Consider the following 72089-nt stretch of genomic DNA (forward strand, 5'->3'; position numbering starts at 1 on the left):
ATCCTGTTCCTTCATGTTTTGCAGTGTTGTATTCTAAACAAATGAAATTGAGTACTTCGTCCCATTCTTTGTCATTGTCGTGTAACGCAGTACGAATTAAATCTTTAACCGAGGCATGTGTTCTTTCGAGAGATCCGTTACTCTGTGGGTGAAATGAAGTTGTTCTGACGTGTTTCATTTTAAAGGCCTCTTCGAATTTCGTCATTAAATCGCTAACAAAATTTTGTCCTTGGTCTGTCAGAATCGTCTTTGGTGCCGAAAATATGTAAATATAGTGCTCAATGAGCTCGTTAATTATAGATTCAGTTCGTTGCGTTTTGAGGGGAACAAGGATTAGATATTTCGTAAGTTCGTCGTGAATTGAAAGTATATATTGATTTCCGCGTTTGGTTTTCGTCATCGGTCCTATGATGTCCATAGCGATTTTGTCGTTAGGGTGAAGTGGTGTGTCTGAGATCTGTGGGGACTCTTTGGGTCTGATACGTGTTAGTTTCTCCTTTTGACATGTGTCGCATGTCTTCACGAAGTTTTCTACTCTTTCAAAAAGGCCGGGGATTTTGAACTTATCCTTAATCCGTTGATACGTTTTCTGTATCCCTAAATGTCCTACGGTATCGTTATGGTTTTCCTTTATTACTTGTAGTATTTCGCTTTCGTCAAGTATTAAGATGGGGTTGGGCGCATAAGTAATTTCCTTGTATGTGTCGTTAAAATATATTAGCATGAGTTTAATCTGTGTTTTCTCTAATTCAGTGAAATCGTTATTTCCTATGCCGATTTTTGTTGTATTTTTAAGAATTTTGTAAAGTTTTCTGATCCAAAGTGTCTCGTCGTATTCTCCTAAATCGTTTCGAGTTAATTGGTAAAATGTTTGATCATTCGGTTTAATTTCTAAGAGTTTCGGGTTTTCGTTGTTGTTTTTCCATTCGTTGAATGAATTAGTGTGGTCAATTAATAGGTCGGGATTAACTATTTCGTTGCGAGTTACCGCGTGAACCCTAGATAAAGCGTCTGCAGCTGTATTATCTTTACCCTTTGTGTATTCGATTTCATAGTTGTATTCTTCGAGTCTAAGTCTCCAACGAATCAGTCGACTAGAGGGGTCTTTGCAATTGTGTAGCCACTTAAGGGCTTGGTGGTCGGTTCGAATAATGAAGCGTCGTCCTAACAAGTATTGCCTAAGTCTTTTCACGGCCCATACGATGGCCAAGAGTTCCTTTTCTGTCGTGGTATAGTTTCGTTCGGGTGGGTTTAGTGTCCTTGAAATGTAACAGCAAGGATGACCGTCTTGTGACAGTATTGCTCCTAGTCCTTCGTTACTTGCGTCGGTGGTTAGGGTAAAGGTTTTGTTAAAGTCCGGATAAGCTAGTATTGGGGAATTACAGAGTTTGTCCTTTAAAGTATCAAAGCTAGTCTGGTGTTTGTCAGTCCAATGGAATGGTGTGTCCTTTTTTGTTAAGTCTGTAAGGCCTTTCGCGATTTTAGAAAGATTCCGAATAAATTTGCGGTAATAACCTGTTAAACCTAAGAATGATTTAACGTCCGTGGCATTGCGGGGTAATCGAAAGTTTTTTACAGCGTCTAATTTCTTGGAGTTTGGTTTAACTCCTTCGGCTGAAACTACGTGGCCTAAGTATTCTAGTTCCGGTTTTACGAATTCGCATTTATCCGGTTGCAATTTAAGTCCTAATTCTCTGAGTCTCTGAAATACTATCGCGAGGTTTTCATTATGTTCTTGAATCGTTTTTCCGAATATCACTATGTCGTCCAAATAAACAAGGCAATATTTTCCTACAAGTCCAGTTAAGGCTCTGTCCATTAATCTTTGAAAAGTAGCGGGTGCGTTTTTAAGACCGAATGGCATTCGATTGAACTGAAAGTGGCCTTGCGGTGTCGAAAAAGCGGTATATTTTTTGGATTTCTCGTTCATTGGAATTTGATGAAATCCTGAGGATAAATCAAGCGCCGAAAAGAATTTCGCGTTTCCTAGTTGTGTCAAAATGTCGTCTATGTCAGGTAAAGGATAAGCGTCTGGTTCCGTGAGTTCATTTAGTTTCCTAAAATCAATGACTATCCTCCATTTCTGTTTTCCTGAGTCGTCTAATTTTTTCGGAACTACCCATACCGGAGAGTTATAAGGGGAATCTGATTCTTCTATAATATTTTTCTTTAACATGTCTCCTATTTGTCGCGAAATTTCGTCTCGATGACATTCCGGTGGTCTATACGATCGTGTGTTAATGATTTTATCTTTGGTTAATGAAATTGTGTGCTGGGTTAAATTAGTACAGGGCAAAAGGTCGGTTTCTAAATTAAAGATGTCAACGTAGTGGAGAATAATCTTTTCTATGGATTCGCGGATTGGCTTCTCAATGTGATCTGTTCTCACTAGGCTTTTTAGTTTTGATACGTTGGAAACATCATGGGAATTTTGAATATTATTAGAAATTTCAATGTTTTGCTCACCAGTGTTGATAAAACATACTTTAGTTGGTTTGCCTTCCAGATAGATTGTTTGAACTCTGTTTTCTCCAGGAGTTAATCGTATTGGTTTCTGAAATAAAATGGTTTTGTCATTTAGTCGGATTCTGTCATTGGATATTGAATAGTTATACTTCTCTAAACATGGTAGCCCAATGATTCCGTCTTCGATGATTGGGAAGTTGTCCGGTACTATGTGAAAGATGTGGTCTTGTCCAAAAATTCGTTTCGTTACGTATTCGTTCGTTTCGTATTTGTCTCGTCCCATAGAAAATTTTTGTCTAGGCCCTATTTGTATCGCGTTGACAGTTTGTTACGTTTCACTAGGTTTATCCCTGCTCCTGTGTCGACCAGAAATACTCGCTCTGTGGTTCGGGTTGACAAAGGTATTGTGAGTAATCTTCCTGTGGTGATGTTGACTCGTATGTTTCGCGCGGTTCGTCTATACTCTGGTTCGATGTTACTTCTCGTGTTTCGTCCCTTTCCTGGACTACTTGAATTCTTGCGGGTGGTCGGTCGTACTGGCTCGGTTGTAGAAAATTTTGGCATTTGTTGGCCATGTGTCCCAGCTTTCCGCATTTGAAACACTTCATTTGCGCGCGTTCAGCGGGTGGCCTATTCTCTACTCGGTCAAATGTGGTAGGTTTCTGAGCTACTAGTGCGTTAGGCGATCTAGATAGTGTATTAGATCGTCTTACCTGCATTGATTGATTGTTGAGGCGATTACTAGCGGAAGGCAAGCGACTACTTGACCAATTGGCTTGCCGTTCTTCTCGTGAATAGCGTTCTAAGTCGGCTGCTTTCTTTTCAGCTTCTTCAAGATTCACGGGTTCATTGATTAATAATGTTCGGCCTATGTCGCGCCTGAGTCCCTTTAGGTACACACGGACAATGTTCTTTGTAGTTTCTTCGATCATTAGCTTGCGTAGCAGTGATTGTGGGTACTCGTTGGTTACTGCGTACAGTAAACGGTTGAGTATTCTTCTGAACCGAATATTAAAACTCTGCACTGATTCTTCCCGTCCCTGTCTCAACTCTTGTAATTGTTCCCGATATTCTTCCGAAGTCACTTGAGCTGCCACATTGTTCCTCAGTGCGTTGTACAAATCACTGTAGCACTCAATGGGGATGTTGCGGATACTTTGAGCTGCTTTTCCTACTATTTTTTCTACCTTTATTGCTTTTAGCAATAAATCTTGCTCCATGCAACGGTCTTTCATACTGCTCACTTCTTTGATAAATTCTTCCACACCTACATCATCGTCTCCGTTGAGCATTGGAATACAACATATTGCATCCTTAACTCGCAGAGTGGAAAGAGCTGGTGGAAAATAGCCTCTTTCTTCAACCTCGGGTTGTTCGGTGTCGATGTGCGCAGGTAGGATGCCTGGAATCGTTAACCCGGTCGGTTCGCGTGCCCTAACCGTACTCCCGGTGCGATTAACCGCCGTCGATTCACTTTCGTTGCCTTCAGTAATGATGGAACCAGAATCATCGGTCGCAAGGGATCCGAACCCAGTCCGTAGCTCTGCGACGGTTCTCCCAAGGCTTCCGAATTCTGTTACCCAGTATCTATTTGTTTCGTCACTTTGCATAGACAAACGTAACATATCCTCTTGTAAACGGGCAAGACTCTCTTGCTGTTTTTGAATGCTATCCAATATTGTTCGCAACGTTGGATCCGTTGAGGTAGAAGTTTGAGATTCGTTTGTCTTAGACATCTTCCTGCTTTCGGGCGAAGATGAGTCTTGGCTACTGAAGCTAGATTTTCTTTCACGGTAACGTACGAAGGAATCCAGTTTACCTTCCTTTGTCACTTCACTCGGTTCGTGATAGTTACTTCGTTGTTGCGGATGACCGTAGTCCCAAATAATTCTATCTTCCGTAGATGATGAATGTCTTTTGGTTTCCGAACAAACACTTTTCACTATCCTGGCAGGATCGCCAAAAATGTCACGTAAAATAAAAAGCAGGAGGCTCGAACGAAAAGAAAAAAATTAAGGTAACAAAAAAACAAGAGAATTTATTTCTTGTATTCTGAATTTACACTGACTGCGATTTTGTTCTGAGCTCCAGCCGTGACTTTCCAAGACTGAAGCTCTTACAATTTGACTTTCGGTAACATCTGTTTCTTCTTTGTTTGTCATCCCTCAATATCCCCACTACCCTGTAGGCGTGCGTGACCGTTGTCACACTTCTAGGACATTCGGTGGAAGGACCGTTAGGATACAGATGACTCATTAGGCACTTCGGCGATATACATTGTCGCCAAGGCCGCCACATCTCTATCTCCATCATCGGTCCATCGGATTTGAAGTATGCCGGTCGTGACACATTGATCGTTACCAAGCATTGCTAATTGTTAATTGTTGTTTGTTGTTAGTTGTTATTGGACGTCAGTTGTTACTAAGTTAATAAACGCTTTTTCTTGTTGAAACATCTGAGCATTCCTTCTACACCTATCACGACATACCACTTCATATTTTACAAAATAAAAGTTGAAATACCTGCAAACCTAATTCGACACGAATTGATTAATAATTTTTTATAGAAAATGTCTCGACGAACCATTAGCGCATTAAAAGTTATATGATTCCATTTAAGAAAACACATGTGACCTGCATATGTCCCGTATGTGTCTATTTACAAGAAAAACAAATTACATCCGCGAAACTATTAAATTCCTATCTCAACATTTTTCTTACACGGCAAGCAGTTTACTAGTAATTCGCATTTAAAAGTTAAAATCGGACAACCTGTGTATGTAGTTTGCGTTAGATATCCATATCGTACTGGCTCTTGAAGAGAAAGAAAATCATTTCGAGTTTTCTAGAATTCTACTTTTTTAAAAGTGTCGTATTTCCAACGTTATAAACGAAATATAACGTACAGTTTCCACATATAAAATCCTATTCCTAAGCTATATGCAGTACATGTAGACCATGCGTGACGGAACCGCGAGTCACGGGACGAGCCAACGAAGTTGGTTTTTTAGTGAGTCTATTACGTCTCTATGTACGGACGATTGTTATGTGTTATTCTATGTATTATGAGATTATCTGCCCATAAAGTACAACGTACAATATACGGGAATTCTCATGTAACTTCTTAGGTACGATGCGCCACTATAATGGCTTTAGCGAATGTTATCTTATATTACGACGCGACCCTATAATGGCTCACTCTACTGACTCATTCGCCCACCGTTTGAACTAAATGATCAGTTTCATTTGTCTTGCTTCACACTTTTTTTGTCCTCGCAATGTTTTATAACAATATTAACAATATACAGACAGAATATATAGTCTTTGTTTTTGATACGCCAGTATCAGATATCAATTGTTGCTTTCCGTTGAAATAAATATACCATTATTAGACGCCCTTCTTAACTTGCTGAACCATATCCTTATAATTTTTTAGAATTTTCAACCTCAATATATCACTTCAAAATAGAGAGCGAAGATCAATTTAGAAAACACTATCGCGTTATGAGCGTGAAAATTGTGACGTGGGTTTATGCGTCGTACCGTGCTTTAAGATATATCGCACTCGATTGTATTATTAATTATTAAACTAAATTATTAAAGTTAAAGTATATGCGTAATATCTTTAAGAAAAATTAGAATTTAATTACCAAAAATTTCATTCCAATGTGCTTGTGTAACGTAAATCACGTCAGAGATCGGGACACACATACACACATCCCGGGCAGGATGGTGTCACGATCGGCATACTTCGAATCCGATGGACCGATGATGGGATAAAGATGTGGCGGCCTTGGCGACAATGTATATCGCCGAAGTGCCTAAAGAGTCATCTATGTCCTAACGGTCCTTCCACCGAATGTTCTAGAAGTGTGGCAACAGTCACGTACGCCTACAGGGTAGTGGGAATATTGGGGGATGACAAACAAAGAAGAAGCAGATGCCACCGAAAGTCAAATTGTAAGAGCTTCAGTCTCGAACAGTCACGCCTAGAGCTCAGAAGTGTATTATAAGTGTATTATTAAGTGTATAAACGAGGAAAAAATAAAGTTTTCTTCCTTTTTTAAATTTCTTTTTATTTTACGCGACACTTGCGTAGAGAGCAGTATTATCCGTCACACACTGCAGTGCTCTATCGTTTACTCGTAATTCGCATCAAACTTTGCTGTACAGAGAAACAGCCTCGCACAAAATTCAGCCGTACCTCAGAGGTTAAGTGTACATGGTAATTTATTGGGCCAAAATATGTCATCAGCTAAAAATTTACGTAATTGTTCGGAATCATACCATTCTCGCCGACTTCAATAATCTTTTAATATGCTATAGGAATCAACATTTTGAACAACATATACCTTTGCATGTAACCATTGCTCGGTTTCAGTTTCCGAAATATTCGCAAAGAACTGTCAGTACTACTGCAGTGAATTTTGCCTATAGTTGTTCATCTGTGGCAGTGTTACGTAAGAGACACAAGAAATCACGACATTAACAGATCACCGGTGATCTCCTCGCGTCGTAGTTTAAACCTTCCACAAGTAAGGTACAAAATTTGGACATTAAGGTAAAAAAGACGATGAAAATAAAAAAATTCTATTCTATTCTATTCTATTCTAAAGTTCTATTCGTGATTGCTGATGGACGTTTTTGCCGGTGTGAAGAAGCGGATAGCGTTTATTATGCTCGTGTTTAGGTATTCCGTGGCTGCTTCGATTTCTTCACTGGTTTTTAGTGAAGTTGACGCTGAAGTTGTGTAGGTAAAGACTTCTCTAAAGAGCTGCCAGTTGGTGTGTTGGTTATGAATGGAGCCATTAGGTGTATTCTCGATGATAGTTGAACTGACTGTTGATATCACGGGGGAATGATCAGAGGAGAGATCAGCCGAGAAATTGACTTGTACGTGTCTTGACGAGATACTTTTAATTATGAGGAAATCAAGAAGATCGGGTATTTTGTTTGTGTCGGTGGGCCAGTATGTGGGTTCGTATGTGGTAAGGTAGTTAAGGTTGTTGGTTGTTATGCTGTTGAAGAGGTTTTTGCCTCTTACTGTAACCAGTCTGCTGCCCCATTGGGTTTGTTTGGCGTTGTAGTCTCCTCCAGCTATGAATCTATTGCCCAGGGTGTCCAGAAAATTGTCAAAGTCTTCTTTGGCGATGGAGTGTCTGGGAGGGCAGTATACAGCTGAAGTGATGATTGTACCATGACAGTCTTCTATTGCTACGTTTGTTGCTTGGAGGTAGTCTTTCTGGAATGGTGGAAGTTCGTAGTGCTTAATGCTTGATTTGATTATGATTCCGGTGCCGCCGTGGGCCTTTCCGCTGGTGTGTTGGGTATGGTAGAACTTGTATCCGTTTATGTTCAGGTAGTTTTTTTTTTTTTTTTTTTTTTTATCTCTGTTTATTTGTTCCAGGTTATTTACATATTTTTTTTACATCATTTTTTTCCAGAATAAACGCTGAATTCTAATTGTAGGGTGGTACAGGCAAGAGTACCGATACGCGGCGGTACGACGTAGCCATGCATTATTACATTCTTTTCTCTTTTTTTTTTTTAAGATTATTATTGTTAAATAAAATAAAATTAAGCCGCTGTTGCGCTGTGCCTATGTACGATATTTTAATTTATGTCCTGAAAGCCTGGACGCAAAAACAGGACAGTTCGCTAGCCTATTAGGGAGGGGTTGGGAGGGGATGGTCTGGGAGGAGCGGGGAGGGGTATTCTGTGGGATTAGTATAATATTTGTTTATCTATTTACATATTTACATATTTACACTTTGATTCGGTGAGCGTTGCCGTTCTGTGGCTCTTTATCTTGTTGATTTTTGTTGAGAATTCCGTATCCACCAGTATTTTTTTGTGTTTTTTCTGTGTTTGTCTTCTGTATCCTTTTGGGGGAGGGCCATGTTGTATCTCCACCTAGTGTCTGCCGTGCGGCCATCTAGGTTTTCCTCGTATTGAATAGATTTCATTCCTATTTTCCTTTGCATATGATAAATTATGGGTATGTTGTTTTGGTCTTGGAGATAGTTTTTTTCGTCTAGATATAGAAAGGCTTCGGGGGGGATGTAGCCTGTTAACAGAGTGTTTTTGAAGTATGCGTCGTTTGGGTATAAGCAGCCGAAGATTAGGCTGTTTTCTTTGATCTTCGCGGCTTGCGAGAAGTGATTTCTCGTTAGTTTTAGGATGTGACAGTCGATGCGGTGGATGTTGGCTAAGTCGTATATTTTTTTATTTTTTACGTATTTTCTGTATCCGCTGTGTTCTGATCTGTAAATGCTCAGGCAAGCTCTGATGCATTTTCTTTCAAATATGCGAATTTTTTCCATTATTGACGCAGGTATGTTGTACCATATTGGGCAGCCGTAGGTTATAATGGGTCTTATTAGCGATTGGTAGCACATGATTTTTACTTTGCTATCGAGAAGTCTGGAGTAAAACAGCCTTTTTGTATTCCAAAAAGCTTTGCTGGCTTTGGAGAGTTGGATTTCGATGTGTTGCTTATAATTTAGTTTTTCATCTATGTTTATTCCTAGGTATTTTACGCAGTTTTTGTGTGGTATGAGGTTCTCTTCGTTTGCTTTTTCTTTTAGGCGGAATTTCCTGACTTGTTCCCTTTCTGCTGGGCCGATTTTGCTTGTTCTGGGTCTGAATAGTATGGTTTCGCATTTGCTTGCGTTAATTTTTAGTTTCCATGTATGATAGTAATCGCTGATTTTGTTGAAGAGTTCTTGCAATTCCGTTCTTATCGTTTTGGTTTTGCGGCCTGTTACGTAGATGATTAGGTCATCCGCGAAGGCTATGGAGCGTTTGTGTGTGGATGTGTTGAGGTTAAAGAGGTTTAGTAAGTCGTTATTGTAGATGCTGAAGAGTAGCGGGGAATTTACTGTTCCTTGTTGCAGGCCGTTCTCTATGGAGAATTCTTTGCTTGAAGTGTGCGAGCCGTCGGTCATTATGAAAGTTTTGTTTGTTACCATGTCCCATACTATTTTGATTAGGTATTCGGGGAAATTCTTTTTAATCATTTTATAAATGAGCCCTGGGATCCAGACGGTGTCGAAGGCTTTTTCGATGTCTATTAGGCAGGCGGCTACTCGCTGGTTTGCGTTAAGTGCCCAGCAGATATCAGACGTAAGTTTGTTTATTGCGTGGATTGTGGAGTGTTTGTGTCGGAAGCCGAATTGGTTTTCCGGGATTATCTTATTTTTTGAGCAGAAGGCTGCTAGGGGGTTGTTTATGATCATTTCGTATACTTTGCTTATGTTGGGGAGGAGGCTTATGGGTCGTAGGTTTGCAGGTGATGAGCCGTCTTTATTTTTTTTTGTAATGGCTATGAGTTTGGCTTTTTTCCATTTTTTGGGGAAGTACGTGTTGTTTAGTGCATTATTAAACAGTACTGTGTAGTACCATTTTATTTTGTTTGGTAGGCGTTTGAGCGAGATGTTTGGGATGCCATCGAAGCCGGCGGATTTTTTGTTGTTTAGCGTGGAGAAGATTGTGCTTAGTTGATTGAAGTTTGTGAAGTAGTTTATTTCTGGGTCGGGCTGTTTGGGGTCGTCCGATGTGTTTTCGTTTGAGAATGTGCAGACTGTTTTGTTTAGCGCTATGTCTTGTTTTATTTTATTTTTTAGTATGTTTGTTTCGGCGATGATAATTCTGTTTAATTGTTCTCGGCCCATGTGTTCGTTTTGTGTGTGAGTTTTGGCGAAGTGGGTGCCGATAATGTCTAGTTTTTCCGTTGTTTTTGATATTATGAAGTTGCCCTCTGCGTCTTTGTTGGTGTTGTGTATCTCGATGCCTGCTTCTTGGATGAGGGAGGCTTTTTCTGGGGGCAGTTTGAGGGGCGGGATGGAGTTTTGTTCCTTTGGTCTGAAAATTTGATTTATCTGCGGGAACATGCTAGCAGAGTCTTTTTTGGAGATATTTTTTATTTTGTTTGTCCAGTATTGATTTATAGAGTTTGCGAATTCTTGTTTTAGTTGTGATTTTATTTCGTGTAGCAGGTACTTTAGGAATTCTATGTCTTCTCTTTTGTCGTAAGAGTAGTTGTGTCTTAGGTAGTTTAATTTCGATAGTATGTAGCTTTTATCTCGTTGTAGTTTTTTTATTTTATAGTTTATATATGGCTCGCAGGAGTCTTTTTTTTTAAATGTCGGTACGGATTCTTGTAGGGCGATTTGTATATGTTTTTCTATTTCGTCTATGAACGAGTCGATTTGTCTGTCTGTTAGGTTGACATTGTTGTAGATTTTTAGGTCACAATTCTGTTCGAGCAGGTTTTGGAACTTTTTCCAGTCTGTCTTTTTGTAGTTGTACCTGGGTGTTTCGGTCTGCGTTTCGAGTGTTAGGTAGTCGGATGTGTTTTTGCTTATCTGAAATACTATGGCGTTATGGTCGCTGTCGTAGTCTATGGTTTTGAGAGTGTTATTTGGTCGTAAGTTTTGGAATTTTATTCGGGCGTCTGCTAGGCATATGTCTAGGTAGGAGCGTCCTTTTGGGTAAGAGGGTAGCTCGGAGCCATAAAGGTTTGTTTTGTAGAAGATGCTTTTATTGTCTAGCCAGGTTCTGACGGAGTTTCCTCTCGTGTTGTTTATTTCGTTTTTCCAGCTGGTATGTTTGGCGTTAAGGTCACCGGCTATTATGTAGTAGTTTTCCTGTTTGTCGAGCTGTAAAAGTTGGAAGAGATTGTCGAATTCGTCGTTAAATTGTTTCTGGTTTCCGTAGGCTGCGTAGGCTGCAGAGATAAATAAGTTTTCCTTATTGTTTATTTTTATTTTTATGATCGTCGTCTCTAGGATTTTGAAGTTTGTTATTTTGTCGTTTTGTATTGTTTTGAACTTCAGGGGGTTTTTTATGAGGATTGCCGTTCCTCCTCCTTGGGTGGCGTTTGGTCTGTCGTGTCTTATTATAGAGTAGTTTTTGTATTGCACCTTATGTCTATAGTTCAGTTTGGTTTCTGAGATAAGTACTATGTCGGGGGTTTCTTTCTTAATTAGAGTTAGTAGGCTGTATCTTTTTTGGTTTGAGATTAGAGAGTTGGCGTTTATTGATATGATTTTCAGATGTTTAACTTTTATCTGGTTTGTTTTCTGCTGTGATTGGTGGGCGGGTGTGTTTTGGCTAATCTTCGTCTATATTTTCGATGATGTTGAAGATGGAATCGATTCTTTCTTCATGTGTATTTAGTGCTTTTTTGATTTCGTTTAGTTGGGTTTGTTGGTCGTTTAGTGCTTTTAAGATGCTTTTTTTGAAGTCTTCAATGACATTTATTATGCTTATTTGGGGTGCGTCTATTGTTGGGTTTGGGTTTTGTTTGGCTTGTGCCGCTAAGTTTGTTACTAGCGGGCTTGTCTCGTTTATACTTGTTTTTTGTTTTACTATATCCGCGAACTTTAGCTCGGGGACGTACTTACGGCTTATTTTGGCGATTCTTTCGGTTTTTGATGTTTTTGCTTTGGTGATTTTTTCATTAATCTTTTTCCGGAGTTCGACGAGTTTTGGACATCCTTTGTAAGATGCAGGATGTCCGTAGTTTTTGCAGTTTACGCAGTAGATTTTTTCTTTGCTGACTACTGCTTCTTTTTTTATTTTGCACTCACCTGGCCCGTGCGGTTCAGTGCATTTTACACAGCGATAATTTAGGTTACAGTTTTGAGCAGTGTGGCCTATTCGCTGGCATTTGTAGCACTGCGTGAAATCGTTGTTTTTTTTTATTTTTTCCCATGCTATTTTTAGATAGTTGAGTCTGTTTATTTTTAATAGGTTCCCAATATTGCTATCGGGGGAGACTTGAATTATATAGATTGGGAGCAATGTGTTGTTCTCCCTTGATTTTCTTGTTGTGAATCGGGTCACTTTGGTGAAGTTGACTTCTTCGATATTCAGGGCTTTCAGATCTTCTAGTATTTCCGCTTCTGTGTAGCTGTTACCTAGACCTTTTAGTAGATACGTATGGGGTTTTTGAGATTTTGGAGTGTATGTGAAGTAGGCCGTGTTGGCTGCAGTCAGTATTTTTTTTGCATTTGTGTAGTCATTTATGTTTTGGAGGTAAAGCACATGCTTACCTGAGTGGATTCTTTTGATGTGGAAATTCTTGATTTTGAGTGAAGTTTCCATGAGTGCTATTGTATCTTTTGGGTCTTGTAATGTTATTTTGATGGGGGGTGGCCTGGCCCCTTTTGCCGATGTGGGGGGGTCTGCCTGTTCTTCAGCGGGGTGGCTGGGTGGCAGGCCTTTATAATTTTGGTTTTTCAGTAATGTTGAATGTTGTGGTGTTGTTGTTTTTTTTGGCGGAGCGGCGGGGGAGGTACTTGTCCGGGCGGCATTGTTTTTGTTCGTGGTTATCGGTGATGTGACCAGGGGTGTGGGCTGTCTGGTTGCTTTTTTCCTTAGTAAGTCGTTTTTTTTTTTAATGTTTCGATGATAGTTTCCTGCGACTGCGGTGCGCAGGGGTCTTGAGCTTGGAGGGCTTCAAATCTATTTTTTATTGGGATTGCCATTGGTTGGAGGCTTCTTTTTTGTTTCATGTTTTCGTTTTTTTCGTGACACTCTTCTTGAGAATCGCTTTCTTTTTCTTTTAAATTTTCTTGTCTGATTTCTTTTTTGTTCCTGCTTATCAGGTTTGGAGGCGGATTGAGTTTCCGCGTCTTTTGTGCAGCGGGTCTTATGCTGCTATCTTTAATTATCTGTTGCTTTTCTATCTTCCTTTTGACCCCCTTTTTTGTCGGACTTATGGCGGATTCCGCCTCCTTGGTTTCAGTCTCATTCCTTTCCTCTTCTATTTTTGTATTGTTTGTAGTGTGGGTGATGTTATCACTATTTTTTCACTGCTTAGCACTCTTTTTGCTTTTTTTTTCACCGCTCTCTCACTGTATACTGTACACTGAATAGCTTGCTGCGCTCACTGTTTGGGCCTACGCCTGGTAGTCCCTTAGGGCCGAGAGGTCCGGCCTGCTCGGAGGATCACGGTCAACTCTTATGTTCAGGTAGTTTTTGTCGGTGAAGTGGGTTTCAGATATGAGCATTATGTCGATTTGCTGGTGTTTTAGGAAGAGTTCTAGTTCAAATTTGCGTTGCGCTAGACCGTTGGCATTCCACAGAGCTATGCGTCTTGGTCTTATTTTGCGTCGGGGCGTATTAATTTATCCGCGATGAGTGTTAGTAGCGATAGCAAATTGTTTATTTGCTCTGATTGTTTCTCTATTAGCTTTTCAAGCCTAAAGACGTTGTCTGTGTTAGGTGAGTTGGGGGCACTATTTGGAGGAGGATCCCTGTGGCTATTTGGTATATTTTGAGTGCCTTGTACCGCTTGGGCATAGGAGGTTGAGGGAGTGGTGAATTTGGTAGGGCTTGGTGTTTGGTAGGTTACCTCTTTTGCTCTAAGTTTGGGGTACTTGTTTGAGTACAGTGTTTTGTAGGCTGAGCAGCCTTTGTAGTTGGCAGGTCACCTTGACAGTGGATGCACTTCGCTGGGGCTTCCAGTGATTTACTGCACTGGTCAGTGGGGTGTGTACCTGCACATTTGACGCAGCGGAAGGTATGGTTGCAGTATTTCTGCGTGTGCCCGTATCTTTGGCACCTTTTGCATTGCACTATCTCCTTTTTTGTTTGCGGTGGTTCGAATTTAACGATAGCGTTCATTAGGCGACTGATGTTGTAGATTTCCTTATTGTTGGGTTTCTGTTTTAAATCGATAAAAAATAGGGATAACGGGTCTTTCGAGACTCTATGCCTTATGTTGCTGACGTTGATGACTTCGTGGCCGAGTTTCGATAGTTCGGTTTTTAGCTCGTCGATGTCTGCGGAGTGGTGGATGTTTCGTAGCACCACCCGGAAAGGCCTTTCTTCTTTGAGTTGATAGGTTTGGAAATTGGCGTTCAGGGCCCTAAGTATCTTGGTAAGCTTCCTGTAGGCTTCTGGGTTCATCGGCAGGATTTTGACTTGATTGTTGGTTATCTTCAGGTTGTAGTCCTCCTTGGAGATATCTCTCTCTAAGGACTTGATCATAGTCTGGATGTCGATGACATCATTAAGAAATATTGGTGGGGGTGGGGGGCTTCTCCGTGCCTGGTGGTTTGATGGCAAGCCTGCGATTTCCATGGCGTCGTTTGAGGATTCCAATATTGCGAACCTGTTGTGAGTGTTAATTTGTATTGGTGGCTGTTCGAGTTTGTTTTTGATGTTTCAATTTTGCGTTTTTTCGACTTATTGGCGTCGTTGGCACGGGGGGATCTGCTGCACTTTTGCCACGGAGGGGGTAGCGCGGGGTAGTTGTGTGATTCCTCAGGAGAGCCTGGTCGTGAGTGCTGGGCCATCATCGAGCTAGCTAATTCAATATGAATAACTAGTCGTGAGGCTATGAGGCAAAATTCGGGTTGGGGTTAGGTGCGTGGGGTTTTCTTCTCCCTGGCGGATAGGAAACACTTGGGAGGATAGGAGCACGCTGTGTTCACTTGCGACGGTTGGGTGACACGTGTTGCTTTCGAACTTCGCTGGGCACTAGAGACACGTCTGCACGCTTCGGCACTCAACAGCGAACTGAGTTAGAAAAGATGACGTTAGAAAGGAGGTAAGAGTGAGAACTTTGAGTGCACTCGTAGGTTACACGCGAAATGAACGGCATAAAATAATAATTGCTCTATTTCGTAAAATAATATCAATTATCAATTCGATCAGTATTTGTATAATTAACTTGTTTTTATTTCAAGCAAGCTATTAACAAGACTAACCCAAACGCAATACATTGATGACATTTACATTTAATTGGTTCATAATAGACATTTCTTACAGTCTATGCATTTGTGCACGGGAGATTAAATTAGCCCAATTCTCGTTTATATATACTATAAACAGAAGATAAGAGATAGATTTGTGGTGAATTTTGGCATCCAATACTGATCCATAAACTGCCTCAAACACACAACTATAGGCTAACTACACTATAGTACTATCGACAGTTATTTGCGAATATCATGGGTACTAAGACCGATCGCCGGTTATATACGTAGGAAAAAGTTATTCAGTATGTTGAACTTTACAATATATTCAAAACCCACTGAAGTCGAAGAGGAAGTAGTTTTTCTATAAATCCACTCATTATCATATGTTTATCTATGGTTTAATTCAGTACTTATCGATATTCCTATATATATATAATTCGATATTCCTATACATATATAAATAATAAATCTTCGAGATAGAAATACTCGTAGAGTTGCAAACATTATAGATGTTCAACGTCGAATTCAAAAAATTTACGCGCATCTCAACAAAAAATCAGTAGATAACAACGTATTGCTCCCTATCTACATAGTCCAAGTATCTCCTCAAAGCAATATTAGTATTACTAAAAATTAACTGTCTGAATTACTTTAGGGTAAAATGGGGAAAAATCAGAAAAATTACATAACGCAATGCCACAAATGTCAACTGTTATGTTATACCTCAATAAATTGTAACTTTAAATATCGATGCGTAAAACGCATTGAGACGCACTGACCAGGCGAGTGCAAAATAAAAAAGGATGACGCGGTAAACAATGACAAAATCAAACCTGCGACCAATAAGCCTCCTACCCAACGTAAGCATAAGGACTGCTTTAAGTACCAGCTATAAACCGAAAATACTTGTAGGATTAAAGGTTCCTGCAAGCTAATAAGATTCGGTTTATGGTGAGGCCTTAGGTTTATTGAAGGTCTGTCTAATGTTGCTTAGGCCTTGATGGTCAGACAATGAAGGACGTGGCACGGACCATTTCACGCGACGTTACAATTGATCAATGAATATTTTCAGTCAGAGAATGATTCAGACAAATTGAGCATTGAGCATGATTCTGTACCATACAGATTTTTATATAACATAATAACACTAAAAAATATAAAGGCGGAGGAACCGATTAAACATCGCATGAATTTGGGCATTATTTTAAAAAATGAAAATCATTGTAATATACATAGAAGCGACTTGCTTGATGAAATAAAAATATTTTGTGACATATACAGTAAAAATTTGTCATATATAACACTAATGTAATGTTCGAATATGATACATGAAATTAAGAATTTATTTTCCAATTTTATGTTACTTTAATTATTCCAATTGCTTCTGCAGGGCGTACTTTCTCTAAATTAAAATTAATTAAAGATTATACACATACTACTATGTCTCAGGAAAAACTATTTAATCGATTATTTAATTTAAACATATTATGTGAAAATTGAAATTACGAAGATATAATTATTGATTATGCACGAAACAAAGCGAGAATAATAAACTTTATGAAATAATTGTACTTCACTGAGTTCTAAAATAATAAACATATCAGATACAGGTATTTTTGTTAATATGTACTCAATCATCAAGTCATTATTTTGTTATTGTTATTATTAAAAATTTTGTAATTAGAATAGGAATATATTTTCGTCAAAGAAAGTTATGAGCTACAGAGGTACATGTCTTTTCCGTTTCTAATTTGTAATACTATACATGTGTGTAATAAAATTATTTTGTCAGAAAGAGAGACTTGTTCCGCGCTCCGCAGTCTCTAATGGCGGCTGTGATTTTAAAAATAAGATTTTGTTTACAAAATCCGTTTATTATGGGACTAGAAACATTCTCGGGGACGTAAAGTTCTAAACAAATGTTCTTCATTGTTATTGAATGTCAGAGATAGGGATACCTAACACGAAATATCAAGGTCTAATATCGACAGTCAATAAGCAATAACGAATAAAATTTTATTAGCTATTAGATTTTCATACTTTACTCATTTTTCTTCGTTTAGGAAAGACATTTATTCCTCCACTTCTATTCAAAATTGTTATTTGCAATTCATTTTAGAGAAAAACCTTCCATTAGTCTATTTGCAGTAAAAAGATCCTTCCCTTATGAATCTTACGAATCGATTTGCAATTGACAACTAAATTGTAATAAAAGAACATAATGAACGATTAAAATCAAATTCGTAATCTAAAATATTGTATAACTGTTACGTATTTTGAATGTAGGTACACATACATGTAATATATTTTGCATATGTAAACATTTATATATTTTATTTTACATATTTTAACATACTATATACACATAAAATTTCGCACTATAATAATCGTTATTTTGAGTATTAAAATCATTATTAAATATTTGTTTCGTTAATCCTAAAATTGAAGTATAATTATTAAACTGTTAACAAAAAAATTGCGTTTAGATTTCATAAACATATCGTAAAGTGACCGGTTTACCCAACGACCGTACACAGGTGTCACTTGTAGTCTTGAAGCATAACCAATCAGCAAGCGACGATACCTCATCGTCATTATATCAGGCTAGCACATCGTCATAGAATTCAGTACTGTTTAATCGTCTTTCGTATTCGACTCAAGGTAGAGTGTACATACTACAAAAATTTACTGAATATTATAATTTTTGAATTTACCAAGCATTACTTGGTAATGAGTACTAAGTGGAGAATTAAATTTGATTAGAAATTTGATTTGCAAAGTTTCTGTAAAAAGAGATTTAACGAAAGTAAATATTTTATACATACAATTTTATAAAATGAAAAGATTCGTATACATATTAGTTTTGTATAAATAATTTTAACTTAAAAATTTGTTCTAGGATGGATGGGGTAGTACAGTAATTGGAAAGGAAATTATTCTACATGTAAAAGTAAGTCGTAATATCAAATACAGTTTTCTTCTTTTATGTTTTTTGTATCTTTATTACATTTTTGATTTTCATATACATAACCGTCTTTCATTTAAAGAAGAATTTACTTTCTCAAGGACTTTTCATACAAATTTGAATAATAACTGCTATTTTTAATGTCTTATTTTAACCTTTGTTCTTGTTTGTTTGGGTTACTGTATTGCTTATTTTCTTTTAATGTACTAATTTGCGCGCTGTACTAATTTTGTGTGAATAATCTAGAAATATATGAGGTCTTGTAAATGAAATGATTTGACGTAGAAAATTCTTAATTTTCATATAAATACTTCTGAACTGCCATGTTTGGGTGGAAACAAAGAAGCTCGGAAATGAAGTATAAAATAAACCGCTTCGCAAATGTATGTTGAGAGAATACATTACATGTTTCATCTAATATTAGTTGTTTTTTGTACTTGTATTTGAATTATCTGATCGGCCAAAATTTTTTAGGAATACATTTTTATAAATTTCTTCTTTGTTAAAGTTATTTTTTCTTTTTTATTTCGTCTTTTATTACAGACTGTCACACTTCAATAAGAAAATTTATTTAATTTATTTAATATTATTTATGTTTATTTCTACATAAAGTTATTTGTGGCATATTCATTCTTAGGTTAAAAGTCTTTAAATTTGTTGGTTACTACGAAACAAATATAACAAAGTTTTTAAGTTGTTCTTAGATTATTATAATTTGTGTATTTGTGTGAGTTGCTATTCCTCTATGGTAAAATGATCTTAGCTTAATGCTGCTTTTGCTTTTTAATAAAATTTGTCAGCCCTCATAACTATTTTTCTTTGTCAGAAAAAGAAATGACCATCCCATTGTTGTATTTATTAAATTTTGTCGTAAATTCTAAATACTGTATCCAATTTATTTTTCTTACACATATTATACATTTTGTTTTCATCTGTTTTGTATTTTATGCTTTTTTCTGCATTCACTGATCGTTCTTGTCTCCTTGCTACTCTAGCTTTGATTATTCTTTTAGTTATTAATAGCAGTTCCATATCTAAGTAAGTAAATTTAATTATTTTTTCTATATTTTTAGCATATTTATATACTTCACTAAAGGTAGATTATTCTATCCTTTCTTTCTTTTCTCCAGAAAGTATCTCTGCTATTTCTTCTATTATTGTTCAGTTCAAATTTATTATTATTTCTGTATCATTGGCTTCATAACTCGAGGGCGGAACCGGGTTCAAAAATTTTGCGGGGCCTGAATACACTTTCAAATCCTACACTTAAATTTTACAACGAGGCATTATTTATTTACAAATGCTGTTACATATTATATATCTTTTATAAGACGAATATTAAATAATAATACAATCTCTATTTTTTAAACAGTTTTTTAAACAAATCCAAGTAATATTTTTTCGCATCCATAATTCATTTTCAAGGGGCAAAAAATTCAATGAAAGTAGAAAATCTGTAATCATATATGACTTTTGTAATAAACTTACTCTAGTGGACTTTGATGAATTTTGTCACTTCTTTAAACTGAATCATCGCTATTAAAAAAAATGTCTTGTATCTGTTAATGATATCATCATTCTGTAAAAAGTTAATCAAAATCGGTGTTTTTTAATTGGGTAATTTCCGTAGACCGCGGGTCATCACAAAACGAGGAGCCGAGTTCTGGCGAACGCGCTGAACCTGTCTTACACCGGCCCAGCATGTGTGTATAACTTTTTCCAGTGTTTTCCTGTCTATTATATGTTCTCCCACGTTTGCCAGTTTAACATATAGTTTATGCCTCATTTTATTATTTTGTGTTCCAAGGCTATTCTTCTTGCTTCTGATCACATAATCTGGCATTACATGGTATTTCACCATGTATAATATTCTTTTCAGAGAATGTGTTTGTGTTTTATCTATTCTTGTTAAGTAGTGAAAACCCCATACTCCTATGCCATATAGCTATATATTGTATATGGTTCACTTTGTTCTTATGTCACATTACGTTTAAAGCATTAATTTCTATCAATACTATGAATGTTTTCGCTATAGTATTGGTTGGGCTATATATATTTTTCTTCTTGTTCAAAATACTAAAAATTGCCTTTGCCAAATCAATTCACATATTGATCATTACTTATGAAACAATGGATCGCTAAACTCAAAACTGTTATTTGTCATTTTCATATTCATCTTCATATTCATGAAATAACATTAGAAGATAGAAACAATAACCAGAAAAGAGCGATGCCCTGAAACAAAGTTTAACCTATTTATGTTCAAGATCATTTTGGGGTCTTCTACTTTATCTCTTATTTACAATCTTTTTGTAATAATAGTTTTCCTCCTCTTTTCTTCTTTTAATTTTGTCTGACTCTTCTAGTACTTCACTCCTTTTTGTGAGTTTGCTTCTTTCTTCTGCCCATTCTGCTTTGTTCTTGTACTCATTTTCCGTTCTTTTCTCCTATCTTTTTCTGTATTCTGATATCTCTCTATTATAATATAAAATCTCTCTTAATTAATCTTAAATTTTTCTTACCTTCTTTAATTCATCTTTCATATTCCCCATTCCCTTCAACATTATATGTATCTTCTGTAGGATTTCAGGTTTGATTTAAGACCATTTCTTCATTTCCTTTATTGTATAACTGTATTTTCTTTGCTCGTACTTGTTGTTGTTTATTTTTTGTCTTCTGCTCCCACTTTACACTGTGTGATTTATTTTCGTGACATTTCTCTTGTGTTTTTTTCTTATTATTATAGTCACCATTGCCCTCTTGAGCTTCTTTTATTTTATGTTTTCATAACGTCTGCCTTACTTTTCCGTGATTTTTTACAATTTGTATTTTCTTGTTTTCTTTTATTACACTCTATATTGTTTCCTTAATGTCAGTGGCATAAATTTTGCAATTTGGCCAACTGTGGAAACTCACAACTCAACATGAAAAGCAATTAAATAACTCCGGAAATTAATGTATCTGAAATTTTCTTCCAAACCTTACTTTTCATACCATATTCAAATGAAATTGTGAAATAAATTTTACTTTTTATATCCTTATCTTGCATTATACATCATATTTATGATTCTTTGTATTATAATAATATAAGGAAATAACTTTTTGATAAATAAACTAAGGAAAATTATTATTTTTGATATTTATATATGTATACATATATGTATATATATTATTTTGCCATGAAATTCAATACATACCTCAATTTAAACAAAAAAAGAAAAGAAAGTCGAATTTGTCACAAGAACTGAAAATTTTCACATTTATGCTCCTGACATGAAAGCCACGATATTTTCTCTTCACTTTTTAATTATATTTCCAGTTATTTCGATTTTTTTAAATGTCCTTTTACGCATTTTTGCACATTCTATCTTTCTCTTGTTATTATTTCTGCTACAATGTTCAATTATCTGTTAAAATATTAAAATTGTCTGCTAACATTTAAAAAATTGAAAAAAAAGTCTGCTAAAATTCTTTTTTTAGGAAATTATTTCAAAAGTTCTCGTTGCCGGAAATTTAAGGTGAATGGATTTTGTGATGTTCAGGCAAACTGACTCCTGAGTAAGATAAAACTTCATAAATTCTTTCCTACGGTGCTCTGGTAAGTTCATTTCTTTATTCGATTTTAATTATGGAATGCATTTAAAAAAGGTGATAAATTCTATTTATGCCTTATTTTTTCTACTCGTTATTTAAAAATACAAATGAAAAGAATACGTTTCATTTTTGTTTTGTTTCATACACACTTATATCAATAGCATCATAATTCATGGGATCATAAGATATCAATATTCTGTCTTGAGCGAATCCCAAAACAGAATAGTTTACCTCACGACGTTTATGAGATTGAAATTCAGGAGGTACATCTCTTTTATCTTTTCTTATAGTTCTTACAACAGAGAATTTTGGATTTTAACTTGTAAATAAGTTCGCTTAATGTGCGATTTATAAATACTTCCATAGAATTGTCCGGTCAATAAGGTTGTTTTCTTCGTGAAAGTACAAATTAACACGGTCGAATTACGATTAAGTTCTTAGGTAAGTTCTAATGAACTCTTTTGCAAATTTTTATGAAAATTAGTACGTATCTGTTACTTAGATTTCCTTATGAGATGTTTCTAGGCGAGGCATCTGAGATTCGCACACACTTTGCCGGATACCTCGCATGCTAACATCGAAAAAACCTGCACACGCGTTTGCGAGGTTTTTGAATAATTTCTACCGAATTCATTTTCTTTAAAGATTCTCCATCGGTACAACATTTTGGACTGGTATTTATAAAAATACCACAAAATAAAAATGATAAAATATTACAAACTCTACAGTATAACATGACTAAGCGCAATGCAAAGTTAACTTTTATATTATCATTGTCTGAATTGTATGTATTGGGAGAAAGATTATCTACTTCCATTATTACCTTCTTCTTCCCTAACTAATGTCTCATTTTCTTTCATAAATACAAATTTAACAGGTCGGCAATAAAATTGTGAAGGATTAGTCGAGGATAGATATCGTGAAATAACGAGAGCGAAATATTGCTGTCACAGCCTGTCAAGTATATTTGAAATAAATAAATAAATAGATGTACAGCCGTATACGTGAGTCGTTGATACAAAATATAAAACGCGAAATAAATACTCGTTATTGTTCGTCGCGTAACTCAATAAATACTCGTTGATACTTGTTGATACTCTTTGATACTCGATATGTACAGTCCGCTCGCAATCGCGTCCGTTTATTTATACTGGTCGGGAGAGAGTCGAAAAATTCAAATTCGTCTTCATTCGACGGTTGCATGTAGCGGCGACATTGTTTTGCCCGGAGTTTATTTATCGTTATGTTTCATGCGTCAAGGCTAAGTCAATGTCTTGAGGCAAAATAACAGCACGAATCGCTCTCGACTAGCGTCGTCCTTTGACTCTTGTGCCCTACCAGTGACAACGCTTTTATTAAGTTAAACTTTTAAAATATTTACTGTGTATCTCTTCCGTCATCAAAGTATCTCTTTGTCGTCGTTTCTTTTTTTAAAAAAATTACCGATACAATCGCTTCGACAATTTACAACGCCTAACCGAAATCTATCTGGAACCAATCGCGAAAACGGACTCTACGTCTAGACCGAGTAACATACCTATTCCTGATGTTTTCTTCCGCGGTTCGACCGCTGCTTGTGCTGGTTTCATGGTGCGCGTTCGCTTGCTTTACCGGAATTAGTATGTCACGAAATTTGGTGCTTTTTTCCTCTAGATCGTCCGTAACTACAAAGGCAGATTTTAAACGGTCTATGGAAACTGTTATGTTGCGATTATTTATTTTGACAGTGTAACTTTTTTCGTCTCTTTTTATAACTTTAAACGGTCCGCCATACTGTGTCTGTACTGTACTAAGGGCCTCTTACTGCGTCATGACGTAAGAAAACTTACAGTGACGTTTCTAATTCTTTAAAAATGAAAATTTTCTTTTCGCCATGAAGCGTAACCGGGTGAGGCCTGATCTTCTCCATCCGTTCTTTTAACCGGTTCGCGTATTCCGAGTTGGCCTGCTGCTTGGTTGCTAAGAAAAATTCTGCCGGCAATCGTATGCCGGTGCCGTAAATCGTTTCGGCTGTCGTTGCGTTTAAGTCCTCTTACATCGCGATTCGAATGTCTAATAGTACTATAGGTAAAATTTCGATCCAGTTGCTCGTGTCGTAGCACTTGATCGCCGCTTTAAGTTGTCTATGTAAGCGCTCTACCATCCCATTAGAAGCGGGAAAATAGGCCGACGTGCGGAGGTGCGTGACGCTGAGCAATCGGCATAACTCTTCAAACAAACGCGATTCGAATTGGTGTCCTTGGTCGTCGCTACAAAATGTTGACGAGGGTTCAGGGTTTGACCACAGCACTTAATAATATTCATCTAACATTAACTTAACACGTTGATACCGGCGTGCATCACAGGTGGGTTACATGAGTCTGTTCCGTGAGGCGGCGTGCATCGCGATGGGTCATACTCGTATTTCACAAAATAGGTTTATATTATTTTATCTCTACATTATAAACAAATATACAATAGTAAAAATATAACAATTCAACATTATAAACTTAATATAATATAATATAATATAATATAATATAATATTTATATAATATAATATTTCAGAAGTTATTTGTTGTAGATCCGTTAAAGTAACTCCAAATAATGTTTCTTCTGAGATTAGTATGTAATTTACTAATACTTTTTCTTGGGTTTCCTATTGTAATTTCGAGCTATCGCGGGGAGACGCGATCGTTAGAATACGCGTCAACGGGAGTCGTAAATTCCCGTTACGATTATAATAATCGACACCACGAATAGTTCGATCCCCTTATTTCGGTTAGGATAATAGGGGTAGTTGTTGTGGTATAACACTGGGAGTCACAGAGTTATAAAAATATATATTTCCAACGCTTAGTCTACACGATTGAATAGATATAAACAATTAACAACTTGTCGTGCGAAAATAATATAGATGTATACAATATAGAGCAAGGCTCTTACAATTGAATTTAGTCTATTAGTGGACGTAGCACGGTAGGATACTTAATAGAATAAGCGAATGTTTGACAATGTCGCGGACCGACTTGAATTACGCTCCGTTGGCGTTCTATTTAGAGTTAGAAGTTAGGCGTTAGATTTTTGACTAATTGGTCGCTCTTGCGTTCATACGGAAGAAAGTTCAGTGTGGGTGTGCCCTTTTGCATGACGAACGCGGATTCGTTGTTCACACTTTTCGTTAAGAAAAGTGAGGGTAACGATCCGCGATGTCGATCGGTTATGCCCTACGCTGATGCTTGAAGGGATGAGTAGTTTGCAAAAAATCAATTTTAAAAAGATTGCAAATTTTTAAGTTTGAGGATGTTTTGAGTTCTTATAGTAACAGCTATCGAAAAAATGGATTTCTAACATTTTACATACCGGTTGTTTACACACTTATACCAATTCTTCTATGATTTGAACGTAATATAATGATCGATATGATGCAAGAAAATTGCAATACGCATATTTAGACCCATATCTATTTCTTCTATGGATACTATTTTATTTTCAATTTTCATGCATTGTGTTAATTGACGTATATACAGGCCTATAAAAACATTTACTTTTATTTTTGCTTCTCGTAAAACTGGGTGTTTTAACTGAGGTGATGTGCGTGATAGGTATAGAAGAACCACTCGGTATTGTTAAACAATAACAATTTATTTGCTTGTGTCTGTGGTATACACTAGCGCGCCGAAAGCATGGTACAAATATCGGTTAGAGATTACAAGTTCAAGCTCGGCGCGATACTTTACGCGGTGGTTCGAGTCGAGACGATTGCCGTCGAGGAATGTCGAGGAATTCAGATTTGCTATTACGTACGACTGCGGACGGACAACTCAGATCGGCGTCTTCCAACTTGCCTCACGACTCGCGATAGAACAGAATGAATTTGTGTCGCGATGATGCTCCTTAGGAAAACTGTGTTTGGGTGTGTCTAAGGGTACGGAATCATCGGATTCGTTAAGGAAAGCGTTAGTTCAGAGAGTGAGGGAAATGGACGTCGTTGTTAATTGGCTAAATCGTGAGTTGGTGGTTGAAAAGAGATGACAACTGCCCTTGAGAGAAAGTTGCTAGCGAGGAGCGTCGTGCGTGAGGAAAAGCAGATTTCCGTAGTGGGTGGTATGTGTAGGGACTATTGAGACAGAGACTATTTGTTCCTTTAGAGAATCTTAGCTGCATGAATCCTAAGATTTATAGCGGGTCCTTAGGCTCGCTGTAAATATTCGGAGAGAGTGTATCGACATCTGGCAATCATCTGTTCGCAAGGTAGAGTCCTTGTGTAGCGAGGCACGGGACAGAAACCGTTGGGAAGTTTGCTGTCGAGTGCCGCTACATAACTTTAAATATTTGTAGGTTGCACCGCTGTTACCTTTATTTTTTTTTGCACGAGAAAGGGAAAATACATTATGCATACTCACTCCGTGAGTATAGGACCCGTGTCACTGAGTTATGTGGGACTCGGCAAGATGGTAACGCCATACCCACTAAAAACACCTCCTCCATCCCATTCCTCTATCGGTACAAGTATCAACTTTTTTTTTTAATCGAGGAGGGGAAAATGCTATTACGCATGCTCAAGACTGGACTAAGTGGAACTCGGCCAATGGCGTTGCCATACCCACTGAAAACCCCTCCTCTCTCCGCTCCTTTTCTGTGGAAGCATCAACCTCGGAACCGCCTTACGGTATTACTTCAGGGCTGGGCTTAACTACGCACCGCTCTCTCATGCTTGAATCCCATACCTTCTTGTTTCTCTAGTTCTCCTCCTCTTTACGAATTTCTCCTGCGTCATTCTTGCCAACATAATTCTCCTGCACAAGGGCTGAAACCTTGCCCAGTCGTCCTCCTTCTTCGCCACTTGTTCAATTAAATTCTCCGTTGTTAGTGATGTGCCGACGTAATTTTCTAGGTCCGTCCTCTCACGTATCCGCCTTGGGCAGTGGAAAAGCGCATGTTCGGCGTCATCGCCTTCACCATTGCCAGTCCCAACAACTGGAATGGTCCTTCTTATTAATCATACATAATACATAAAAAATTCCATGCCCTGTCAGGATCTGCATGGTGAAGTAATGAATATTCCTCCTATATCTTCTAAATAAATATGCATCCGCTACCAGTCGCTTCTTCCAATTGTCTTCTCTGTAAAATCGTCACTCCTTCTATTTCTCCATGATACGCTCTTCCACTGCCATAATCCTCTCTTGATAGACCGAGGCGGCCCCAGTTCTTGAACGGATGTTGTACTACTCCTGCTAATCCTCCTTTTTAATACGATATTTTTCGGCCCGAAGCTCTGCTGTAAAATAAATGGGCACAGTGCCTATAAGCACGCACAGTACAGTAGGCCGTCGAAGCTCTCGTCAATGCTGCCCTTTTCAAGATGTTCCTATTCTTCTTAATTTCTAATACCTTGGCCCATACAGGCCCCGCATATAACACCACCGACTCCCAGACTCCATAATAGAGTCTTCCAACGGAGCCGGTGGGCCCGTTGACATTGGGGAGCAAAGATATAAGTACTAAACCTGGAATAATCTTTCAGCATTACTTCAGGGTCGGTCTTCTTTCCGTGTGTACTCCTCCTCTAATCATGATCCTTTTATGTAGGTCTCCTTTTCTCTTCAAAGTTCCTCTTCTGGACTTGTCTAGCTTTCATGATCTTCTTATATAGTCCTTGTAATCTCACCCAATTCTCCTCCTTGCTACTCACCGCCTCGATTAGATTATCGCTTGTCAGCTGCATACCGAAGTAATTTTCTAATACTGTTCTATCACTCATCCACCTAGGACAGTGGAACAACGCATGCTCCGCATCATCTCCTTCAATATCGCAATCCCAGCATTTTGAGTGGACCTCCTTATTAATCGTCTTACGATATACGTTAAATATTCCATATCCACTCAAGATTTGCATAGTAAAGTGATCAATATTCCTTCTGTACTTCTTAAAAATACAATTCGTTTCAAATGCAATTCATTTATAGGTCTCCTTGTCCAACTATCCTCCCTATAATAACTCCATTCTTCTCTCCACTTTTCCTGCATACGTTCTTCCACTGTCTTAATCCTCTCCATAAAAATTAAGGTGGTTCCTGATGTTATATCGCTCCTGTTATTCTACCCTTCTTATCTCATAGTTTTTCACCCGCAGCCCTGCTTTAAAATATATCGGCATAGTGCCGAGCTCCGTTTTTACCTATACGAAGTTTTTACGAAGTTTTTCGTGACTTTCAATTTAATATGTAGCGAAGGCGGATATGTACTCTTGCTATCTGCCAAATTAGGATTCTATATCTTTTTTCGTTCAGCTCAAAACTTTGTCTCAATAGCCAAGTATTGATGTTGCACATAGCAAGAATGTTTCGTATACCCACTTCGAAGAACCATGAACAAAGATATAACTTTTAGGTCTTCAAATATATTTCAATTACATTTTCCGTAATTAATCTTTTGCAAAAACATTTTGAAAATGTCGAACGTTCATTTTTGTTTTTCACTGCCTGCAGTTCGTGTCGATGGGTTTAAATACTATACTGTTATCTAGTCGAAATAGTCATCTCCATCTTTTGTCCCCCAAACAAATTAATGTCCTCCGTCCAGGTGCATCGTTATCGACACGCGTTGCTTGTTGTCTCCCGATTCCAGTAGTTCTATTGTTATTTTTAAGGATCAAACTACGTTATATTTCGTTTCTTCTGTCGCGTTGATTTGCTAACCTGAGCACTTGGTGTTTTCTTGATAATTTCGTATTTTTATTTTGTTCAGCCGCAGTTTGTAAATAAAACCCCACGGGACCTGTTTATTTCTGTGATCACGAAGCTTCGTGTAGTAATTCAGGTCATGCCAAGTCGTAAATACAAACAAAGTAGCCGCGTACGACGGAACACATTCAATCAATGCTTGGTCTCTTCAAAGCGTACGTATACTTGACAGAAATTAAAATTCGATTTTCTTGGACGCAAGACTTCGGATGAACAAATCTCATCCCTTTTTTGTGACGTATTTTTGAACAAGAAATGACCTTTTAGTGGCTTGTATTACAATTTTCTGGATATCCTGTGTGATGCTGAAGTTACCTGTAAGATCACATATCAATACATTTGATAGTTTTCTCTGTTCCAACACAATAAGTGCAACTTTTAAAAATATTTGCTTCAGAGAAACAATTTATTGATCGAAGGGAATAATAGTCCCATTTTCTCGGGTATTTTACACAAGCTGTGTGTTATACGTGTTACACGTAACATGTTTGGATAAAATAATTTTAAACTTCTCCCAGCTTCGAACGTATACGAAATCGAATTAGTTACGAACAATAGCTTGCAGCAAGTGCACATAAAAAATAACACATTTTTTGCGGTATTCACAATTCGTACAATTCGTATGATTTTGTTTCTTTTGCAATTCTTTATAAACAAATGAATGAGGCGTTGAAGGCTGCTCTTTCACATAATGTTTAACCATCGTGTTTACTTATGTAACAACCGATTTTATCTAACGATTATTTGATCAATTGAAATCCAAATATATCTTCCCCTAGCGTTGACTTGCTAAGAATATTTTTATTTGCATATTTTTTCAAAAAATTTATCGGTGTTACACATTTAAATGAACCATATGCAGTCACCATTACTTTGCATAAATCAGTATAAACGTTATTTTTCCTTGAAATACTATTATACCGTGTGTCACTGCATACATTTTCTGATTTTGCTTGAGCATTTCTGTTGTACACAACAGTATTGTTGTGCTGTTTTAACTGAGATATTAGTTCACATGGAACCTAAATCACAAGATTAATAAAAAAAAGGAAGATGTTACTTGCTTTCGGATACGTCGAAATAAACCAGTACTTTTATGGCGTTTACGGCCCCAAATTGGAAAATGTGGACGAATTTTGAATCTATCTTATTATCGTTTTTGGCTGAACTTTGCTTCAGGGCAAAATTGAGAATTAATCACTTTTTTGCAATCTGTCAGTTTTCGAAACGGAGAATTCGAAAATCCTAGTTTCAAGTTTCGGGATTCAGTGGTACAGAGTCGTATTTATGTAAAATTTGTGTAGTATTTTACACTTTATTTTGGCAATAAATTGGATTCTGGATCTTTTAATGAGTAGAGTTTCTGGAGTCACTGACTGCACGTGGATGGTAATCATTTTGGCCTATTGAGTCAAACGTGTTTGGTTACATGTATGACTTCAGGTTAGAGTGTTCTCCCATTACCGGTGAGATCCACCTTGAAGAACAGTAAAAACTTTTCTCTTTGACTCGATCACATATCTTTTTTTCTTTAAGTTAGAAAAATTTACCGAATGTCCAGCTGGACAATTATAAAGTAAAGTACTGTAAAGTAAGTAAAGCAAAGTACAAATATAATAATAAAAAAAAAACATCTTATTGACTTTTATTTTCGAGAGCTTAAATTTTCCAGGCATTGCAGACAAGGAATATCCTTTTTTTCTTCGCTAAGAGATTCTCAATCTCTATAGTTCTCTTAGTTCTCTACTTCTTACCACATCCAATTAAATATTAGCCATTATTATTCCAAGGTAGATTACAAATGCTGATGAAAGTAGCGCAAGTGTTCTAATATATTTAAAAAACAGTTTCACGATAAATATTGCAATAGTTATTTACAAAAAGCCAAGATCTATGCAATCGTTGACTTATCTTCTGACGGTGGAACTTGTTTTTTCTAAATCTTTAACTTTACAAGCATGAAAATTTCTTGCCAAAACAAATGAGGTATATAGTATCGTTCAATACTGATTAATTGATATAAACTATCTTACACTTTTATTTGTGATATTTTATACATAAAAATATTTCTCGCATTGTATCGTACAATTTTAAATTACTCTCAGTGTTATAAATCATTCTGTATGATGGTTATGTAATTATTTCATTCTAATCGGTTGTAATTAATTGTAAATGATTCTCATATATAAAAGCGCGGTGACTGATACAACAGATGATATATAGAGGTTGTGTTGCTTTAAACAAGAGGCATCCTACTTTTTTACATTGGTTACTTGTATTTTCCATTTTTTCCAGTAATATTATTATTCGTCATAGTGCAATCTGACACTACATTTGATACAGATTACATCATGATGCATGTTAAAGACTCCAAGGGGAAATGTTACATATATTTTATAAATTATATATATTGTGCTAAACGTACTGGGAAAATCGCTGTCATATGTTGTAGAATATTATATGATGAATGTTATATGAAATTTATGGAGGGAAACCTAATAGAATCTTGTTATATCTCTTATTAATTGCTACTGACGTGTTTTGATGGCAGAGTAATAAAGTACAAGTCTACTCAATATTTTATTGTTTTATTCCTTAATGAATTTTGGAAATCAGTCTTCCTTCATTTGTTAGTAAGAATGGAAAAATAATAGTATAATTGCTTAGAAGTTCTACCAAATATAACACAAGCAAGTGCAGAGAGCAATCGCATTGCCAAAAATTTATTTGCTAAAATAGTAGACCTTGCGATAAACCGTTCAACGTATTTTGCAGCGATATAAACATCTGCGACACTGCAACGTTAGATATCTTTCACATCTCAATGTAAAGAATAATGTATAGAATTCATAAAAATACGTGCACAGTATACAATGCAAGAAACATTAAAGAAAAATTGTACTTAACAATGAAAAAATAATCCGTCTAGATGGGCGGAATTGTAGAATATACAAGAAGTTTCTAGCCGACAATGTACTATATACTATGTTGTAATTTGTCGTATATCAACATATGTTGGAAAATCTATAACAAATCTAAAGATATTGATATTGGTCGAGAACTTTATGCAGATTGGCCAATGACACAGCAACGTTTTGAACTTGTAATATCTACGTATACGATGAGGAATTTGAATAGTTTGAAGAACTCGTACTCAGAGTAATCAGGCAATAAAAATAAATGGTCCAGTACAAAACGATCATTAGTAAAAGAAAATGAAGAAAACATAAAAGTGAAAGGATAGAAACGATAAACTTGCGTTTTGAAGTTTGAGACGGAAACAGGAAGAAGATGCATGTGATATTATATGTGAAATCAGATGACCACGTGAACAGTTTCTGAAGGAAATGGATCCAATTATTGCTGTCAAATATACAGTGCAGTACGCATCAATTTTCTAATCATGAAGAGTATATTTTCAGTATTTCACAAACGAATACATTTGTATACTTCGAATATAGAATCACGCTTTATCTGTAAAGAAACTATATCCAAAATTTTAACATGTTCCCCTTGATACAAGAATTGTGCAATGTAATATAGCAACAATAATATGAAATAATATCAAGTCTCAATTTGGGTAAACGAACAAATGAAACATTTGCTTGTGTAATACTTACAAATAAAGCTGTACGCAGTCAGTTCGGAATCAATGAAAAAGTTTGTAAGATGCAAAAGCTTCTGGAAGAAAGTTGATGAACATCTGAAAAACATTCGAATATTGGATATCTTAAACATGTCCGCACATTTATCGAAAAGTAGGTTGTTCATGACACATTTACTATAGGCATAGTTGCATTTTGTTCCATAGAGAAATGCAATTCACATAATTTGATCTCCAGTTGCTGAACACGAGCACAAAATTTCACCGCTGTGGTTACGAATAAAACAGGATTTAAGGATCCTGTAAAATTTCTTTTCTAACATCTGAGTCTATTGAAACAATCGCCTCATAAAGACTTCCTTATAATATATGGAACCTATTATCCTGAATATCGAGAAGCTTTTTGTGAAGTGTTCTACCACTTTCTTAAACTCAACTCAGTTTGTGAAACTGCTTGAGCAAATGTTGCATTGCATTACGCTAGTAAATTTAGATGCCCAAAATTTTACCTATATGAACGTTTGCCGAACTCGATGTATTTATTACCGGTATGAAATATTTGCACGCTGTAATAGGAATACTCTTGAGATGACGATGCTTAAAGGAAAATGTACCAGAATTTCTTAAATCTCTTTAATGACCGAGTGGCGAATACGTATTGAAGTCGTGTACAAGTTTTCGCAAAAGTGACGACACGTTCGGACAAGATTGCTCGATGGGAATCAACGCAAAAAATGACGCTCTAAGTAGATGGAAAAAGAAGAGGGAACAGATAGAACACAAATATCACGGTCATCTGTGTTGGGTGACGATTAACTATACCGTCCTTGAAGAATATTGTAACAGATTCTAGTGTATTTGACCATATTGTATTTCGATGCATACTATTTCATCGATCACTCATTTCCATTAGAACAGACAGAAGAACAGATACTTATCGTGATCTAAACTTCAGAAAGGAGGAGCTTCTTGTGATATAATTTCGGAGGGGGAACATACATGAACCTGGGTTGACCATACATGACCTCTCCATTGTTAGATTAAACAACGTTTAATCTAAACGAAATTTATATTTGAAAACGTGGCAAGCATGATAAGGATGAAACAAAACGCAATTTTCAGAAGAAGATGTTAATTTAAGCAGTGAATGGAACTAGTAATGATACAGTGCTATAAACAGCCATAGATATATCAGTTTAATAAATGGAAGATAAGAAAAGCATTTTAGTCACATTGAACGGAGAGATTCTTTCAACGTGATAATGTTCGATACAGTTAAATTTACTGAAACTATTATCTTTCTAAAAATATTCAAACCCTGAATTGGTTCGCATATTTATCAGATCTGAATATTACAGGAAGTGTTTGGGTAGAATCAATCAGGAATGTTTTCACAGACGGAAGTCAATCATTTCAAACAGTAAGATTAAATTAAATTATAAAGTTCTGGGAAAATAATATAATTTAGCAGAAAAATATTCGAAGATTGAGTGTATAATCGAAATATAATAAATACCTTACAAAGGAAATAAAATATGAAATATTATAAATAACGAATAATATATTCGTTCTACAACATATATTGAATAATGTTTTATATAATTTTGTTACCTCTGACTTATATTCTGTTTATATTTTCGTCTATAATTTTCACAATGTATTCATGAATTAAATATATTCTCATAATCTATGTTCTACTAGCGATTTTCCATATGTTCAATGAGGTCTGCTATATAGAAGATATATTAAAAATATATATGTTTTATTTATCTACAGCTACAAACTAAAATATCGAGCATGTTATCTCTTTCCTACGGATTGCAAAATGATAAATTATAATTGATGAATTGATAAATTGTAAAAGCATCACAACTAATTTCACCAGAATAACATCTGTTCAAGATTTGTCAATCTTCGAACGTGCGGGACGCAGACGAACTGTTACGGTAGCGAACATGCGATAATGGAATGCACAAGCGAGAAACACCAGATCTTAATATTTAATTTTATTGTGCATCCAATCTTCATCGGACCCATTTATATAGATCTCGATCATTCTGGATTACTTGTAACGTAATGTAACGTTAAATAACGTCCATACAGGTTATTGTATCTGTTATTGGTAACGTCAGTTCCCAAAGGTTGGACATGTTCAAGAACACTATTGTGCTTACGTGTTCTTGAGCATTTAGGTAAATTTTTATGACCGTTGCTTGCGAATACTGGTAGTTTAGGTTCTCAGACCCCATGAATTTTATCGCACGAATCTAAATAATCCGATTAAGGTCGTGTCATAATGATATAATAAAAGCTTCTGGAAGAAAGTTGATGAACATCTGAAAAACACTCGAATATTGGATATCTTAAACACGTCCGCACATTTATCGAAAAGTAGATTGTTCATGACACATTTACTATAGGAGGATAGCGTTAAAGATTGATGCGATGAGTGCAATCCCTTTTATGGGAAGTTCCTTGATGGCTTTATTTCCTATTAGGTCGTGACCTGCTGCTTTCTTGGGGTCTAGGCGACTGATTGCTACTATGATCTCTGTAGAAGTGAAGGGTTCAATAGGAGGGGACATTTGGAAGGGAGTGTTCAGGTATTCGGTAACGTCCGCAGCAGCTATGGAGGAATGGGGTTTGAATACTTCAGACAAGTGTTTGGCAAATGGGTTGGCTTTTTCTATAGGCCTACGCGCCCATCCACCTTGCGGGCAGCGGATTGGAGGTATTATTTGTGGGGCGCGCATGAGTTTCCTGGAGGCCTTCCATAGTGAGTAGTTGGAGTCGGCTGTGGGGGACAAGCTGGCGAGATATTTGTGAAAACAGTCATTATTGGGTGTGTTTGGCGTTGTAGTCTCCTCCAGCTATGAATCTATTGCTCAGGGTGTCCAGGAAGTTGTCAAAATCTTCTTTGGCGATGGAGTGTCTGGGAGGACAGTATACAGCTGAAGTGGTGATTCTATGAATGTGAATGTTGCGGAAGTGGCGTCTAGGCATTTAACTATGAATTATCTGTTGGTTAGGTAGGATTTTAAGATGGAGTAGTATGGGTGGGGTAGGATCTTTTTAAGCTTGTATAGTAGCCCTTCATGCCATACTGTATTCTGTGGCTGTTTCGATATCTTCCTTTGTTTCTAGCGAGATTGAGGCAGAGGTTGAGTGATTAAAGACTTCTCTAAAGAGCTGCCAGTTGGTGAGTTGGTTGTGAATGGGGCCATTAGGTGGGTTCTCGATTAATGCTGAACCGACTGTTGCTATTACGGGCGAGTGGTCGGAAGAGAGTTCAGTCGAGGAGTTGATTTGGACATATCTAGGCGAGATATTTTTGGTTATGAAGAAGTCGAGTAAATCGGAGATTCTGTTAGTGTCAGTGGGCCAGTATGTGGGTTCATATGGGTGAGGTAGTTGAGATTGTTGGTGGTTATGCTTTTCAAGAGGTTTTTGCCTCTTGCTGTGACAAGTCTGCTGCCCCATTGGGTATGTTTGGCGTTATAGTCTCCTCCATCTATGAATCTATTGCCTAGGGTATCAAAGAGGCTGTCGAAGTTCTCTTTAGCAATCGAGTGTCTGGGAGGGCAGTATACTGCTAAGGTGGTGATTGTACCATGGCGGTCTTCTATTGCTACGCTTGTGGCTTGAAGGTAGTCTTTCTGGGATGATGGAAGCTCGTAATGCTTAACGCTGGATTTGATGATGATTCCGGTGCCGCCGTGTGCCTTTCCACTGAGGTGTTGGGTGTGGTAGAAGTTGTAGCTGTGTATTTTGAGGTAGTTTTTGTCGGTGAAGTGGGTTTCGGATATGAGCATCACGTCGATTTGCTGTTGTTTTAAGAATAGTTCTAATTCAAATTTGTGCTGAGCTAGACCGTTGGCGTTCCACAGAGCTATTCGCATTGGTTTTATTTTGCTTCTGTACATATTAATTTGTCCATGAAGAGTGTGAGAAGTGACAGCAAGTTGTTAATTTGTTCAGATTGCTTCTCGATAAGTTTTTCGAGTCTAGTGAAGTTGTCTGTGTTTTGTGCAGTGGGAGCACTATTTTCTGTGTGTTTACTTTGGGTTTTCGAGTTGTTTACGTTTCCTTGTGTTGCCTGCGCATAGGATACTGATGGTGTGGTGAGTTTTTGGGGTCTTGGTTCCTGTATGGTAATCTCCTTGGTTCTCTGTTTTGGATACTTGATATTATGTAGCGTTTTGTAGGCTGAGCATCCTTTGTAGTTCGCAGGATGCTCTCCTTGACAGTGGATGCACTTAGCGGGGGTTTCAGGGGATTTAGTGCATTGGTCAGTGGGGTGATTACCTGCACATTTTACGCACCGGAAGTTATGGTTGCAGTATTTCTGCGTGTGGCCGTACCTATGGCACCTTTTGCATTGTACTATTTCTTTCTTTACAAGAGGTGGCTCGAACTTAACTATGGAGTTCATCAGCCGGTTGACGTTGTAGATTTCTTTGTTGTTCCCTTTTTGTTTTAAATCTATGAAAAATAGCGATAGAGGATTTTTGTGACTCTATGTCTAATGTTGCTGATGTTGGTTACCTCGTGGCCAAGTGTTTGAAGTTCGAACTTTAGTTCGTCTAGGTCGACCGAGTGGTGGATATTGCGTAGCACCACACGAAAAGGTCTTTCTTGCTTGAACTGATACGTGTGGAATTTTGCATTCAAAGCTTTTAGCAACTTAGTTATTTTTCTATAGGCGTCTGGGTGGGTCAGCAGAATTTTCGCATTGTTGTTGTTAATTTTTAACTTGTAGTCCTCTTTGCTGATACCTTTTTCAATGGTCCTTATCATTGTCTGAATGCCGATTACGTCATCAATGAATATTGGCGGGGGAGGGGGAATTCTTTGGGTATGGAGATTATTTACCGTTTCGGTTGTATTCATGGAGTCTTCCGTAGTCTCCAGTATTGAGAATCCGTTCACGGTGGTCACTTGGCTGGCTGGTGGTTTAGCTTGACTCTTGTTCACATTTGTCTTGATTGGTTCCAGCTTGCGTTTTTTCGTGTGCTGGTCGTTTGCAAAGAGAGATGTGTTGCCCTTTTGCCACGGGGGAGGAAGAACGGCGGTGTTATAATTTAACTCCGGAGAGCCTGTTTGGAATGTTAGAGCCATCATCGAGCTAGTTAATTCAGTGTGAAAGAACTAGTCGAGAGGCTGTTAACCCTTAGCTAGGTTTGTTGGATTCGCTTTCGACAGATGGACGTCACGTGGAGTTTTGTGAACTTCACAGGGCACTGGACACACGTCTGCACGTTTCGGCACTCAGCAGCAACTGGATGGTCACGTACTGTTTTGTGGACTTCGCAGGGCACTGGACACACGTCTGCACGCTTCGGCACTCACCAGCAAACTGAATGTCGTCGGGTAGCTATAAACCGTAGGGCCTTGCTGTTTTTCCGATTAGTAATTCCAAAGTATTCGATTTAGTCACACGATTGGTGGTGCAATTCAAGGCCAATTGTATTTCGCCAATCGCGTCTTGCCATGATCGCCTGGTAGTTTCTACGGTTGTAAACATGTTCTTCAGGGTACCCATGATACGCTCTACCTGTCCATTGGCCCTACTAGCACCAGTTGCTATTAAGTGGAGTTTAAAAAGTTTGCCTTGGCAAAAATCCTGGAATTCTGTGCTCATAAAACATCTTCCTTGATCTGCTATTATCCGACAGGGACTGCCGAAAAAAATTTAGCGGACTTAAGTGCTTTGATGGTATTAAGGGCATCTACTTTACGGGATGCAGGAATATGAATTTCGTGAAGGCATCGATCAAAATAATGACGTATTCCTTAGAGTCATTTTTGCCGCTTAGCTTGCCCGTTATGTCCATGTGCACTCTATGCCGGTCTTGGGTATAGGATATAGTTCAGCTTGTATTTTATCTGAACCTGTCTTCGAAACTCGACAAACATCACAATTTTCTACGAACTTACGAACATACATAATTTACGCCATTCCTTCGAACCAGTAATACTCGTACAGTTTCTCGAGCGTTTTATCCCAACCCAACTGCATAATTGACTGATGCACATGGTTAATAACGGACCATCTAAAGCCTCTTGAAACAATAGGCAAATAGAGAGACCTGCCTTTTCTTTGTATCCTAAGGTAAAGAGTACCGGACCGTAATTCATACGTATTCGCGATGTCTTCCGCGAGCTCATCGTTTTGCAAGTTTTTGACGATTTCCGAAATTTGAGGATTCGCTGAGCGAAGGTATATTGAATCGGCTTGGGTGGTGTGGACGTAGTTTGTTACTGGACGTGGTTTGTACTGTAGTCGATTATTGAGGCGAACAGTCTGTTGCTTGCGCGTTCTGCCTTCACGAAAATATCTTTCGATTTCGGTGGCACGTTTCTTGGCTTCAATAACATTGTGCGACGGATTGCCAAGTAAAACTTGTCCTATCTCTGTTTTTAATCCTCGAATAAAGTCTGTTAGCGAATCTTTCAAAATTCTGTCGCTCATGGCACGTCTGGTTATTTCGTCTGGGTATTCGTTGGTAATACTGTGTTGTAGTTCGTTATATAACATTCTGAAGCAAATAATATAGCTTTGTACGCTTTCGTTAAATCCTTGTCTAATATCTCGCAATTGGTCTTGGTTTTCACGAACCGAAGCTTGAGTTGCTACGTTCTGTCGTAATGCTTAATATAAATGTGCGTATTCTGAGATATGCACATTAGGTATTTCCATAGCTGTTTTTCCCGAAATTTTCTCAATCTTAATCATTTTTAATAGTAAATATTATTCACTATACATTACCCTCATCTCTTTGATTTCTTTAATAAATTCTTCTACTCCTATATCGTCTTCACCGTTTAATATCGGAATACATCTTAATGCGTCTTTAGCTTTAAGCCCTGGTTGTGTAAAACGTTCAGGGAAAGTTCTCTTTTCGGATGGTTGAGGTGGTGTCTGAGTTATTAGGGAACTGGCTTCTGATACATTTCCCATTTGTATTCTTGCTAAATTCTTCCTTATTAGTGCGATCTCTGCTGAGAGTTTCTTTTCTGCGCTTTGAGTTTCGTCAAAACGTAGTCTGAGAATGTCAACTTGTTGGGTGAAGATCTGCATTCCGTTTAATATAGCCCTAACTGTTGGGTCTATTCTACTATTAGTTGAAGCGGCGTTGACAGTTTCGATTTTATCTTCTCGTGGCATTGCCATTATCATTATATTGGTTGTACTATCTGTGCTATCTGTGTTTGATAAAGGAATCCAGAGTTTGCTCACTTCGATCGTTTAGCCCGTAGGAAAGGTTCCGTTGCGGTGTTCCTTTGTCAAAACGTCAAAAGTATTTACACTGTTGCAGTGGTCCGCTGATCCTCAATCTTCAAAGTTGACCGTAGCCCGAAAAGCGTAAATTCGTTTACTGGAAACTGATGTAGGATCACCAAAATGTCACGTAAAATTAAGGCCTAGGTTTTAAAGACAAGAAGGTTGAGCTGTAACACAATCTTGTATTTCTTTTCTATCGAACTTTATTAAATAACACAACTTTATAAGCACAGTTTACGCGAATAATCTGAGAAATGTTGACTGACTGAGAGTTTGTAATTTCAGTCCCGAGGTGTTCTCGTATTATTACGGTGGAAAGCTCGGTGTGGGTGTGGTCTTTTAACTAACAACACGGATTCGCTGTTCACACTTTTCATTAGGAAAAGAGAGGGTAACGATCCGCGATGCCAATTGATTATAACCCTCGTTAATAAATTAAGATAGCAGGAGGAAGCCTCCTACCAACGTAGCTCGTAGGTGACATTGTTCATGGGGAAAACCAGCTTTCCCGTTAGGTAAATACCCGCCTGTCCCCCATAATTTATATGAACGTATAATAAACCTTTGTTTTCTCGAGTTCTGTGTTTTTGCCATTTTGTTTTGCCAGTTGCTGTCAATGTTGCCACTGCTTTTTCTATGTGTTCAGGAGTTTTCAACGGGATGTTGCAGTTCATTTTACTTTCTATCATTTCTTTAAAAGTTTGCCATTTGGTGGTTTTATTGCATAATGTTTCTGTTTTGCTATAGAGTATTGGTTTGTTTCTGTATTCAATTATTATGGGTGTATGATCGGTGCTGAGCTCGAGGTTGGGTGTTATTTTTAGTTTGTTTGTGTTTAGTCCCCTTGTAAGTGCAAAGTCCAGTAGGTCCGGTTTTTTGTTCAGGTCTGTAGGCCAGTATGTCGGTCTTCCTGTGGATAATATATTGAGGTTATTATTTTTAATGTATTTTACCAGAGTTCTGCTTCGAGGTGTAGTATTTCTTGATCCCCATAGAGTGTGCTTTGAGTTGTAGTCTCCCGCTGCGATGGACTCGTCCCTTAGGTGCTAGAAGCATTCTTCCCACATTTGTTCTTTTTTTTTATTTATTAGAATATTTACAATCAATTCTCGTTGAGAATTTTCAGTAACTTAATTTGGCGTGATACAATGACATGGATTATAATAGTTTTATATTGTTGGTTCTAGTTGAAACTAAGGATTTAATCTAGAGGGTACTTTCTTTTTAGTCTGCGGATCTGGTCCGTCGTGTCCAGTAGTTGGGTGACTAATGGGTTGTGGTGGTTGTTGACTCCTGTGTTATATCTGCTTCTGGACTTGTGTATTTCATCTTTGACTGTAGGTATCCTGAGGTCACGGTGGATTGTTTCGTTGGTAACATACTAGGGTGCATTTAATAGAGATCTTAACGTTTTCGATTGGAAGCGTTGGAATATTTCAATGTTTGAATTACTTGCTGTTCCCCATAGTTGGATTCCGTAGGTCCAGACTAGTTTGTCCCTGAGTTGTTTAGATTTGTCTAGGATATGTTGCTTCCAGGTTAATCTCCTGTCCAGAGATGCTTGGTGCTGATATGTTTAGTGTTTATTGCGTGCTCTGTATTTGGTATTGTCTCGGATTTTGTGCTGTCCTGTTGCACTTGTAGTTAGTGTATGTCTTGTTTCGTAGCAGCGGGAGCAGTTTGCGTTGTAATTGTTTCCTGGCTTCACACCCTTTATAGCTGGCTGGGTGGTTTCCATTACAGTTATAGCATCTAACTTCCTCTATTTTTCCCGTGGATGGGCAGTGTATTGTTAAATGGTTCTTGCGCATTTAACACATACCGGGGTTCTATTGCAATAGTTTTTTGTGTGGCCGTATTGCTGACACCTTATGCATTGCGGGATATCTTTTTTATGTCTAGGTGGCTCCACTTTTACTATTGTGTTTAGTAATTTTGTTATATCATATATGTCTTTGTTATTGTTTCTAGGTTCTAGTTCGACTAGAAATAGCGGTAATGGTTGTTTGGTATCATACTTGTTTATGTTGTTTATTGATCTTATCTGGTGTCCGATTTTTGCTAGTTCTTCGCTTATGTTGTCGGTGTTTGTTTTTGGGTGTAATCTCCTGATTACGGCTTTGTAGCTTTTGTTGGTTTTGAGCTGGTAAGTGTGATACCCTGCATTTTTATCCCTTAGTGATCTTGTCACTTTTCTGAACGTGTCTGGGGTGTTGGTTTGTACTTTCACCTGGTCTATTTTTATCTGTTTGATAACATAATTATCTTTCCCTGCAGTGTTGTTTAGTAGTTCAATGAGGGGGTCTATTATTTTCGCATCTACGTATATTGGTGGTGGTTTAGCAATGCGGGTTGTCGGACTTTCCGTTGTGTCCGTTGCTGTCTCTTCTGGCAGTGTGCTAAATGAATTACTCATTTTGATATCCTGCAGTCATTGTCTTTTTCTGGTATTTCAGTTTTCCTCCCATTTGCGAACGGGGTTACTTTGCGTTTTTTGCTGGAAGTCGCCACCGTCCAGCTTTCTTCGTAGTGTGTTGGTTCATTGTTCCCGTCATTGGCTTGTAATATTTCTATGTTAACATCTTTTTTCTGCCTCTGTAGAGTCTATATCTCTATTTATAATGTATGTTTCCCCTTTGCTAGTTATTCTTATTGGTGGAATCTGTATGATTCCACGTTTTGGCGATGGGCGTTTACTTTGCCGCTTTCTCTTCCCTCTTGCCGCACTTTCTCTGGAGCACTGTCTCGCACTTCCGTTTAGGTCGCCTGCACAGGCGGAACTGCCAGTTATACATGGTTCTTCTTTGGGTCAAATCCTAGTCATCTTTACGGTTTAACAGGTCTCAAAAGTTTTGATGCGTTCTTGAATCTTATCCATAAGATTCGGAATCTTGTATTGGTCTTTTATCCGATCATACGTTTTCTGTATGCCGGGATGTCCTACTAATCGTGGTTCTCTTGTAGAATTTCCTCGATTTGTTCTTCAATAAGCTCCTGAATTGGTTCCCATGCTAATGTAAAGTCATTTTCGTTGCTGGTACTATTATAGAATAGAATCATCCTTTTAATTTCATTTTTCTCGGTTTCTGTGAAGTCGTAATCTTCAAAACCTATTTTTTTTATTCTTTTGAAGGATATTCCTTATTTTGTTGAGTCATGGCCGTGACTCATAGTCTCTAAATTGCGTTTTCTTCAATTGGTAGAAGCTTTTGTTGTTCAGACAGATTTTTAAATACTTTGGTTTTTCGCTAGAGCCGATCCATATTCAAATAGAATATCATATTCAGAGTCAAGTTCTGTGTCAAGTTCTTCGTTCGTAAGAGGCTCGTTAGTTGTACAATGTATTCTACTAAGTGCGTCAGCTGCAGTGTTGTCTGTGCCTTTAGTATATTCTATGGCGTATTCGTATTCTTCGAGTTTTAATCTCTATCGTATAAGTCTTGATGAAGAGTCTTTGCAACTTTGAAGCCATTTAAGAGCTTGGTGGTCTCTTCTAATGGTAAATCGTCGTCCAGGTAGACATTGTCGGAGGCGTCCGACTGTCCATACTATTGCTAATAGTTCTTTCTCGGTTGTAGAATAATTACGTTCGGGTGGTATTACGGGTTACGTTGGGATAGAATGGCTCCTATTTCATCGTTAGTTGCGTCAGTGGTTAGTACAAATGGTTTGTCGTAGTCTAGATATTTTAATACGGAGAAGTCACATCAATTTTCCTTTAAAGTATCAAATGCGTCTTGAGTTTTGTCAGACCAATGGAATGGCATGTCTTTTTTTGTGAGTTCGGTGAGTGGTTTCGCTAGTTTTGCAAAGTTGCGAATAAATGTTCTGTAATAACCTGCTAGTCCAAGGAAAGATTTTACCTCTGTTGTATTTTTAGGCTGAAGTTTTTAACCTCTTCTATCTTCTTCGGATTTGGCTTTACTCCTTCAGCTGTTACGATATGTCCAAGATATTCTAGTTCCGGTTTCAAAAATTCACACTTATCCGGTTGTATCTTTAACACCAGTTCTCTAAGTCTTTGCAATACAATAGCTAAATCTTGGTTGTGTTCTTTCATTGATTGACCGATAATAATAATGTCATCTAAATATGCGAAACAATGTTTGTTAATAAGTCCACGGAGTGCAGTATCTATCATTCTTTGAAACGTCGCTGGTGCATTTTTGAATCCAAATGGCATTCGGTTGTAGTGGTAATGTCCTTGTGGTGTGAAAAATACTGTATATTTCTTCGATTCAGGATCCATAGGGATTTGGTGGAATCCTGAGGATAGGTCTAAGGCGAAAAAGAATTCTGCGTTTCCTAACTGTGATAATATGTCATCTATGTCGGGTAGTAGATATGGGACTTGGTCTGTAAGTTCGTTAAGTTTTCTAAAGACAATTACAATTCTCCATTTCTGTTTTCCTGAGCCGTGTTGTTTCTTTGGTACAACTCACCTTGTATTGAATTGTAAGGAGTGTCGGAAGGTTCTATGATATTTCTCTTAAACATTTCGTCTGTTTGTCGTTTAATTTATGCCTTATGGCATTCAGGAGGTCGGTAGGATTTAGTATTCATAATTTTATTTTCTTTCAGCGTAATTGTATGTTTTACAAGTGAAGTATATGGTAAGAGTTGCGTTTCAAAATTAAAGACGTCTAAATAATAAAGTAATATCTTTTCGAGTGGTTCTCTAAGAACTTTTTCTATATGCGAGAGTCTGACTGATCCTTTGAATGTTGAGATTTGATCGTAGATGTTAGAATTTTCAATAGCGTTTGTAATTTTTAGTTTTGACTCGCCACCATTGATAAAGCATACGGGAATTGGTTTCCCTTCTAGTCAGTACAGTCTTTGATATGGTTTGCCCAGATGCTATGGTCTTATCCTGTTGTAGCAAAATAATATTATCATCCAGTTTCAATTTGTCGTTGGAAAGTTCGAATTTGAATTGTTGTAGTGCAGGTAAACCTAATATTCCATCCTCTATTAGCGGAAAATCGTTATCCACTACATAAAAGTCTATCTTTTTGTTAAACAAATTTATAATGATACTATTGGTGGTTTTGCACTGAGGTTTTGAAATTAGAGTGTTCCATTGGGAATTTCTTCACAAGTACTGGTTCTATTTCTGGTATCCATTTCCGCTTGAGTAGGTTAATTCCTGCTCCTGAGTCCACAAGAAATCTTCGTTTTTGTTGTCCAACTGGTCCAAGGAGTATTGTTGGGAGTTCTTACGTAGTTGCGTTAATTCTGATTCTGCTGTTTCCATCTCGATGTTGTTGATTGAAGGTGCTCGTTGTTGCAGGCCTGGTGTTTGAAAATTTGAACACTAATTTTACGTGTGCCCACGGTTGTATTTGAAGCAACGTGGTTGATCTCGCTCTGCCAATGGAGCGCGTTCGGATTCTCGAAACATAGTTCTTCATTGCTGAGCGAAGGTATATTAAATCGACTTGGGTGGTGTGGACGTATTTTGTTACTGGACGTGGTTTGTAGTCGATCATTGAGGCGAACGGTCTGTTGCTTGCGCGTTCTGCCTTCACGAAAATATCTTTCGATTTCGGTGGCACGTTTCTCGGCTTCAATACATTGTGCGGCGGATTGCCAAGTAGAACTTGTCCTATCTCTGTTTTTAATCCTCGAATAAAGTCTGTTAGCGAATCTTTCAAAATTCTGTCGCTCATGGCACGTCTGGTTATTTCGTCTGGGTATTCGTTGGTAATACTGTGTTGTAGTTTGTTATACAACATTCTGAAGCAAATAATGTAGCTTTGTATGCTTTCGTTAAATCCTTGTCTAATATCTCGCAATTGGTCTTGGTTTTCACGAACCGAAGCTCTTAATACAGCTTGCCTATCTCGTCCAGAAGGCACACCGATCTGTACGCGGACGGCGAGTCCAACGGGCGTCCCTCTTTCTTCAGCAGGACCAGTCTTTCCGTTCGCCATATCCGGGGGTAAACACCCGCCCTCAGGCATATGGTGAACAGGTGTCGCAGGCGGGGAGCCAAGGTAGTCATTGACTCTGCCCAAACCCGGCCTGGAATTCCATCCGGACCCGGTGCCACGTCGCGGGAGGCCATCCTCTTTGTCGCATCGAGGAGCTCTTCCTGCGTCACTCGCAGCTCCTCGCTCCATTCCGTCGTCTCGCCGGAGGGGGAGGATAGCCCTGTCTGCCTAGCGTTGTTGTCTCGCCTTAGGAACAGAGTCCCGATGACTTTGGCGAGCAACGCCGGATCCATGCTCGCAATCAGTGGGGGAGCCCGAGGTCGTAGCTTCTTCACCAGACGGTACGGCCGCCCCCACGGATCGGATTCGACCGACTCTATCAGCTCCATCCAGGACCGGGCTTTCGCGATCTTGATCTCTCGCTGCATCGTGAGCCTAATTTCTCTGTACGCCTCGTAGTACCGGGAGATCTCTTCCTCGTCGCGTGTCCGCCTACGACGACGCGCTCTCTGGAGCCTTCTGCGGGCCCGAACGCACCTCGCTCTGGTCTCCGCGATCTCGGGAGTCCACCAGTATACGCACTGGTCGCGTCTATAGCCGGGAACGGAGCGCGGCATCGAGGCGTCACACGCCGCGCTCATGTCCCTTCGGAGTCTTTCTGCTTCCTCGTCGATGCTTCCCGACATTCTTCGTGCGTCCCAGCTTCAGGCGGAGACGGAGTCTGCCGCTTAGAGCATCTCCCTGTCCCTCTCCTTGAGACGCCACCTTGGTGGTGGGCGGAGACGGTTCGCTCCTCGGGGACTGCTGGCCTGTATAGCTGCAGACGTTGTCTCGTGGTGGGCCACCTCCATCAGTATGTAGAGGTAGTCGGACAGAGTCTCGACCCCTTCGGCCACTCTCCAATTGGAAATTCTCCTGTAGGTCTCGGTGGTAGCCCATGTGACGTCGATCACGGAGGATCCTCTCCACTTCACGCATGTGCTCGCCGAGCCCCTGTTCACCAGTAAGAGCCCGAGTCCTGTAGCCCAATCGGATAGACTTCTCCCACGAGCGTCCGACCTAGTATTTCCCCTCTGCGAGGAGTGGGCGTTGAAATCCCCGAGGTCCTGGCGGGGAAGGCATCTTCTGACGCATTCGTCAATCCCGTCCAGGAAGTCCTCGAACGCGACCAGGCCGCTGTTGGGAGAAACATAAACGCCCACCACCGCCATTCCATCCCACTCGACTGCGACGTAGCCGCTGCCACGGTCGAGCACAGCGCTGTTATCCAGATTATGGCTGCCAATCCATCCAGATCCCCGACCCAGTTGGTCGCGTCAGGGATGCGATACGGCTCAGCCACCACCGCGAGGGCGACCTCGCTCTCCCGGATAGTCTGGAAGAGCAGGTCTTGCGCCCGTCTCGACCTTCCCAGGTTACTCCGGAGGAGCCTCTTGAATTCATTGGGCCAACTCCGTGGCCTCCTCCCGGCCATCTACGGCTGCTTCGGCGGTGCTGCCTTGCGTTTTTGCCGCCGCCGCTGGCTCGCGGACGGGTCGTTTCCTCTTGGTTTGCGGGGGGGGGGGCGCATGCCACCCCACCCATCCTGTGGTTGGCGGGAGCCCCGAGCGACTCGCACAGGGGGCACTTGGGAGCCGAGGCAGGACAGCCTCTGGCACGATATCCGCTTTCGCCGCACCTGTAACACAGGTGTCTTCGGTTCACGGCGGACACGCACGTAGCCCGTACGTGTCCCAGTTCCAGGCTCTTGAAGCATTGCAAGGGCCTCCTCGGGATGGCTATCACCCTCGCGGTTGACCAGCCCAGGATAACTTTGGCTGCCTGGCGCCGCCGCATCCTGCGGCCTGTGCCAGTGCTTGCCGCAGTTCCACCTTGTTTATCGAGATATCTATCCTGACAACTCTTAGCTCCGCCGTCCTCTTTGGAGCCGCCACTCTCGCCGTGGCCGGGTCTAGCACCTTGGCCAAGCGCGTCGCAAGCCGTGACGCCTTCTCTCTGTCTCGATCTCCAGGGACCGTTATCACGATAGCACCTGTCATCGCTTTCCTCATGTTCAGCGACTCGACGCCGATCTCAGCAAGGGGGATGTTCTGCCTAGCCGTGTTTATTACATCGGCGTAGGACATCCTTGACCCCTCGTTCAGAGTTACAGTCACCGCAGATGTTCGCGGTGTACGAGGGAGGATGGCCGTCCTCGGCGTCCGCACTGGTCCTTTCTTCGGTGCGACGATGGTCGATTTAGGCGCGCCTGTCATCCTCGTTAGAGATTGCTGGTGTCTCGCCGGTGGAGTCACAGTGGCCCCTTTTTTCGCCGCTTCTCCGGCGGTTGCCCTCCTCTTTTTTTTCTTTCTCCGGGAGCTTTTGGACTCCACCATCTTCCATTCCCCATTCTTTTGCTCTTTTGGGAGCGATATCGTCTGGGTGGTACACCGGGTGGCTGAGTGGCTCGTCCCTCTTCGCGCTTCAGGGCTGTGATGTCGGTCCCTGAAGCGCTCCTCGATCGCCCTTATTATGGAGGGTCCGATCTCTTCGACCCTCCTTTCCAGGGCAGCGAGTCGCGCACTGTCGCTCCTACCTTTTCGTGCGGTGCGTTCAGGCTCAGAAGTCAGGCCACTGCATCGCGGGCACTCGTGGGCGCAAGCGGTCATTTTCGGTAGCTCTTTCTCCAGCATGGACAGCCTGGCCTCCACCGACTGCGCAGCCCCGATGTCGCTGTGTGTTGGCCCCGGCTTTTTCAGCGTTTCATTCAGCCACGTGGCGGTTATGTAACTCGCCGCGTCCGTTAACGCTTTAATGTCCGTCTCTTTAAGGTTGGACGATTTCGTCGCAACCAACATCAATTGCGAGACGTGCCTCGTTAGTTAGGCGCTGACGTTCGCCGCTGAGCTCGTCCTTATTTGCCTCGCCAGTTCTTCGGAATCATCCGGGACTGTGGTCGACGTAATCTTCCTCTTCCTTTCCCTGGAAGCCGTCGAAGCCACTGACGAGCGCGACGCGACTGACTCTTCGCCGTCGGACCTCATTCGTGTCCGCAGCAATCCTGTTGAGGTGTTGAGCGCGATAGGTATAAAAGAATCACTCGGTATTGTTTAACAATAGCGGTTTATTTGCTTGTGTTCGTAGTATACACTAGCGCGCCGAAAGCACGGTACAATTATCGGTTCAAGATTACAAGTTCAAGCTCGGCGCGATACTTTACGCGGTGGTTCAAGTCGAGACGATTGCACAGATGTCGAGGAATTCAAATCCGCTATTACGTACGACTGCGGACGAACAATTCAGATAGGCATCTTCCAACTTGCCTCGCGACTCGCCATAGAACAGAATGAATTTGTGTCGCGATGATGCTCCTTAGGAAAACTGTGTTTGGGTGTGTCTATGGATACGGGATCATCGGATTCGTTGAGAGAAGTGTTAGTTCAGAGAGTGAGAGAAATAGACGTCGCTGTTAATTGGCTAAATCGTGAGTTGGTGGTTGGAAAGGGATGACAACTGCCCTTGAGAGAAAATTGCTAACGAGGAGCGTCCCACGTGAGAAAAAGCAGATTTCCCGTAGTGGGTGGTATGTGTAGGGACCATTGAGACAAAGACTATTTGTTCCTTTAGAGAATCTTAGCTGCATGAGTCTTAAGATTTATAGCGGATCCTTAGGCTCGCTGTAAATATTCGGAGAGAGTGTATCGACATCTGGCAATCATCTGTTCGAAAGGTAGAGTCCTTGTGTAGCGAGGCACGGGACAGAAACCGTTGGGAAGTTTGCTGTCGGGTGCCGCTACACCAGCATAACCACGCACAACCAAAAATACGTTGTGCACAATATACAACGTAACATCAGATCATGAAAAATTGTTAAACTTATAAATTAGTCAATATGTCCATTGAATGGGGTTAAACCTGAAAATCTTAGCCTAAATATTATTTTAGCAATTATATTTGAGTGTATTACATTTTGCATCTCATGGTATAATGGTTCCATTTTATTTGAACTTTAATGACTCCACTTTATAGTTTTTCTCTGTTAATTCCCAAATAATGTTTTATATCAATGACTGTGACTGGAATATTAGCAAGTATGTCCTCAGTCGATTCTCTGACCAAAACAGACCTTTGAAACATAAGGAATTTGTCCAAGCTTGTTTTCATCTTAGAATCTTTCTATCGCAAAATGTTCTTGCACATGAAATGTGATCTTACTACGATCTTACTCCGAGGCAAAACAACAACATGATTTAAATTATCCTCTACTCGTGTGCCGCTACATCGCCCCCCTACCAGTGATAACGTTTTTATTATGTTATGTTTGTAAAATGTATACAGCGCTTTTAGTTATTGCTATTTTAAAAATTACGTAGTACATCCTGTGTCCTATAATTTACGACATCTAACCGAAACCTGCCTGTAGCCAAACGGGAAATCGGACTATTCGCCTAGACCGCGTAACGTACCTATAGCTAGTGTTTCTTCCGTTATTTTGATTGTCGATAGTTGCACCGCTTTCGCTGCGGGCGTTCGTATGTTCTACCAGAATAAGCACGTTACGGGTTTCTGTGGTTTTCTCTTCGAGGTCCTCCGGTACTACGAAGGCTGACTTAAGCCGGTCTACGGAAACCGTTAAATCGCGATTGTTGACTTTGATTTCGCCTCTTTCGTCTTTGCGCCTCTTTGCGTTACTCTAAATGGCCCGTCGTAAGGCGCCTGTAGAGGGTCTCTAATCGCGTCATGTAAGGGTCTCTAATCACGTACGGCGAAGATTCCAACTCGCGGAAAACCAATATTTTCCTTTCGTCATGTCGTGTAACAGGCTGTGGCTTGACTTTCTCCATCCGTTCTTTTAACAGGTTCGCGAATTCTGAGTTGGCCCGCTGATTGGTTGGCAAGAAGAACTCCGCCGGCAATCGTATGCTGTTGCCGTAGATTATCTCAGCTGCCGTTGCGTTTGAGTCCTCCTTTATCGCGATTCAAATGCCTAATAGTACCCAGTCGACCCAGTTGCTCGTGTCATGACACTTGATCGCCGCTTTCAGTTGTCTATGTAGGCGCTCTACCATCCCATTAGACGCGGGATGATAGGCCAATGTGCATAAGTGCATGACACGGAGCAACCGGCATAACTCTTCAAATAGACGTGATTCGAATTGGCGTCGTTGATCGGTCGTGATTTTTAAGGAGACGCCGAAACGAGAAATTCAAGTTGAAAAGAGGGCCGAGGCAACAGTTGGCGCTTTCATGTCAGCAATGGGAATGACTTCGGGCCAACATGAAAAACGATCGATACACGTTAGACAATATCGATAGCCTTGCGAATACTGCATTACGATAATGTCTACGTGTATGTGCTCGAACCGGCCTGCTAACGCTTTAAACGTTCCGACTAGTGAAAATACGTGCCTGGTGACTTTATTGCGTTAGCATGGTATGCATTGCCGAACGAAGCGCGTCGTCACTAGTTTTTGCGTGGTGCATATCCCCGGATGGGAAAGTCCGTGTAACGACTAAAATACGTTGCGTCGTAACGGTTTCGGTACGAACGGCCGCAAGGTTCCGGTCGAAATATCGCAAAATATGTCTATATCCTTTTCGGGAAATCGAATCTTCTCAAGCCGCAGCGCGCGAGAGTCAGAGTTAAGGATTTCGCTTAGTTCACTGTCGCTTTTTTGCGCTACTGCTAACGTTCGGTAATCTACCGACTTTTCAATTGTTTCGATACGGGATAGTGTGTCGGCTACATCGTTTTCTACGCCTTTAACGTGTCGGATATCCGTTGTAAATTGTGCGATGTAATCCAAATAACGGAATTGATGTGGTGAACATTTTTCGAGTTTTTGCCGAAATGTGTAAATAAGGGGTTTGTGGTCGGTATAGATCGCAAAGTCTCTACCCTCAACGGAGTGTCTAAGCGTTTTACGGCGATGTACATCGCGAGTAGTTTGCGATCGTACGCGCTATATTTTCGTTGCGCGGGTGTTAGAGATTTCGTGGCAAACCCTAGGCGGCTGCCATTTGTCGTTCGTTCGTTGTTGCAAAACAGCTCCTATTGCGTAGTCGGATGCGTCTAACGTAAGATTGACGGGCGCACCAGGTATCGGATGCGCTAGTGTCACGTCGGAGACACAAGAAATCACGAAACCTTAGATCGCCGATGATCTCCTCGCATCGCAGTTCGAAACTCGAGTCGATTCGTCGTCGATTTCACGAATAAGGTAAAGAAATTGAACTTCGTATAAGATGATGGAAATTTTATTATATAAATCCAACAGGATTATTATAATTTAGGAGGATCTTTATATCGAGGTTTTAGTCCCTTTGAAAGAGTTATCGTCGGATGTATATCAAAGGCGGCTGTTCAGTTACTGTTTTGTTATTATTTCGATAACTGTGGCATGCAAGATATTTCGTCTACTTGATTACTGTTTTTAGGCGGGTGGTCTTTCTTGAGCGTGTGACATTCCCCCCTTCTTAGATTCGCTTTGCTCTGTTGAAGCGTATGGCTCTGGTAGGTCGTCTGATTTGAATGATCCCGTTATCTTCATTTTCTGTAATGTTTTAGAAAGTGACCGTCCCATGGGCTGATGAAAGAATTGGTGTGGTTGGTGCTTGATGCATATTGTTTACGTGAGCGATAGGGCAAAATATTCTGATACATACATTTTTAGGAATTACTTGACTTAGACATTCGAAAAGTTTACATTTATACAATATATATACTGTTCCTAGTTCTAGGGCTACGTACCCTAACATTTGTAATGCTGAAATGCCATATTCTCTGAGTGAATTTATATGTCGTTCGAATTGTAAGCTATTGGCTTGTGTTTGTAACGTATCGAGGTTGGCCTTATATTGATTAAAATTGTGAGTTACTTTTGGAGCCGTTTTTAATATTTCCTCTAGCGTTGGGATATCTATTTCTTTGACACTATGTGAACTATTCTTAATTTTGATTTCGTAAGAAATATTTTTATATATTCCTCCTATTTTCATAATACTACGGTCGTATGTGATTATACATCCAGTCTTGCTGCTAATTAAACTCGGTTGTTTGATTTCTAAGATTTTATGTGTTTTACATAATACGTCGATCTGCACATTTTTCGTAGGGATAATGATACAATGATTTTCAGTCTGTAAAGGTACGAACGTTAATTCTTCCAACTTGAATACAGCAGTTGGGCAAGTTTTGACTGCCTGTTGATTATTAATTAATTCGATTCTACATTCAGGTGAATTGATTCTATTGTGACTTGGTTGAGTTCTTTTACAAATGTGGATGATTGCCGTTCGTTTACAATATTTGTTTAAGTAGTGGCTATCGACAAAGGTGTATTGTTCTGAGTTGGTTAGTATTAAGTCAGTTCCTACTATAGGTGCGATAAGTACAGAGTTTTGCTTGGAAAGTACTAGATAAATTTTTGTTATTGTCCACTCGTTATCTTCTAAAAGTAGTACAGTTATCGTTGAGGTGATGAGCGTGATAGGTGTAGAAGAATCACGTCGGGGTCACCAGTTTGAGGCGTGTGTTATATGCGTGAACTGCAGGAGCAGTTGTCCTCCTCCTCTTCTTCCGCTCGGTGTCGGTGTCGGTGTCGGTGTCCGCCCCGCAACTCGCTGATCTCATCTGCCTTTTGTCGGGAGTCCACAAGATGGCGGCTATAGGAACAAAATCAGATGTCATAATGCCTCTCGAAGTTGCCGAACTCTCCACAACACACTGCGTTTGTGTGCAAATAAGCGACGGGGAGACAGAGTTATACGTAGTAAGCCAGTACTTTCCGCCGACAGAAAATATCAAAGAAAGCATACTTTCAAAACAGGCTGAACAAAGTACTGGGGAGTCTTAGAGGCAAGAAGACCATCATTGGCCTAGACGCAAATGCAAAATCACCGCTGTGGTGCAGCAGGAGCACCGACGACAGAGGTGAAGCCCTAGAGGCAGTGATAGCACAGTACGGCCTCCATGTCCTGAATCAACCAGGACAACTCTACACGTTCGAGACAACTCGAGGGCGATCCAATATAGATGTGACTATGGCGAGCCCAGAGGCAATACCGCTCGTGAAGGATTGGAAAGTACACGAGGGCGGAACCTCCAGTGACCATAGGATATTGGAGACGCTCCTGGATTTCGGGAAGAGAAGTACCATGCTGCAGCTTCGGGAAAGAAGATACAATACGCGGAAAGCCAACTGGGAGGCATTTCAGAGAGCTGTCACGGAGGAATAGAGATACTCAAAGAAATAACCCTCCAGCGGGCTGAGGACTTCGAGCGAATGGCCGGGCAACTCCGGGCAACCTTGATAAGAGCCTGCGATGCTGCCATTCCAAAGAAGAAATGGCACTACAGATCAGTACCCTGGTGGGCGCCCGAGCTCACCAGAGCAAAAACGAGCACCTACCGGGCGAAAAGAAGATACCAAGGGGCCAAGGACACCGCAACGAGGGAACAAGAGAAGCTACGGTACAGGGAAACCCGAAAAGAGTATAAGCGAATGATATCAAGAACAAAAGTCCAAAGTTGGCAGGATTTCGTTACTAAGGAAGGTAGCAGGGAACCCTGGGGTATCGCATATAGAACAGTCACAGGGAAACTCAGAGGGGAGGAAACAACAACTCTGAAAACGCTACAAGGAGACACCTCCAACTGCTGAACGACCGCGACAGCGATGTTGTCTGCCTTCCTACCCGACGACCAGGAAGAATCAGAAACACCAGAACAGAGAGAGATCAGACGGAACTCGACAAACCCTCCGAACGTCGAAGACACCCCCGAGTTCAGACCCGGCGCTGTGAAACGGCTGAAGAAGGGGAAATGCGCAGGCCCCGACCTGATCGAGGTAGAAACAATCCAACGGGCCTGGGGAGGAATACACCAGGAGCTCCTAAGGCTCATGAACGGCTGCCTCGCCTGGGGGATCTTCCCTAAACGGTGGAATGTTGGAAATGTCATCACCATCCCCAAAGGACCGGATCGGGACAGAAGCGACCTCAAGTCCTACAGGCCAATCTGCCTGCTCTGCATGATAGGCAAATTGCTGGAAAGGCTAATGGCCACCAGGATAGCGCCCATCCTCCAGGACCACGCGTCGTCCTCGGACAGACAATACGGATTTCGTCCCGGAAGATCGACGGTGGACGCGAGATAGTTGAGCAAATGAGCGAGAAGAAATACGTCCTCGCAATTGCGCTCGACATATCAGGAGCCTTCGATAATGTTTGGTGGCCGAGCGTGCTGCACGAACTGAAACGAAGAGGCTGCCTCGACAACCTGTACCGGCTGATAAGGAGCTACTTCTCGGACAGAATTGTGCAGATCGTTGGGAAAAACGAAACAGTGAGCAAGCCCGTCACGAAAGGATGCTCGGAGGGATCGTTACTGGGTCCAAGCTTCTGGAACCTTGTATTCGATGACCTGCTGGCCGAGCTAACGGAAGGCGCGACAGAGTGTGAACCTATCGCGTACGCGGTCGATATAATGACACTGATCGCAGGTAACGCGAGGAACGAGCTCCAGGAATAAGGGCAGGAGGTAGTTACCCGAGTCTCTGCCCGGTGCACCAGGAGGAAATTAGCGTTATCGGCACAGAAGATGGAAAGGCTGCTTGTCAAAGGCAAACTGAACGCGGAGAGACCAAGACGATATCACAACTAGGAAACGCAAAATATTTCTCCGCTTTAGATTTATCCTCAGGATTCAGGACGAGAATTCAAGGAAATACACTGCATTTAGCACACCACAAGGACACTTCCACTACAATAGAATGCCATTCGGTTTCAAGAACGCACCCATTACCTTTCAAAGAATGATGGATACCGCGTTAAGAGGTTTAATTAACAATCATTGTTTCGTTTACCTCGATGATATCATTATATTCGGGCAATCGATAGAAGAACATAATAAAAACTTAGCCATTGTATTCCAAGGACTCAGGGAAGTAGGTCTATACAAGGGAGGTAGGTCTATACAGGACATTAGGACGAATACAACCGGATAAATGTGAATTCTTAAAACACGAATTAGAATATTTAGGACACGTAGTGACAGCAGATGGAGTAAAACTTAACCCTAAAAAGATAGAAGCAGTAAGGAATTTCAAACTGTTGGACGTTTTTTTGCAGACGCAGTTCAGGCTCGTCTGGCTGAGTTAGGTTGATTTGTCCAACACACGTCGAGGCAAGTGTTGAACCTGAGCTTAGTAGAACATCGATCGGGGCTGGTAAATGAAATCGTGGTTCGGCCAATTTCAGATTTCTAGGTATCTCTAGTGTTGAATGATCGACAGGTTTACTTGGAATTAAGGTTGGAATGGCTGGGAATACGAGGAACGTTAATGTTCGTTCGTACGCGCCGTCAGTGTAAGTGTTTGTGGGCGTGATGTATCGCCACGATAGAAGTCGTCGTCAAGGTGTTTATAGCTACAATTGGGACCGAACATTTGTTTTGCTTTATTTCAAGCGATTTTGCAAATTTTTCAGTAATGAAATTAATGCTAGCCGAGCATTCGCCGTTCGAGCAGCGCTCGACAACGGATTGGTTGATGTGTCGTGATAGGTGTACAAGGAATGCTCAGATGTTTCAACAAAAAACGTTTATTAACTCAACAACTGACGTCCAATGATAACAAGCAACAAACAACAATTAACACAAGTAACAATTAACAATTAACAGTTAGCACGCTTGGTAACGATCAGTGCTTAACGCAGGTTATAGGAAGTAGAACGCTCGTATCATGTAATCCTTCGCACTTCGCAGCTCAGGGCAGACTGAACCTCTTTTATTCAAAAGCCACGCTGATTCCTTTCTTTGTCAGCCATCGATATCGCGCGCGTTTGTTTAGAAGTCCGCGACGACTGCCACGTGTGCGGTCTCCCGAAAGTTCGGCGAAGGAGCCGTAGGGATATCGATGACACCTAAGGCTCGTCGGCATAGCGCTTTTAAGATAAAGCGCCTCGTACCGCGAAACCGTTGGAAATTTCCGAGATCGAGTGTCGCCACAGTACCCCCTTACCAGTGACAACGTTACAATTTCTTTTTTTTAGAAATGTCCGGGTTGATTCCGCATTCGACGACTTTTAACGCCTAGCCGAAACCTGCCTGAAACCAATTGGGAAATCGGACTCTATGCCCTGATCGCGTAACGTGTCTATTCCGAGCGTTTCCTTCGTTCGTCCGGTTGTTGTCGGCTACATCGCTTTCATCGCGGGCGTTCATTTTATCGGTGTTTTGTTCGTACCGAAGCCTCATTGGAATCGACACGTTACGAGTCTCGGCGGTTCTTTGTTCGAGGTCCTCCTTTACGATAAAAGCGGGCTTTAAGTGGTCCATGGAGACCGTCACGTCGCGATTATTTATCTTTGACGTGTAATTTTTTTCGCCTCTTTGGATTACCTTAAATAGCCCGTCATAAGGCGGCTGTAAGGGACCTCCGATCGCGTCGTGGCGCAAGAATACGTACGGGGAAGATTCTAACTCGCGAAAAACGAAAATTTTCTTTTCACCGTGTCGCGTAACCGGGTGCGGTCTGACGTTGCCCATTTGTTCTTTTAGTCGGCTCGCGTATTCCGAATTGGCCCGTTGATTCGTCGGTAAGAAAAATTCTGCCGGCAATCGTATGCCGGTGCCGTAAATCATTTCGGCCGCCGTTGCGTTGAGGTCCTTCTTGATAGCGGTTCGAATGCCTAACAGAACTATTGGCAAAATGTCGACCCAGTTGCTCGTGTCGTGGCACTTAATTGCCGCTTTGAGTTGTCGATGGAGGCGCTCTACCATCCCGTTGGACGCAGGATGATAGGCCGTCGTGTGTAGATGTTTGACGCCGAGCAACCGGCATAATTCCTCGAATAAGCGCAATTCAAATTGACGTCCTTGATCAGTTGTAATTTTCAAAGGTACGCCAAAACGAGATATCCGGGTCGAAAGGAGGGCCGTAGCAACGGTTGGCGCTTCCATGTCAGCGATAGGGGTTGCTTCGGGCCAACGTGAAAAACGGTCGATACACGTTAGACAATATCGGTACCCCTGCGAATATTGCATGGCGATAATGTCCACGTGTATGTGCTCGAACCGGCCTGCTAAGGTTCCGAACGTTCCGACAGGTGAGGATACGTGCCTGGTGACTTTGCATCGTTGACAAGGGATGCATTGCCGTGTACATGTTCGGCAATCTTGGTTCATGGACGGCCAGACGAAACGCGTTGTCACCAGTTTTTGGGTCGCGCGTATCCCGGGGTGGGAAAGTCCGTGGAGCGAGTTGAATATGTCACGCCGCAAGGATTTCGGCACGTACGGTCGTACAATGTCTCCTAATACATCGCAATATAATTCTAGGTTGTGATCAGGGAAGCGCACTCTCTTTAATCGCAACGCGCATGTGCCAGTGTTAACGATGTCGCGTAGTTCGTCGTCGCTTTCCTGCGCGGCGGCGAGAGTTCGGTGGTCCACAGACATTCCTATCGCTTCGATGCGTGATAAAGCGTCGGCTACGTTATTGTCGGTCCCCTTTATGTATCGGATGTCGGTCGTGAATTGCCCGATGTAATCCAAGTGTCGGAATTGTCGCGGCGAGCACTTGTCGAGGTTTTGTTTGAAGGCATACGTAAGGGGTTTGTGATCTGTGTAAATTATAAAATGCCTCCCTTCTAAGGCGTGTCGGAAACGCTTGACCGCCGTGTATATCGCCAGTAGTTCGCGGTCATACGCGCTATACTTTCGCTGGGCGGAACTCAACGGTTTAGTGAGGAACCCTAACGGCTGCCAAGAGTCGTTGACGCGTTGCTGGAGTACCGCTCCTACTGCATAGTCGGATGCGTCTACCGCGAGGCTAACGGGCGCGCCAGGTATCGGGTGCGCTAACATCGTGGCGTTAGCTAGGGCGCGTTTCGATTCGCGGAAACTAGCTTCGGATTGCTTCGACCATTCGATGGGCGCGTTGCCCTTTTTTCCTCCTTTTAACAGGTCGTTTAGCGGCTGGAAAATTTTTGCTGCCCCCGGTATGAAACGTCGGTAGAAGTTAATCATACCGAGGTACCTGCGTAGTGCTTTAACGGTCTCGGGGAGCGGTACTTCTACAATGGCGTCAACACGTTCTGCCAGCGGCTTTATTCCGAATGCGTTTACGGTGTGTCCCAGGAATGTGATCTCGTTCACACCGAATTCGCACTTTCCGGGGTTGATGACTACCCCGTAATGATTCAGGCGTTGGAAGAGCATTCGGAGGTGTTCACGGTGTTGCTCTTCGGTTTCGGAGGCTATTAGAAAGTCGTTGATGTACGCGAACACGAAATCTAAACCTCGGGTGATTTCATCGACAAACCTTTGACACGTTTGCGCGGCGTTTCGAAGCCCAAACATCATGTTGGTTACTTCGAAAAGTCCGAAGGGTGTCGTGATCGCGGTTTTCTTGACGTCTTCCGGCGCGATCGGGATTTGATAGTAAGCGCGGATGAGATCGATTTTTGAAAAAAAAAAAAAAAAACGCTTACCGTGGAGGTGTTGCGCGAAATCCTCCATATGTGGGCGGAATACTTGTCGGGCACAGTGCGAGCGTTCAACGCACGATAATCGCCGCATGGTCGTAGATTTCCGTCCTTCTTGGGTACGACGTGTAGGGGTGATGCCCACGGGCTTTTCGATGGCCGCATCACTCCTTGCTCGATCGTGGTTGCGAACTCTGCCTTGACTTGCTTGAGTCGATCTGGTGCGAGGCGACGAGGCTTGCAGGAAACGGGGGAGCCGGATGTGGTTTCGATATGGTGTACCACCGCGTGTCGAATTTTCTCCCATCCGAAGGCCGGTGGATGGATTAGATCCGGAAACTCCGCCAAAAGTCGATGGTAGACCGTTTCGCCGTATACTGTTTTAATGGACATCTCCTCGGTCGAGGCGGGATATCCCTTTGATGCCAGTTGGGTTGTCGTGTCAAGGAGTCGTCTGTTTCGCGGGTCCACGAGTAACCCATAATGGCTCAGAAAGTCTACGCCGATGATAGGCGTCTGGACGTCGGCTATCACGAAACGCCACTCGAAGATCCGACGTAACGATAAGTCGAGGGACATCATAATAGTACCGTAGGTCGCGATTCGCGTTCCGTTGGCTGCGAACAGCTCGTAATCAGTTTTGTTCACCTGTTCGCGTATGCTGCTGCGCGGATATACACACGTGTCGGCGCCGGTGTCTACGAGGAACGATATTCTCGTTTTCCTATCCCTGACGAAGATGCGGCGGGTACCCAAGCCGTCGTCGTTGGCCGCGTCTACGGACGGCTGGTCGCGTTTTCCGAATTCCACGTGCATGGGGAACGACAGCCCCTCGCGCGATCTCCGAACGTCGCATGGTAGTAACAAAGGCCGTCTTTCCGCGACGGGTCTCGGGACCGCGAACGGCGGCGGTAACGCGTACGTTGCCGCGATGGTTGGGCGTAATCCCAATGGCCCTAGGGATGCCCGGATACTGTATGGAATTTTCTCCGAGCAAAACACCCGTTACCAAAGATGATAATACTTGTATCGTCTTTCGCTAGTGTGTCGGATGTGGGCTGGGAACTGTTCTTCGCATCGTCGATCTGCCACTGAGATGTGGTTGATCGAGAGTCCTTCGTCCATTTCCCAAAACCGCGCAAGGTCTGCTTGTAGAGCCGTCGTGGATGCGTGAAATGTGTTTGGCGCAGTTTGGAAAGTTGGACGTCTTTTTGCAGACGCAGTTCAGGCTCGTCTGGCTGAGTTAGGTTGATTTGTCCAACACACGTCGAGGCAAGTGTTGAACCTGAGCTTAGTAGAACATCGATCGGGGCTGGTAAATGTAATCGTGGTTCGGCCAATTTCAGATTTCTAGGTATCTCAAGTGTTGAATGATCGACGGGTTCACTTGGAATTAAGGTTGGAATGGCTGGGAATACGAGGAACGTTAATGTTCGTTCGTACGCGCCGTCAGTGTAAGTGTTTGTGGGCGTGATGTATCGCCACGATAGAAGTCGTCGTCAAGGTGTTTATAGCTCCAATTGGGACCGAACATTTGTTTTGCTTTATTTCAAGCGATTTTGCAAATTTTTCAGTAATGAAATTAATGCTAGCCGAGCATTCGCCGTTCGGGCAGCGCTCGACAACGGATTGGTTTATATTTATCATTCAGAACGTTGATTTCTGCAGTGATGACATATCACTAGAAAATGATTCGGATGCTACTGGTCTAATATGTTCCGTCATCAACTGATTCGTCGATTGTCGGAGTCATTAGTCATGTGCTCGTCTGTTACTGGAAGATGAGCTTGGAGGCGAGGCTGTTCCCGGCGTCTCCGATTTGTGGTTTGTGTGTCATCTGTGGCGAGTGGGTGATGAATAGGGTGGCAAAGAAGGTGTTGTGCATCAACTGTTTGAAGGAGAGGATTTTGGACTGGACGTACTGGAACGAGACCCTGGGTGGTGTTTTGCCCTATGCAACATCGTATGATGTCGTTCTCCGCACGCCCGACATGACCCGACGTGGCAATCTCGCGCTGTATGCCCCTTCCAGAGGCAGTTGATGCATAAGGATGCTCGTATGACCTCTCGAAGACGCTCGCGAAGGGGTTTTGTTTAGAAGATTTCACGCATCCCGATGGAATGTGATCCTTGGCAAGTGGGACAGGTTGACGGCGCTGGGGATGTGATAAATACGTGTCCTTGTCACGTAAAATAAAAAGGAGGAGGCTCGAACGAAAAGAAAAAAATTAAGGTAACAAAAAAAAAACAAGAGAATTTATTTCTTGTATTCTGAATTTACACTAACTGCGATTTTGTTCTGAGCTCCAGCCGTAACTTTCCAAGACTGAAGCTCTTACAATTTGACTTTCGGTAACATCTGTTTCTTCTTTGTTTGTCATCCCTCAATATCCCCATTACCCTGTAGGCGTACGTGACCGTTGTCACACTTCTAGGACATTCGGTGGAAGGACCGTTAGGATACAGATGACTCATTAGGCACTTCGGCGATATACATTGTCGCCAAGGCCGCCACATCTCTATCTCCATCATCGGTCCATCGGATTTGAAGTATGCCGGTCGTGACATCCTCGTGGCGCTTGTTGTCGTTGACGGGGACGTTGGTAGAACGTCCCTTTTGTCTCATTTGATGTGGAATTGATTTGATCGCCCTTCGCCCGTGTTGTAAGAAAGTCTATCAAGTATGTATAAGAGGTTCGCCTAATTTTTCCAGCGCTCGGAGATTCACCTGGACCACTTCGAGAAAGTCTTCTGCGGCTAGTCGTAAGTTCTCGTTACGATTAAGCAATCGACGTCACGAACTGATTGATCCCCTATTTCTTTTATGAGAATAGAGGTGGTTAGAATGAGTGTGAGGTGGTATATGTCGTGATTGCGCACACAAGAAATACTCCTGATTTTTAACAATAACATTTACTAACTTTTGACAACTAACAACAAATAACGATTAACAACAGTTAACGATGAACAACGCTTGATAATGAATAACGCTTAACATTGGCTATCAGGGGTCGACTACTCGTCTCTCAATGTTTGCTTCACGTAATCCTTCGCACTTCGCAGCTCGGGGCAGACCGAATCTCTTTGATTCAAAAGCCACGCCGATTCTTTTCTTTGTTGGCCATCGATATCGCGAGCGTTTGTTAGAAGTCCGCGACGGTTGCCGCGTATGCGTTCTCCCGAAGATTCGGCGAAAGAGCCGTAGGGATATCGATGGCACATTAGTCTTGTCGACATAACGCTTTAAAGATAAAGCGCTTTGTGCCGCGAAGCTGTTGGAAATTTCCGAGGTCGAGTGCCGCCACAAGTGCATACGAGAAACTACACTTGATTTGCTAACAAAAAGAGTTTAATAATAAATAGTGAATCAACAATCTCAGTCAACAATTAATAACAAAAGATGGCAATCGAAGTTTTGAGAACGCATTTGCTTATTAGGAGACCTTTCGTACTTCGCAGCTTGAGATAGACTGACTTTTTTGTTCGAAACCACGAAGTCTTTCCTTTGTTGCCCCTCGATATCCTTACTACACACGCGTTTATTAGATATAACGAGGCGATCGCCGCGTATGCATTCTTCCGAGATTTCGGCGAAAGAAACGTAGGGATATGGATGGTACATTGGGCATATCGGTATTGCGCTTTGGCGACATAGCTCTTTGTACCGCGAAGCCGTTGGAACGTTTCGTGGTCGATGCCGCCACAAATTAAAGTTTCTTCGAACAATTTGACTAGAGAGATGATTGATAAAACGTAACAATCGTGCTTATTTGCTCGTATATGTCGCTAGTATCGAATCCTACAATAATATTGGCAGTATCGCTATACAAATATCCTTTTTTTACGTTTTGTACGAATACAGAGTTTCCTTCTAATGGTGTAATATTTATTTGCGCGGATACCATTCCGACAATGAGGAGTGTCGACCTGCAAAGTAAGGTTTTAAACAATTACCGTGTATCTTTTTGTCTTGAATCAGATAGAATGGAGTGCATGGTTTATCAATCATGTATGGTCCTAACCATTCCATATCGAGTTTATGCTTTTTATGATCGTTATGTACTAAAACGGAGCCTCCTTCTTTAAAAACTGATTGAGGTTTTATAACTTTACGTTTTTGGTCGCGCTGATATCGCTGTTTGTGGAAGAATGTCGTTTCGATATGTTTGATTTTAAACGCGTCTTCGTACTGTTGCATCAAACTAGGTATAAAATTCTGTCCGCGGTCGGTTAGTATTTTTTTGGGAGCGGAAAAGGTATAAATGTAATGATTCAAGAGTGCGTTCCAAATTGCTTCCGTTTGCTGAGTCTTTAGTGGCACGAGTATCAAGTATTTTGTCAGTTCGTTATGTATGTTTAGAATGTACTGATTGCCTTTCTTTGTCTTTTTAATGGGCCTAATAAGTTGATAGCAATTTTATCGTTTGGTTCGAGGGACGTGTCAATGATACAAGGTTCTTCACGCGGTTTGATACGCGTAGTTTTAAATGTTTGACAAGTGTCGCATGATTCTACCTGTTGTTGTGTGCGTATCATCAAATCTGGTATTCTGTGCCATTTACGAATGCGTTCATATGTCTTTTGTATACCAGGGTGTCCTACTAAATCGTGATTTTCTCTTAATAATTCGTCTACTTCTTCGTCACTATATGTTTGGATTGGTTCCCATGCAAAATTTAATTCTTTCACGATATCGTTCAGGAATAATAAAATTCGTTTGATCGCGTTCTTCTCAGTTTCCGTGAAACTGTCGTCGCCTATACTTATCTTCTCGTTTGTATGAATAATTTCGTTTAATTTGGTTAACCATTTGACTCTGTCGTAATTTCCTAGCTCTGTTTTGGATAATAGATAAAAAGATTTACGATTCGGAATCACTTTGAGAATTTTGGGTAACGCGTCGGTAGATTTTTCCCAATCGTTATACTTTTTATCGAGTTCTATGTTTAAATTTTCGCTTCGTCTGGTCAGAACATATATTCTAGATAGTGCGTCGGCTGCAGTATCATCTTTCCCTTTCGTATATTCTATATCGTATTCGTATTCCTCTAATTTTGGTCGCCATCTCATCAGGCGTGGTGGCGGCGGGAGTTCCGCAGGGTTCCATCCTCGGACCATTCCTGTGGAACTTGGTATACGACCGGTTGCTCGAGAGACTCGACAACATGCCAATGGTCAGAGCAACCACCTTCGCACACACTGTATTTTGAGTCCGAGATCGCGTAAGCGTTGCAATACTATCGCGAAGTTGCTCTTCAATCGACTGTCCGAATATTATAGTGTCGTCTAAACATAGAAAGCAATGTTTATTTATGAGTCCTTTTAGCGCGGTATCCATCATGCGTTTGAACGTTGCAGGTGCATTCTTTAAACCGAATGGCATTCTATTGTAATGGTGGTGTCCTTGTGGTGTAGAGAACGCCGTGTATTTCTTAGGATCTGTGTCCATTGGGATTTGGTGGAATCCGGAGGATAAATCGAGGGCTGAGAAGAATGTTACGTTGCCTAGTTGGGATAGTATATCGTCTATGTCGGGTAATGGGTATGCGTCTTGGTCAGTTAGCTCGTTTATTTTTCTGAAGTCTATTATGATTCGCCATTTCTGTTTCCCTGAGGCGTCTGTCTTTTTTGGTACTACCCAGACTGATGAATTGTAAGGGGAATCAGATGGTTCTATGATGTTTTTTGTAACATTTCGTCCATTTGTTGTTTAATTTCCTCTTTGTGGCATTCGGGTTGTCGGTAGGATTTTGTGTTAATGACTTTATTCTCTTTTAATGTTATTGTATACTTAGCAAGGTTAGTGCATGGTAAAAGGTCGGTCTCTAAATTGAGTACGTCGAGGTAAAACAGCAATATCTTTTCGATTGGTTCACGGAGAGTTTTCTCTATATGCGAAAGTCTGACTAGATCTTTAAATGTCGAGACTTGATCATATGTATTTGAGTTTTCGATAAGATTGGGTATTTGGGCCGAGCACTCACCACCATTGATAAAGCATATCGTCGTCGGTTTTCCTTCCAGGTAGACTATCTTTGACACTACTTGTTTTGGAGGTACGTCGTTTTCCTGTTGCAATAAAAGAATATTATCGTCAAGTTTTAGTTGTTGATTCGAGAGTTCAAATTTGGATTTAGATAGGGCTGGCAAACCGAGTATGCCGTCCTCTATAATTGGAAAGTTATCATCTACTACAAGGAATTCTGAAGTTTTATCAAATAATTTTACAAAGGCGTATTCGTTAGTCTTAAATCTCGAGTGTCCCATCGAGAATTTTCGTTCTTTTGTAATACACATCTTCGCTTGAGTATATTAATTTCTGCTCCGCTGTCAACGAGGAATTTATGCCGTTGTCCATTGGATCGTAGAACCACGGTGGGTAATCTTCCTGTTGTGACGTTAACTCGTAGGTCTGGTCTATTAGTTTCTCTGTTTCTTCTGAAGACATGTCCGATTTGATTGCATTTGAAAGATTTTAGTCGAGTTCTTTGAGCAAGTGACATTCGTTCAGCTTGCCAGAAGTTTCTTGGGATTGGATTAGGTGTTGAAATTGGTTTTCTAATGGTTGAGTTAGGATTACTGGTCGTTGGTCGTTGCTGCACGAGGAATCGTGATCGTTCCATTGGTTTTGGTCGTCGACTTCGATCTTCCCTGAAGTATCGCTCGACGTCGGCGGCTTTCTTTTCAGCTTCGATGATATTGTATGGTGGATTGGCGAGTAATACTTGTCCTTTATTCGCTTTTTAGGCCTCGAATGAAATCGGTTATAGAGTCTCTTAGGACTCTATCGTTCATTGCTCGTCTAGTAATTTCAACAGAGTATTCGTTTGTTATACTATATTGTAGCTTATTGAATGCTCTGCTGAACTTGATGATATAACTTTGAACATTTTCGTCGTTGCGCTGAATTGTTTCATGTAGCTGGTCTTGTTGTTCCCTAACGGAGGCTTGAGTGGCTACGTTTCGTCGTAGGGCATCGTACAGATGTCCGTATTCTCTGATTGGCATATTGCGGATGGCCATTGTGGCTTTACCCGTAATTTTTCCAATCTTGATCATTTTGAGTAAGAGCGGTTGTTCGCTACACATGACTCGCATTTCACGTACTTCGCGTATGAACTCCTTTACTCCGATATCGTCTTCTCCGTTTAACTGTGGAATACATGCTATCGCGTCTTTGGATCGTAAGCTCGGAGAAGCAAATTGCGGCAAACAGTCTTCATAGGAGGGATGATTGTCTGCTTCTGGTCGAATCGGGGCGGATGGTGGGGCCCGGCTACTACTGCCAGGGCAATCCTGCTTTCCCTTATCGTCTGGAAGAGCAGGTCTTGAGTCCGTTCCAATCGTCCCAAGTTGGTCAGGAGGAGCCGCATGAATCTACTTTACTGGTGCTTCGCATAGTCTCTATTTTAATGTCTCCAAACTGTTTTGTTGTTTATCTGTCCAATGGAAGTTAACGTCTTCCTTTATCAAGTCTGTTAGAGGTTTAGCTATTTTAGAAAATTTTTTTATGAATTTATGGTAGTATTCTTCTAGTCCTAAAAATGATTTGACTCCTGTTGGGTTCTTTGGTATCCTAAAATCTGAACATTTTAGCTATCTGTTAGATTTTTATGATATGCGGTCTACAGATATCCTGATTATAATTATATCAATCATTGACTTATGGTTGATACTTCAATTCATAAGTTATATGTTCAATCTTCTTTCCTTAATTCATTAAAAAATTGTGCAACTATTAAAACATATCTATAATATATGTAAATAATATCACGACTAAAATATTATTCATGACTGAAACATTTAAATGTTACTAACTATTTTTTATTGAAGAAGCGGCAGTCACAGTACAATTTCCAGGTTTACGAGGGTTCTTGATAATGAAAACAATTTTTATGTTAAATAACATTCGTTAGACGTTAGTTAAATACAAAAAAATGATATCATCATAATAGATATGTAAAACTACGTAACCAGTGAGGTGATGTGCGTGGTAGGTATAGAAGAGTCACTCGGTATTGTTTAACAATAGCGGTTTATTTGCTTGTGTTCGTGGTATACACTAGCGCGCCGAAAGCACGGTACAATTATCGGTTCAAGATTACAAGTTCAAGCTCGGCGCGATACTTTACGCGGTGGTTCAAGTCGAGACGATTGCACAGATGTCGAGGAATTCAGATTCGCTATTACGTACGACTGCGGACGAACAATTCAGATAGGCATCTTCCAACTTGCCTCGCGACTCGCCATAGAACAGAATGAATTTGTGTCGCAATGATGCTCCTTAGGAAAACTGTGTTTGGGTGTGTCTAAGGATACAGGATCATCGGATTCGTTAAGAAAAGTGTTAGTTCAGAGAGTGAGGGAAATGGATGTCGTTGTTAATTGGCTAAATCGTGAGTTGGTTGTTGGAAAGGGATGACAACTGCCCTTGAGAGAAAGTTGCTAGCGAGGAGCGTCGTACGTGAGAAAAATCAGATTTCCCGTAGTGGGTGGTATGTGTAGGGACTATTGAGACAAAGACTATTTGTTCCTTTAGAGAATCTTAGCTGCATGAGTCTTAAGATTTATAGCGGATCCTTAGGCTCGCTGTAAATATTCGGAGAGAGTGTATCGACATCTGGCAATCATCTGTTCGAAAGGTAGAGTCCTTGTGTAGCGAGGGACGGGACAGAAACCGTTGGGAAGTTTGCTGTCGAGTGCCGCTACACTGTCATCGGTGACGTGATATCAGTTACCATGGCCGGGGCGAGATACAAACTCTCCGACCTCTCCGAAGTTTTGCGGGCACTTTTTGTAGCTTTCCTTGGAGGCTCTCTAACCTCCTCCACCACCTCCATGATCTGTGTTACGTCCTCGCCAGACACATAAACACATCCGGGGGCCTGGCGGTCTACCCCCGAAGGGCCGTGATCGTGAAATGACGACGCAGTGGGGCCCGCTTGACTATCCGCAACTGCTCCTGTACTGGGGTCTCCCTCCCTTGCACCATAAACGTGTTTCTTGTCCTTTCGTAAATTCGTAGATATCCGTCCTGGTGCCACACACTCTTTCGCACCCTGACCCGGTCAAAGCCGGTGCAGGGCGACGGGGAGCCCCACGAGAAGGTGAGGTGAGTGGTCTTAACAGGCATGGGCCCACCAACTTCTCCAAAGTTCTCCGCACCGGATCAGCAAACTGACGGGTGCCAAAGGCACCGACCAGCCGCCACCCGACTATAGGAGAACATCAGATCCATCGGGGTTTCCCAGGGCATGGTCCTATGCCCTGAGAACCCATACCCGCCTCATGCTCCCCAGTGGCCGCCTTGACTAAGGATAGATTCCGGACTACTTAAAGAGTCGCCGGACGAAACAAACAGCTTTTCTTATGAAAGGTTTCAATGCTTTTATTATATTCATTACGTTCTAAGTACTGATGTAAGCATGCTTTCTGATGCAGACTCGTTTTAATTGAACTTAATAGTTCATTTAAGAAAAAATGTTTATTTTAAAAAATAACTTATATATAATAAATACTTTCATAAATTATTGACGTCTTACTACAGGTGCCCTACTTGTTGATGAGATATCAGCCTTCTTCTCTTCTTTTCTTCTTTCTTTTTTTTAATAAATGAAATCTTGTTCAAGCCATTCATAATTATTTGTAAGAAACCTGTTTTCTGTATAGCCAAGCTTGACCTTTTCAAAGGTATTTTAAGTTTCCTTAAATTTTTTGGAAAAGATATGCATTTGTTCCTATATTCTTTCATAGAAAAATACGCAGTCGTTTGTATTTCTTTTGGCATTAAATTTTTCAATATTGATTGTATATCTTTATTTTTACGAAAATCTGACATGTTCTTAAAATACAATCAAAATAAATAAAATCTCGATAGGGAAAAAAGAAATATTACAAAATAATTCATATAATAAATCTTAAAGCATTTTTGCATTTATCAACGAAAAGTAAAATAGATTCTGTTGTTTAGAAGAATAAACAAGAAAATAAATACGCTGTCAACTGGAATAAAGTATAGAGTAAAATAAATTATGACAAATGAAAACTAAAAAAGGAGAACTGAACGAAGTCAAAACTTGTAACTACACACACAAATACATATGTGTACACAACTAAACATATTTGTATGAACAGAGTGTTCGGTTTAAGTAAATACCGTCGAAGAACTCACAAGGGGTTGAATTTATAAAAACAATGTTCTTATAAAAGTCGTTTGATATTATTATATCAATATGGGTAAAGTAATACGTACAACTGCACTTGGTCAGTACAACCTACTATAGTCACACCTATTCTCCAAATATGAGGAACAGATTGTCCCATTGTAACAGACAGACTTGTACGTGTAGACAATCATAGGAGGTGTAACTATTATATTGGCTCTGAAGGTGAATATGAACACTGTAACGAACTGTCAAGTTTGTTTTGGCATTTCCTTCACCGATTTTATGTACATTACAGATACCACGAGAAGCTATTAGTTGTTTCGACTTTGGACATACTATAAAAGAAGTTTGGAGGCCATCAGAGACTGTTCTGAGGTAGGTAAGGTACAACCATAAATAAATAGATTTGTGGCAAAACGAAACCGCTTTCAAATTGCTTTAAAATTATGTAACAAAATTAGAAAAATATCTATTTATGCTGAGGGTCATAAGTATTATGTCTATTTGTTCATAGGAAATTGTTTCATAGGAAATTGTAACAAATATTACTTTATTTAGTGTTTTTCGTTATAAGGCATGTGTGATGGATTTATAATAAAATCACCAGAAAGTAAAAGCATGTAAAGTTATAATTCTGGGTTATAGCCCTGGGCGCTAGTAAATAAAGTGTACAATTTATTTACCTTAGTATCCGCTTGAGCATTGTAAACCGCGAGAAAGGGACCCTAAACCAACTCCTTACTTTCCCCGTTGATTGGCGACTCATCCAGTACTTTTTATTAGTTAAACAATCTACTAACATACGTATTTGCCGCTGCAATTAACTCCTTAAGGATTCCTTCCGGGCAAAAGACTTCCCTTTATACTGAGTAATTTCATATTAACAGTGCAAAAGTTCAAAAGTCACCTATGTCAATCGTTGTTGAGTTGATTAATCAGTGAAGATTCATTTCTACAAGATTACATTTCAGTGAAAGTTATTATATTAAATAATCAATCTTCTGGGAAGCGGCGGGGTAGTTTCGGACTTACCGAATAAACCGCCCCCCCCAACGGTGGCCCGCCTGATACTCAACAGGGATGCCCCGGGACCACTTTCGAATTGCTGCCGGAGCACTCGTGAATCACTCCTCTCAACGCTATCCTCTGAGCCGTCGTGCAAGTCCGAGGAGATCCCAAAACCTTCTCGGCGTGACGACCCCTATGACCACCTAAGGCAACGCAAGGCCGCCTTTCGGCGTGGAACTTCTTCACAATAGGAGAGGACTGTGAGAAACTCCTGTTGCCCCCTCAGCATTGCTTCCACAACTGACGAGAGGTCCAAGCTCTCGCCAATAGTCGCAGGATACGGCTGAGGGCCTCCCACGCCGGACAATACTCCACCGTGTGCTGCGCCGTATCCTCGTCCTCTCCGCAGTGGTGACAGGTGTTTGTCACCTCTCTTTCAATTTTCTGCAGGTATTCCCCGAATACTCCCTGCCCGGCGAGATCCTGCATCATCGAGAAGGATAACGGGAGCCCTCCGCGGCCCTTCCAAGCCACACAGTTTGGGAGGACCTATCTAGCGGCGCGGTGAGCAAGGACCTGATCTTCGGCGAGTAGGTCGAAGCGCCACCGCTCCCATACCTTTCGCCGAACTTCCCTCCGAACATCTCGAGTCAGCCCAGTCCGAGCCCAGGCCCCTCAGGTTTTCGTACATTCATCGGAACGCCAAGGCTTGCAACTCGATCGGAGGAGACGCCGTCAGGACAGACGCCGACTCCGGTATCTCCTTATGATCCTGATGGCGGTCGTTATATGTAGCCTCCTCAGCAAAAGCAGATTGTGACAACTCGCCATCAGATCTCGTGTCGACACCGGAGCCCGTACAACACTCGGGAATGGATAACTCCCTGATATACACGGCGCACTCCGACCCCGGCCCCATCGATATTTGGCAGCAAGCCACATAAGGCGTTCGCTGCCGCCGCCACTTTGGTGACCAAGAGCCTTAAGTGCAGTCCGAACATCCATTGACTGTCAATAGTGAGACCCAGATATTTCATCAGGAGTACCACCTCGATATCCTCCCCGTTTATATCCAAACACAGGCCGGACGGAGGAGCGCCTCTACGCCGCCAGTAGTAAAACAATATAGCCTCCGACTTGGTTGGGGACACCCTCAGGCTCAGCCTGCGTATAGCACGTACCGCGCAAGCGACATTGAATAATCAATCTAGGTACTCATTCCCCCTTGCAACTTACTCTCTGAAAGTTTTTACCAGGTAAACTCTTTCTCTTCTTGCTGGTCAATTTCCTCGTCGTCTCTGATAAAGCTTAACTAGGTATCGACGCTCCTTAGTCCAGAGCGTACACGTTGAAGATACCTATAAATACACTAAGTTCATAAATGCACAACTATTATTTTTATATACTTTCACATGGAACTGCTTCATTTTTAGGTCTATAACGGACACTGCTCACATAGTGCATCACTATACTAATATTACTGACAAAAACATATTAATTTTAATACTAAATTCATTGAGTTTGGTAATGAATATCATTTGTTATAGAAGAGAACGTATAAATATATTTCCTTATCATTCGGTATATTATTTCCTAAAGATAACAAATTTTCACGTTTTTTGTCGCCCATTTAAACCTAGTTTATGTCCGATAAACTTTAAACTAAATCATGTCCAATGTCCTTACAGGTCTGGAACCATTCCTCATCCTCTCGGACTTTCACCAAGAGGGCCTCAAGTCTATTTCGAATTCTAGGCAATCTTTCCCTCCGGCCTTCGTTAACCGGTGGCCTTCTTTCCTCGTTGTTTCTCCTCTCTCTGATCCGTCTTCTTTCTTTTCTACCCATCTGGACAATCCAATCGTCTCCAGAGTCGTAGGTTTCTCTATCCCTGGGCTCAACTTCGCCCCTCTTGCTCTCCCTACATTCCTCCGCATACGAGGTATCGCCTCTCTTCACCCTTTTCATCCTATCAGCCTTCCTGTCCTCAGGCGGCGACACAGTTTTCCTTCTGTTACTCTGTTCAACCTTGTTTCTCACGTCCCCGCTCCTTTTTCCAACCTTACCATTGGAGGGGAAGTATGTGTAGAGACGTTAACCTCAGCGGCCCTAACAACTTATCTCCTACCTTTACGTCCCTTCTTATTTGATAATGTCATC

At 40.9% G+C, this 72089-nt stretch overlaps 1 long non-coding RNA gene across 2 annotated transcripts; it reads left to right on the plus strand.

Moving 5' to 3' along the window:
• The first annotated feature begins 17698 nt into the window (after positions 1 to 17698).
• Positions 17699 to 23971, plus strand: LOC105666750. Of its 2 annotated transcripts, none has more exons than XR_001099574.3 (3): positions 17699 to 17839; positions 18078 to 18128; positions 21624 to 23971. It is a non-coding gene; the product is annotated as an uncharacterized LOC105666750 (long non-coding RNA). The 2 variants fall into 2 exon arrangements; XR_002308707.2 differs by lacking the exon at positions 17699 to 17839 and adding an exon at positions 17847 to 17984.
• Positions 23972 to 72089: the final 48118 nt, after the last annotated feature.

Source organism: Bombus terrestris, chromosome 16 (assembly GCF_910591885.1).
Source record: "Bombus terrestris chromosome 16, iyBomTerr1.2, whole genome shotgun sequence".
In the NCBI taxonomy this organism is placed as follows: domain Eukaryota; kingdom Metazoa; phylum Arthropoda; class Insecta; order Hymenoptera; family Apidae; genus Bombus; species Bombus terrestris.